Here is a 60,948-nt window from a genome sequence, read left to right as displayed (position 1 = left end):
CAGACAACTTTCTGAAAACCTTCAAGTGTGAATCACACTTCAGATGCTTGCCTGTGAAGACACATGAACTGCAATATATCTGGGGACCAAAGCAGCATCCAAATAAAAGTGCCGCTTGGTTATGAACTGAGCATCTCCACTGTAAAACTGATGAAGAATGAAGGCAATTTAATGTTCCACAAATGAGTAGGGACAGCAATCACAGCACGCGTGCCTTTTGCTCTCTTGACTGACACACCCACCCCCCTTTCCTCATTCCTCTGAGTGTCTCTGATAAACAGCATTGCAAGTTGGTTTTAAAAAGAAATGTACAAGAGAGAGTTCTGTTGGTCACCTATTTACACGTGGCATCACTCCACAAGGAGCTTGATCTCATTGGCTAATAGCTGGTTCATGTTGAAGAGAGCCCCCGGGAGCTTGGTGAGCAACTCTCTCTCCGTGGTCTCAGGGTCGCTGTCGACAGAGCTGGAGCTAGCACTCATGTTGTCGACAGCGGCCCCAGCTGGTGGGCCCAGCTCTGGCTCGCTAGTCTCGCTGGCCGTAGACACCACGGAGAGCAAGGACATGCGCCGCGTCAAGCGGCCGGGGGCCAGCAGGGAAGCGGCATAGTCCGCTATGATACCAGCTACGTCTAAATTGCAAGCCTTGTCAAAGGCAATGAAACCTACATTTGCATTGGCCTCGCAGACGTAGAATGAGCCGTCGTCCTTCATCAGCAGGTCAATGCCGCACACATCCATCCCCAGGATATTTGACACTTGGACTGCCAACTGCTTGCCTTGTTCGCTCAGCGAGCACATCATTCCTACACCACCTGGAAAAAGCGAAAAGAACTTGCTGTCTCCGCTCAGGTCACAGGTGACCGACATCCTTCTCAACCGGGCGGCGCTTTTCAGTTGGGAAGCTTCAAAGTGAGCCAACAAGCACACTGCTGATGATTTAGAAAGTGACCTCCTTTCCACAGTGACTACTAATGAACTTGATGCCACACCAGGATTTCCAAAGATTCTGACCTGCCTTTGGCAGGTCAAGATTATGACTTGTTTAAAATTAAGTGATGACTTTTTAGTCAACATATTTTTATGATCCCAGGATATTAAAAAATGAACTAACAAACCACCCTTGTTCCTTCTAAGGTGGAGGCTTTCCTTGCAACATTTTTAAGTGATCACAAGAAATATTCCAGCAAAATTAAACCTATAGCTCTTGGGAAAACTACAGCTCTAAGTGCAAATATAATTGAGGGGAATGGGGATTAAGACATTATCATCTGCTCACATCCCTCTCAACTTGCTGTCACTGGTTACCGTCTCTAAAGCAAGAATTAGGGAACATTTGTGTCTGAACCTCAGCTCACCAGGTTCACAGTCCATCACTAAAGTATTAACTGGCTCAAGCTTCATCTATCGCAATACTTAAAAATAACCCAAACAATAAGAAACAACAACAAAAAAAAACCATTTAGCAAAAAAATCTTTCAGGCTGTATTTCCTCTGCATGAAGTAGTAACTAAAATCTCTTAGGCATTTTGACCAACCAAAACTGCATTACACATGAACACATTTCATCCCATCACTGCTCAGGTTCGGTAGTTTCAGCCAGCCGACATCAAGCGTTCTTCCTCCTTCTGCCCTCAGAAACCCCCATATCCAACAGCCAAAGCTATGTAGAATCTCAGTTTTGAGTATGCTACAATCAGTGCAGCAACCTCCTCCCAGATATGGTCTTTGGAGGAAGAGGCAGCAGGGCAGAGGCAGAACCTGACAGATTTAAAGCAGTACAGAAGATGCACAGTGCAATCTAATTGTTTATTGCCTTCAACAGTTTCCTCACTTAATATTTTCTACTCTCTTGCAAAATGACTGACTATTCCACCTCCCTTAAGTGTTGCTTTGTGTCTTCCTTCATTTTCTGTTCCTCTCAACAGGATGAAACAAATGATAACATGGCACTGGCATCAAACTTCCATTACCACATCAGCTGCTCTGTTTGTGTTCTAGAATTTTCCCCTGCTTGTCATCATCCCATCTATTAAACACTTTTAGCAAAGATCATCTCTCCTTCTTTGTTTGCTCAACAGGCTTCCTACTTAATCCTTACTCTCATGTTTCCCCTTTAAACCTCCAGCAGTAAGCACAATTAACACAAAGTAACACCTGCAGCTTATTTCAGTCAGCTTTGTGATTTTTCAATTGGGTTGAAATATTCTGATCAAAACTATGAGCAATGCTTTTCCTACCAAGTGAGCAGTTACTCTGCATCCTCCCATCTGTCGAGCAGCGGAGCATGGTGCCCACCACACGGCCTCCCACTACGATGACGCGCACATCCTTGCCGTGGGACTCCTTAACATATTTTTGAAATAAGTAAGGGGCATCGTGACGGATCAAATGGCTTAGGTCTGCCAAATGGTGCTTGTCTCGTGCCAGGAACACAGCTTTACCTGTATGAAGGAAAGGATATCGGGATGTTGAAATCAGCTACCCATCTGAGCTGCATCAATGATTCAGCACATGAAAGTAAAACCTCTGACCAGCACACTGCCCCATCCTCAGAGGCCCCATCTGTAGCTTATATCCATTTACAAATTCTTCCATGGACAACAGCGTTCCACTGATTCACTGCTTTTAAGTGTTCAAGTACTGACAGAGCTGAGGAGACATGAGTTAAAAAAAAAAAAAAAGAAAGAAGCAAGGAAAAAGAAAACAGCTTTAGATAAAGGAGGTGGCCTTGCAGTTTCAACTCCTTTTGGTCCAAGTCCTTAGTGAGAGAAAAAAAAAGGAAGAAATACTTAAAGAGCAGCAGACATGTAATTAATAACAATTTTGTTAATCCAAGAAGACAGGACCCACAGCCTACAGCTTTGACACACAGGAACCAACAACATGAGACTGTTGAACACTGGGCATCTAAGAACTCTAAAGTCTCTAGTGTGCCACTGCAGAACCACACACCTCTGTTAGGAAGTTCCTGAGAGCTGCTCTTCCCAATACTTAAAAGGGCTCACAACTCCAGAATGAGATTTGCAGTGGAACAACTGCATTCAGAGGAAAACATTCCACTCCACGATATCCAGGATAATTTAGCAGAAGATTCCACAAGACATAAAATGAATGGATTACCCTGAAACTGAAAAAAAAACCCTCTTGACAAATCACTAGCTTTTCTGCAAGCAAACATCTCTAGGACTTGGATTTTTTAACCTAATATAAGTAATTTCATTCCCTTTCTCGTTCAGAGCACATCAAAGACTTCTCTGTTGGCAGCAATGTTGTCTTTTCCAGTTGTATTCATACTGGTTAAAGCCATCCCTGAAACAGACTATTACTTCCTATCCAATCTCCGGTCTCACAAGACTGCATCCCTTTCCACCTTTATCTACATTTCCCAACTTCTTTTCCCGTTTCTTAAGGGCTCTCTATCATATTAGCTTTATGTTTTGCAATAAGGCTGCACACTTTCTCTTGTAGCAGAACTGTCCTTCAATTCTTTTTACGGTGTTAACAGAGTACAAGCGTAAGTTCATTAACTGCACTCCTTAAGTAAGAGAACAGATATGCTGCAGCAGCAGAACTAGGATAAATAATGTGTAAAGCATTCCACCAAGAGCTCTTATGCCCAACTGGAGCAGCCTCTGTTTAGATACAATTTAAGGTCTCCATAACACAGAACATTGCTTGAGGAACATGGAATTTCTCATTACATGAGAATGCAAGCTTAAAATTCACAACAAGAAAAAAACCTCCATGTCCTTTCTCCCACTCCAAACCCTGTGTCTTCTATGGGCAATTAATAATCCTACTGTATTCCTGAAACAGAATAGGAAGAATGATGCCTTGGAGGGGAAGTACTTAGTTCCTGCAAATTATGCAGCATCATGACATCTTGGCAAAACTAGAATTGGCCCATTTGCTGCAGCAGCAAACTGCACAGAAAATTGGTGGAGAAGAGTATAACTTTTATTCATCAGCCAGTACCTATGACCATGTTTGCCTATTTATTTTAAATATAATTTGCAAATGTCTGCTGTTCAATTATTTTGAAAAAGTTTCCCCAACTCTCTTAATGTGAAAAGGTACGTATTTTGCATAAATTTGCATTAAAATGCCTGAAATTTAAAGTGCTCTAAAGCAAAACCTGCAAACAGATTTACAGGAATTCTGGCTAAAAGAGGGAGAAGAAAATCAATAGCTGAAACTCTAAAATTATTTAGTAGATCTTCACAAGAGGCAGTGTTAAGTCAAATCCACTGTCTCAGATATTCCACAGTTGTCAAATTCACCTTGCTGCAACATCAAACTCCACTTTGGCTTTAAAGCTCCAGCCACACTTTACAACCACAGTAACAGGTACTGCTGCAAACAGCAGCAAGTCTGATCTTCCTCAGCCCCACCGTTTTGCTCTCTTCCATTACATCAACACAAGCATTTGTGCGAGTAAGTGCTAAGTCATGTGAGGAATTTATCTGAGTAACAAAAACCCATCTAGTTACGTTCAGGAACAACAGTTTCTGAATTCATTTACTACATGGCTACAGAAGCACTCACGCCAGCAGAAGAGAAGCATGAGAGCAGCAGAGAGTGAGAACAAACTGATGGACAGAAAGAAAGAAGTGATGTCTTCTAGTTAGGATTTTGTTTACAGTAACTCCTGGTTTTGTGTTTTAACTTCAATTTTAGTCTCTTTCTAGACCTAAAAATTTGGAAAATTTTTATTAAATTTTTTTGTAAGTATATTAAGAACAGAGCAACTTCCTGTGTAAATAACCTCTGAAATTGATTTAAACATGGTTTCCTTTAGTAATCACCATCTAACACTAAATTAAGTTGATGTTTGCTTTATATTCAACACTTAAAAAACAAGAGACTAGTAACAGAGCAATTTAATCTGAAACTGCGCTAATATCACTGACACTGTCAGCGGTGTTTTTCTGAATAACAGAAAATCCAATTTCACAAACAATACATAAGGTTTTTTTAAAATCAGGATCCTAATTATCGACAAAGTCGGGTAAGAAAAAAGTCACTGAATGAACTGAGATTTCATCTCTTAGGCCTATTCGAAAACACCTCTAAAACCCACGTAGACTTATTTTGACTACACGAAGGCTGGACCTCCCAGGATTCCAGTTCAAAGCTTTCCTCATAGAAGTCACCAATGCACTGTAATTTTGAATGCTTTCCCCCCTGCCTTTTTAAGACTGGGTTTTACTAAAACTGTTTCCCAGTGCTGCAGTCTATTCAACATTCAGCATTCAAAGGTGGTAGAACTCAGATGTATTGGAAAGAAGTCCAATACCTAACAGAGTTTCTTAACTACCACTTGCAGATGAGACAAAATCTTGGAGCACTGCTCAGAATACTCCTTGTGCTCACCCCTGACCTCACACCCACCTCGATGACCCCGCGTGTTCTTCACCACCATAGGGAACTCCAGCACTTCCGCCTCATCAATCATTTTGGAAAAATTCTCATGACCACCTGGCAAAAAGAAAACCAACAACATTATGCGCCACGAGTCTTCTGTGGCCAAATTTGGGATGTAATTGCCATACATTTCTCCCACCCTTACAGCTTAGATAATGCAGAAGAAATTTTCAGTTAGCAGGACCTTGGTCATGGAGCATGATCAGACTTTGAAAGTGTCTGTAATGTGACGAAGGCCTCATGATGTGACAAAGGCCTCTTGATCACAACCCCAAAAGACTCAATCTAGTCTTCCAAATCCGAATCCCCAATTCTACCATCTTGTTCCAGTTTATCCCTTTTGCTTTATGAAAGCCCATCTTTTCAAATGCCTAACAGGAGAACAGCAGACACATAACACCAGTAACATGTACATCCAAACTACTAACCAGGAAAGCAACACAGAACACAATGACAAGGTATAACCCATAGAGCAGCAACAAACCAGACCTTGTCAGTCCACCTCCCCCCTTCTGAAAGCTTAGGTCTCCTGTACCTCATTCTCCCTATATCCTGAAGTCATACTTCAACCTTTTAATCTCATTGCACCTGTAAGCACCTTAGAGAGTAACTTTAAATGGCTACACACACAATTATGGTTGACACTTCAAGGTTACTTGAATTCAATTCAAAGAAGGCTGACCACAGCACAAGAAATACAGAAGAGAAAAGTCAGCAGGCAAAGGGACAAGCTGCCTCCAACACATCATGCAGTAAAGTGCAGAAGTCAAGCCAAGACACGAAGTCACAAAGCCAGCAGCAGCCATCACAATCCTGCCATTGAGTTTAATGCATGTCATGGAGTAACACGTCATATAGCACATCCTGCTTTACTTGGCAAAGCCAGCCCTCACTGATAACTTCATACTTATGGTTTAAAAAAAACAAAAAGAAAAAAGAAAAAAAAGAAAATAAAGTCATGCTTCTGTCAAATTCCAGAGGTAGGCACCAACAGAAGTGGGACTGAGTTATGATCAAACAAGTATGTTCTGCAATTATTAAGCATCATTTATGGTCTCCCCTTCTCCCCCAAAATTAAAAACTCATTCCTTTCTCAACAAATTATGGCAACCACATGTATAAAGAAAGGGTATGTTTCTTCTCAAATGTGTTTTCATGGTAATTGATGGAAATAGTAATTCATAGTAATTGATAGAAAGCCATGGCTTTGTCATTTTTTTTCTCATTTTGTCAAGTTCCAATTACAAAAGCCTATTGATGCAATCACACAAAGGGGAGGAAAGCATTGGTATTCCCAAAAGGAACAGAAGGTTGAGAGGTAGCTGCAGTTCTTTAATAGATTGTCATGAAAAGCAGAAATAACATCAGGGTAGCTCAGACAAATGGTTCCTCTAACCTAGCACTCTGTCAGGAACCAGAGATACCAGAGATTCCAGAGGCAGGCACAATAAATAATAATCAACTGCTCTGGTGGGAAACAAAGCCCAAATTATTGTTAAAAGGTGAACACAAGGGCTCATGCTCTTTGCTACTCTTGTCCCTTCATGAAAACTAATGTATTTGCAGAGACTTTTATTCATATAGCAGTTTAATCTACTTTCAGGTTGTACCAAAGTCTAGTTTTCTGTAGTACTTATGACACTTGAGTACCCCAAGCTCTTGTCTGTTGTTTTGGGCAACTGGGAAAGAATATAAAGTATTATAGCAATAACAGCCAAAGTCAGCTGCTTGGAAGTCTGAGGTACAGTTCAAGTACTCTTTCCAAAGCATCAAAAGCTAATCAACAAAGACAAAACCAGAATCTGGGTGTCACGACTTTAACCTCCTTTTTGGATACTCAACACTTAGCTGTGGAACTAGCCTCATGCTACTTAAATGTCTATGGACTTTAAAAAGCTACATCTTTTGTACTGCAAAAGCATAAGTTGTCTAGGGAACTATGCAACCCTTTTGATCCAACAGTCTTACCATATGAAAAAGTGTCTGGAAGAGGCACACCATGGCCAGCAAGTTCTTGAAATGTCCAGAACTTGTTGACACAGTTGAGGATGGCTTGAGGACGATTCATCAATCGACAGCCCATCTTCTCTAGGTGACGAAGGACTGTGATGTCGCTGTCACTCTGGACCCAAGGTGTTGGCACACGCACAACCACCACTTGTGGGTAAGCAGTAATGAGCTCCCCTTTCACCCGGAGACCTAAAGAAGGAAGAGAGAAAAACATCCCAGTCTTAAGACATAAGGTCTCCAGGAGAAGGTAAACAGGCACAAAAATACTGCACTATCTGTGATCACAGAGATTCCAGACTTCAACAGTGAGTGTTACAACAGCACAACCCTCCCTAGCATGCATCTTGTCAGCTGTGCTGTTTCATTCATGTCACTATTAACTCACTTAAAACTAGGACCAAGCAAAAAACAGACTTAATTAGGGCACACAGTCTTGGGCTCCTTCCCAGGGTGAAGGACATTTGTTTATAGGTTGGCACTCCATCCTTTCTATGAGTGTAAGCTGCACACTACACTCACATCAACTGTATCAACAGCTCAGGAGGTTCCTGCCTCCCACCGCTGGTTCTTGCCTACAGGATGCAGTTCATACCTTTCCCAGTCCCAGCTGTATTGATCCCTCTGTTTGTGGTACCACGTTACACAACATATTGCCAAAGTAACAGAGACTAGATACGATCCTTAAAAAAACACAAAAAACCAGCAGTATTTTTAACAGGTCATTTCAACAATCTAATTTATATTAAATTAAGTACTCAGAAATAAATTCATCGGCTAACAGGGAAGCACCCTGTGACAAAGGCAGGAACTAGAAAGAAAGCCAACTCTGCCAGCAAGATCAATATATTACTTAATCATGACCTGTAGTTTTACAGGCTAATTCTCTGAAAAAGAAACACTGAAAGACAAGCTGCAGGAATAGGAATACAACAGGATTGGACAGGAAGGCATCAAGCTCAATGGAGACAGTCTGGCATCTGAGGACAGGAAAAGACAAACAGGGTTTGATATTCACTTTATTTGCCTTATGTTCGAAGCAAAACTTTACGACTACAGCAAAAAATACTCAGCTCACACTGCTGTCAGTACTTTAAGGGTTAAAAAAAAAGTGAGCTGAGAAATCAAAGTGCATCTGCATCTTATGCCTACCAAAGGCCACCTGTAACTCGTGAGATCTAACCAAATTTTTTTACCTGATTACTGTATTACAAAGATGTACATTACAAATACAGACTCGTATCTACTCTACATGAAGGCACCAGTTGCCATATATATTTCATTTCAAGGAGCATTAGAATTAACTGGGGGAAAATTGGGAGGGGGAGTGAGAGAAAAAGGGGGGGATTACCCCTCTCGGTACTTCCCTTTTTTCTTTTCTTCTCCAAACCAGGACGTATTTTAGAGCTTGCATTAAAGATAATGAAGCAACCACCTAACTCCCAAAATGGAAGTTGAAATGCGCTGCCCAGTCCTCAGGAGAACACAGAACCACACTCTGGAAAGGCCAGAACAGAGCCACATCCAATACAAATCCCCTTTTCCAATCCCCACAGCCATAATTGCACAGAGATGAGCAAACATAAGCAGACGGGTGCTCTGGCTGCTCACCTCATTAGCACCAAGCACTGCCGCATTGCAGCTGACATGACTCGCGTGTTTAAGCAAGCAGGCTTCAGACACACACACACACCCCCCATTTTAGAGAGGCATCTCAAGCAAGATTAAAAACAAGACACTGCTACAAACCTAAGCAGAAGGTGAACAGCACAAAATGGACTACCATCTCCTTTAGCCTGAAAAGGAGTACAGATTCAGCAAGCAAAAGATTTTTTTACTTATTGGTCAGATTCTACCTTACACATGTAGTTTTCCATTTAGGTGCATGCCCAATTACACCCACTTTTTTGCCAATGTAACTGCATGCATGTCTTGATCCACATGCAAGCTGTGCAACAATCATTTTAAAAAGGACTGCATTTTCTACACAGTCCCAAAATTGCCACCGTTATCTGTGTTGTGAATCAAAACGACACAGTTTTCCAATTCATAATCTCTCAGTCTATTTTGTTGTTTTGCTTTAAAGTCACGCCACATGCTGAAGTTTTGCACCATGGAGTCTGAAAAAGAAAAACAGCAGTTTGAGGAGATGTGTTTGTCTCACCTGGAATTCTCCTGAGTACCTGTGTTAGACTTCACCATTAGACTGGTGTAAATTTAGCCAGGTCCTACATACCCCCTGAAGTGACTTTGGAAGTACGATGATGTTATCAACAGAACAGTCTGAGCTTTTGTTTCAGATTCAGTCATATTCTCTGGTCTGGACACTGTTCTCCCCAGAACAAAATTTCTCTCCCCTTACAGAAGGCAGTTTACAAACAGAAAGAAGAGCTACTCAATGAAATGTATAATTTGAATCACTGCTACTGACATGCACCATAAAAATTAGCTGCAGTCTCCCAGCAACACAGTACTGCAAACAGAAGCAGCTTTATTACAGTAAAAAGGAGAGGCAGATTCTGCCATTTTGGAACAAACATGCATCCAGCATTCCATCTGAGACCCATCAGTTAACAATCAGGTTAATAGTCATTATTGCCAAGTGGGCTGATAAAATAATATTTTTTCACTATGATGTGCTGAAAGCAGTAACACAGAAGATATTAACGCATACGGGTAATTTTTTTCCAAATAACTAATTCATGAATGCAAAGAGGAATAAGGGTTAAAAAGACTACAGCAATGTTACTTAGTGGTCAAGAGGTAATTTTTTTAATATATCATAGATTGTGCTAAGCTGAAAGGGAACCACAAGGATCATCATGTCCAACTCCTAGCACTGCACAGAACAGTCCCAATAATCATACCATGTACCCAGGAGCATAGTGCAAACATTTCTTGAACTCTGTCAGGCTTGGTGCTGTGATCACTTTCCTGGGGAGCTGTTCCAGTGCCCAGCCACCCTCTTCCTGATATCCAACTCAAACCTCCCCTGACCCAGCTTCAGTCCACTTCCTCAAGTCCTGTCACAGGTCACCACAGAGAAGAGATCAGTGCCTGTCCCTCTGCTTCCCCTCATGAGGAAACTACAGACCACTCAAGGTCTTCCCTCAGGAAGACCTTCCCTCAGGTCTTCCCTTTGTCAGCCTTCTCCAGGCTGAACAAACCAAGTGACGTTTTTCACAGTGTGGCACACAAAACTGCACACAAGTGAGATGAACCCTCACTTCTTCACAGTTATAGAGCCATCCCGATCCCAAAACAAGAATATCAGGTTACACTCACTGTTGCCTGAGGACAATGAACTGACCTCACAAACACACAGAAGGCAGACACTCGGATCACACAGAAATACCTTGACACATAACAAGCTGATCCATTTGTTAACTTTTTCAGTGGATACCCACGACACTGTAGACACAGCAACGAGACAGATATACAGTCCTTTGAAGTACCAATACTACAAGCCAGGAAAGGCAGATTTCAAGCTTATCCAATACTAAGAACCTTCTCATCATATTAAAACCGTTTTACCAGTGCCTGAGGAGCAATTTTTTAGGCTACTGTAAAACATTTGGGTATTCTTTGGTTCTGTGATGTAAAGACTCCTGAGTTGGAGTATCACACAATAAAAACAGATGCAAACCCTGCTCTTGAACATGACCTATTCTTTCACTCAGTTCCAGCTGTCTTTGATCTTCCTCTGCAAGACAAAATTCTCCAAAATGGAGCATGGTACACCTGTAACATTATACACCAATCATCACAGTACTCAGACAAAGTACAAAAGGAATTTTTGCAGTGTGAACTGAAATCAACTGGGAATAAACTTGACCAGTTACACCATATCCCTCAAAGTCAGAGCCTCAATTTTTCGCAAAAACAGCTCAAAGTAGTACATCATAGAACTGATTAGGTAAATACATGATTATTCAGCATTTGACCCAACCAGTCCTCCTGCTTTTCCCTCCCGAAGAGCATCAGGCAAGCTTAAAATGCAAAGCAGCTGATCTCTGCTAAAAATGGTTATTTTGATCCAAAAGGTAGAAGCATCACATGAACCTGAGAAAACCACACAAAATAGAGCATTAAACTGTACTAAAGACAGAAGAAAGTGGCAGATTTGACCACTGCTGTTACCTGTGAGATGAGAAGATATGTATCTACACCTTTATAAAGACACTGAGACACTAACCTCCAGCATGGCAGAGCCTATTTGCATAGGAAGATACTCAGGATAACAGCTGTCTTTCAGAAACCTGATTTAGTACAATTTTAGGCTGGGGAACACACTTTGGGAAAAAAAAAACACAAAGGTGGCATTGTGGATGGCTAAAAAGGATCAAGATTTCAAGGAAATGTGTGTGGCTTCTGTACATTTTAATTCACATCCAAGCAGTATTTAAAATTGCTTACATTTTTGAAACTCATTATATTCTGTTTGCAGCCTACACAAATCCCTTCCAATCTCTACAAGAATCATTCATCAGCAGATTAGTAACTACTGCAAAGCAGTATCTCATGTCCAGTTTGCATGTCACAAACAACTGTACTTTTTAGCTGAAACAATTACAAGTGTTTTCACAGAAAGAAAAGTAGTTTGCATACAGTTTCAGAAGGTAAGTCTAAATACTAAAACATCGCAAGGACATGAAAAATAATTTCAGATGCTTTATATATCTTGATTTAGCAAACATCAAAACTTTTCACAGAAGATTAAACCTCAGTAATATTAAATAAATTTGTAAGACCAAGCTTTTCACTGTGCCTGGTGACAGCTGGTACACTGCCTTGCTATCCATGGAAGCTCATGACCTATCAAATCCATTTCTGACCAAACAGATCAAAAGATCAGGAATTATGCACAAAAGGTGGGTTTGCCAAAGTTCCCCATGCAGTGCAGCCATGAATTCAGCAACATGAAACATTCTAGTCATCATTTTCTTTCAAAATGACTTCCAAATGTATACATTTCACAGAATTTGTCTGAGAATTGTGTGGATATGAGAAGTGCCCATATGTGACAACAAAGTTAATTATTCCAGGTACAACATGGGTACTATGCAAAGAATCCCCACTGTGTGGCCTCAGCTGCCACAGGCTGCCATTTTACCTTCAGTGACTACCTGTGTCTTTAGTGAAAGCCCCAATAAACACCAGCCCCCTGAAACATGTAAGTAAAACAAAGCAGGAAAAACGTGTTTCAGTATTCAGACAGATTCAGTATGTGGAGTACCTTTTCTAACAGGCATATCAGCATATAAGTGGAATAATGGTTGGTCATCATGCATGTATCTTTACAAAAAAAAAAAAAATTCTGAATCAAATTTCACTAGCACAAAACATACACCGGCTCCCACCACATTCCCAACAGGAGCTAACAGGGTCTGGGAACTTCCAGATATATTACCCAGACTTTTCCTCAGAGATCTGTAAGCTACCCTAAAAGTCTCCAGCTCTCAGAACTTTGTTATACAAATTTATTCATCCACCCATCCATGGAGCTGCTAACGTTTCCCAAATGAACAGTCACTCAGCAAGCAGGCTATAATGAATTCAACTCAGTCAGCTGGGAGAAACAGGCAAGGCTTCTATCACACAAACCTTTCCTCGTATTTTGATGGTATTACATCCTGCTACTTGCTCTTCACAATTCATCAGTTGTTCTCACAGACATCACTGAATTTCTTCTACAAGCCTGGACTCACTCCTGCTCTCAAATCAGTGTATTCTTATTTCTGGTTCATTCGTCCTCCCAATATCTGTCACCCACAAGACACTGCATAATATTTGCATTAAATCATTAAAAAGTGCTTAATAATTACTTACAGTTTACTTGCAGGGAATTAAATGTGTTTCACCCTAATTGCCAAGTTAAAGCAAGCTTAAAGTTCAGAAGGGAGATATCCCAAAGGGAGATATAGCAGATTACTGCAATCAATAACATGTTATACATTCCCTCACTAAGCTCAACCACAACTAAATCTCTAGAATTTTCAAAACTCAGCATACTTCAAACATACATTCTACCCAGACTGTATTAGAATTTAGGAATAATTAACAGAAGTATAATTAACATTAATGAAATGCTACTCTGTATCTCAAAAGCTTGCTGCTATAGTGATTTATCTTTATGTATCTGTCTTATAACCCAACTACAAACAACATAAAATTCCCAGAAATTGGGTGATAAACATCATTTTTTTCCAACTTCTTTTTTCAAACCTTGTTTGAAAAATGTAACTTCATTGAAATATGTAAGTATTTTGGTGTAATTGGCAATTCCTGGGGGTTTTAGCAAAGACAGCAGCAGTCACTTAAGTTAAATTCCTCTTCTGAGAAGTCACTGCTTGTGGCAGCTGTATGCTAGATAAAGGATCACACTTAAAATGCAGTTTTATTTGAACCAGAACTTAACCTCTGAAAGGCAGCTAAGCACTGGAATTTTAGGAACCACCAATTTATTAACACCAAACTGAACTACCCACTTTCAAGTTGCACAGGAATCTTCTCTATATCACCTGACAGATACAGTTTATTAGTCTGAATATTAAGTTGTCAGAACTCCTAAAAAAAAAAAATCACTGCCATGTAAAAGCCTCTTTGGTATCTAGTATTACAAAGCTAATTTTCACTCTAGTGTCCACAGAAACAGATTTCTATAATAGTTCTGTGCTGGGTGTTTAAAGTTCATATTCCCTCCCTTCCTATCCTGCCCACTACTTTTTTCAAACCAAACTAACAACTGATAACATACAACCCGAGGTGTTTAATTTGACCTCACCCTCCTTCTCCACAAAAACTTAACCAGAAAGGCTTTCCCACAAAGAAACACCTCCACAGGTCAGCAGTAATAAGGAAATCACACAGAGCAGAGACAAAACTGATCTCTCTAGAACAGTATTATGCTGCTGAAAAAAAAAACTATTCTGAAAAATACTAAATTCTAAAAAATACCACAAAGAATTCTGAAAAAAACTATTTTGGAAACCAGGAGCTGTACATTTAGCAAGGCCTTGTGATGAAACCTTTACCTAAACCCACTGCTCAGCACAGACCACACTTCAAAAGCAGAAATCTGCTTTAAATCCAGACATGATATTGTAGTTTCTATATGGTTTAGGTGAGGCCTCTTGTATATCTTTAAGATTTTTCTGCAATAGTTCCACAAGGTGATCTCAGAACATTCCTGGGTCAAATAAGCATAACTGACAATGTTTTAGAGATCCAAAGCATCCTCAACTGAGAGAACACCCACTTGTGGCAGGTATCTGTCCTGTACCATCTACCCAGAGATTACCAACACTGAGACCCTTAGAAATAACAAGTTCTGGAATCCCCTCCCCAACTCAAATGCAGAAAGTCATGAACACTAAACAATCCCATCATAATTCAGTATTACAGAACAAGAACAGAATCATAAAATCATTAAGGCTGTAAAAAACCTCTAAAATCAAGTCCAGACATTAACCTAAAGTTGCTAAATATATGTAAACTAACCTTACTGTAAACTACATTCTTTACACTCAGTCAGTCTTTTCCATGTTTTACATGTGCTGTTTCTGTTAATTCTGAATAGCATGTGAAGAAAAAAAATTAAGGATACACCTGGGAAAAAAAAAGGGTGATTGGAAAGGTCTTTCCAAAAGCAGAAAAAAAATCCCAAGGAAGATTTCAAGCAACCCATAATGGGTTCTCCTCCCATCTGAGATGAATCTGTTTTTTTTTCTCTACTGTCAAAACTGAGTAATACCTTTAAAATGCCTAACATAATGCACCTCATCTATCTCTGCTACCAAACAATACCTTCTTACATCAGGAGATGCTGTTTACTTACTTAAGTGAAGTGCTGAAGCAAAGTGGAGAAGCATCCAACACGAGCTTTGAAGACACAGATCCTTCATATCTGTCTCACATAACAGAAAAGATACCTAGAAAAACGCCTACACTGTCAGAAACTTTTAAAAATTCTATCCAACTCCCTCTCCTTTCCAATTTTTCCTCAATGTATTTAGCTGAGCCGGAATTCTAGGGACTGGAAAGATCTCCCCCCCGTTTATTGCTTTGACCTGTCACTGCAGTCTAAGTTCCTAGTCAAAACTGCATTAAATTTATGAATTGGAAGCACTTATTTTGAAAACAAATGCATCCTTCTTAAAGGAAGGAGTTTAACTGTGGTATTTTGGGAAAAAACTGCATTAAAACTGACTCTAAAGCTTGCAGAAATAGTATCAATTACCATCAACTGGGAGAGTCTGTGGTTTTGTGGGGTTTTTTTAATGTGTCAGAGAAAAACTTGGACATATAGTATACAACAGTCTCAAGTGCCATGATGAGTACTTTGAGTACTACATCATGAGTATTTTCCTACACCAACACCTTCAGTGCCCTCAAAAAGTTTTTCTAAACCAAAAGCTATAACCCAAAATTTCTTCGTTTTGACACACATTAACATACAACCATACACAAATCAAAGGTAGAGAAGAATTCCATTTTTCCTACACCTGTGTATGCAAGCTCACTGAGCTTGTCTCCTCTTTCTGGCTTTAGAGGGTTAAAACTACACTGCAGTAGTACACGTGTTCCATGCCCATAGTGTAATGAAAATTGTAATTGCAATGAAAATTGTCATGAAAATACAGATATAACATCACAGTATTATTGTGCACTTGATCTGGATGCAGAAGCTTCTACCAAGTCACAAAAACATGTCAACTAATTAAGATATTTATTTAGTATGCTCCCCAATTAATACTCTGTACATGTATGACTTTCTTCTTGAAAGAAAATGTTCCTCCCCCACCCCGTCAGCTTGTTTTGACCTTTGAAGGCAATGCATTTAAGAGATCAGCCAATTTACCACTAATCTCTAGACTTTAAGGATAATTCTGTGCTTACCAATCCCTACAAACTGGTAAGTATCTTTATAAACATGTAGTCTATCTACACTGCAAGTTATAAAGCTCTCTTGCCTTTTCTGAAATAATCACCGCCCAATTTATAAAGAAATAAAAATCGCTAAGGTGCTACAGTTCTCATCACAAGTCAATGGCAGAGAACAGAAACAAAAGCTTTTTTACAACTTCAGGTATGATAAGTCTCCTTCATTCATTTATCTCTTCCATAGATTACTTGAAGAATCGCCTTTAAATATTTGCAGATTACATTTTTCTTCAAGTTCTTCCATTTAAAACCAAGACAATCGTGGCATTTCATTACTGAATGCCACTCTTGATCTGTGCTTAGTTACTGAATTGCAATTTACATTCATTCCTAGACTCAGCCTCTAACAATTTAAAAAGATTAAAAACTCTGAAAAGAGAAGGTTTAACAGCATGCTATGAACCTTGGAAGACCTAAGCAAGAAAAGAGAAGAAATGAGCACCTGTTTCGAAATTCCTGTGTTGGAGAAAGCATTTACATAAGGCTGTAATTCTAAGACAATTTTGACTTAAATCCTGTTGCTGCCAACAGTTTTACTCTCCAAGTCCATGCAATCCTACAGTGGCATGTAGTACTACCCACTCCCTATCACCCATCTACAGACCCACTGGTGAGCTGGTAAGCTTCCTACACCAGCAGGAAACTCTTCCATTTTTTTGTAGAATTCAATTTCTGCAGGTGTTGCAAGCTGAACAAGCTCACTGCAGGATCTGATGAATCCAGGTGCCAACTGCAACAGAGCTGCTGGATCACAGCAAGGACAGCAAGGATCTGAACAGTTTAAACTGTTAAGATAGTGCTTGATAGTGCTCTAGTTTTGAGACGAGAATTCTCTATAGTGAGATGGGTATTCCTTCTGCATTTACAGCATGATGGTCACTATGCTAGCCCAGCCTCCAACTTTGTAAAAACAAACCAATCAGACTGATTTCTGATTCTCCAATTCCTGTCCTCCTAACCTATGCAGGCAATACATCCTCCAGTGGTTTCCACTCTCTCAGGTTAAGAAAAATTTGCAGCAAAACTATTACAAAGGTCACAGTTGTTTGAGCAGGACTAACAATTACAAGCAATAAGGCATGCATTTACATGTACAGTATCCTTTCTGCCTGCAACCACTGAACTTAACCTACTCAAGCATCCACAAAGGGCATGCACTTTCAGAATCCTGCCTCACCTTTAGTCCCAAGCATGTAAGGAGGAGTGCACAAAAGAACCATTTCAGTCTTAGGCCAGAATGATCCTGGGAAGATTGACAGAAAAACAAAAGGAAGCAGGATATGAACATGCACATCTCAGAAACTGCCAGCCAGTACTAAGTTCTTTCTACCCTTCTGCCTGCACTTACACCATGACTTCAATCCATCATCTCTCCTCAATTGGCAGCTGGATAGTTTGCATGCTTGAGGTACTGTGGTAAATGGATAAAGGCTCCTTTAGAAGGACAGGCTGAGAAGGGTTTGTGCCCCACACAACGGGGCAGATGACAGGCATGCAGCTCTGCTCTGGATGCACAGAGCTAGCCAAGAGCCCAGCAACTGAGACAGCATGCTAACACATTGTGACCATATATTTGGGCCACCCACTCCATGAGGGTGGTCTAACTTTTTGACAGACTGCCTTGAGAGGCTGTGGAAGCTTCACCCTTGGAGATATTCAAAACCTGACTTCATACAGGTTGCTTGACCCCAAGCAACCTGATCTAACTTCAGAGCTAGCCCCAGCATTCAAGTTGGCCACTGTGACTAGAAGGTTGGTCCAGACAGCTTTTGAAGGTCCCTTTCAAACTCACTTAGCCCAACGATTCTCTAGGGCCTTCTCCTGCAGTATGCCTGGGCTCTTAAATTACTTATTGTTATGCCTGGCTGTAAGAGTAGGATGCTTGTTCCACAATGCCCCTTTTCACATCTCAAATTAGACCTGTGGGTTCACTGGGCAACATTCTGTCTTTCTTGCACATTATCAAGATCATCTGACAAGTTCTTACAGTCATTTAAAAATTCAAGATCAAGTTCTTCATGCTGGAAGTGGAAAATGCTTTTACAGGTTTGACAGTTGCAGGGGACAGGACCCAAGGCCTGATTCTCTGACCACAAGGAAATTTGGGAAGAGATCAAAGAAGAAATCTGATATATGGCAAAGGCAAATCCTGTCTGGAAAGCAAAGTAGCAAAAGAAGTTTTTTTAAAAGGAAGCTTTTACTGTTGAGCTCTAAAGAAACGACTGAAAACAGGCCTCACACACTATCACTTCATTTTCCTGGTGGAACTAGTCATCCAACAAGGACAGGCCTTCACAAAAAGATGCAAGTGCAGAAAACTGTCAGGGACACAAAGTGTAGTCCCCCTTTAGGTCCCGACTTGAGTTTGAAACTAGTTTTGTGGAACAAAAGCTACTTCAAACCTTAAAAGGATTTTTAAGATACACTTACTAAAACTCTGTCTCACTGGGAATAAGCAGAGAGAGGGCTGCACTCCAGACAAAGGAGAGTTAAACCTTTACTCAGAGTCTACAGGATATTCGTGAATGTTGACTGAGTCAGGAGAACAAGGACACATAATAACACTAGCAGAAGAACTGGGTATGGCCTCTTCCTTTATTATCAACAACCTTCACTGAAGAAAGACACAACATAGGAAAGAAAGCTGCCCCAAAACACGGAGACACAAGATTTGCACAGCTCTGCTTCCTAAAACAGAGTGGTTGGTGCAGGGAATCCAGAATCTCACAAAAATAATTTGATCATAATGATCATAACGACCAACTGCCTCTGCCACAGCAGGCTCGGCCACGCTCACTAGTGCTCCCTTCCTACTTCATATTAAGAAAAATCCCAATTCAAAGCAGGGCATTCTGCCTGACCACAGAACTAAGAATGTAGTCCACCCTGTGAGTCTGTTCCTCATCCAGGAACAGAAGGCCCAACACTTCACATTGATATCCAAAAGTAATATATTACTTTTTTTGTATATACGAAGTTATCCTTAACCATGAAAAACAGCCTGCAAGGCACCTCATAAAACATGAAATATAAACACTGAAAGCAGTGCTGTCAAAAGAACACAAACTGAATCCCAATAACAGAATAAGCCAATTTCCAAAGCAGCTGAATACAATAAACACGGGGATTTGCCAATTTACATATTCATGAAACAAGTGGGAGAACAAGATACAAGAGCAACTCCCCCCAGGTACTTAGACAGGTAAAATTCCTCAGTCTCACTGACAGAATACATGTTATCTTCAGTGTAAATTTATCCATGGACTACTATTCAAAGACAAGAGTACTAGGTCACCCAAGTAATTAGTTATCATTTTAGATTTCCTGGTTTCCCCTACATCTTCGTGTTTCAAAACCTGGACAGTAAAGTGTTGATGCATCCAGCACAGTCCCTATGTGCACACATTTCCAGCACAGTCCCTGTGTGCACACATTTTATTTACAAAGAATGTAAGCATTCAATATTACATTCAAAAGCTACATTAAGAGAAAACTATTTCAGCCACTAAGTCAAGCACATGAAGGTTAGAAAAAGCCACAACTAAGGGTATCTGCAGCAATGATCTACTACCCCACACACATGCTGTCTTCAGTTGCACAAACATTATTTTTCCCCATAGCAGATAGCTAATGTGCACAGAAGGTACAGCACCCATTCAACAAGCAGCAACTGAGGATTGTATTTTCTTTTACATTGTTTAGTGCGTAATCCATGGATTGGTATACTGAAATCCCTGCCTAAAACCACCACTACTAATTTCTTTTGAGTTTTATGTATTGTGCTTATCACAGTAATATCTAAGTCCTTCACAATCATAATTAATTTTGTTAACACCACAGGAAATCTAGGGAATATTCTACTGATCTCCCATATGGGGAACAGAAACCCAGAGATAAGTGTTGACAAAGGAATTCTAGATGCCACATTTGGGGCACTATGATTTCTCAGTTGCTCATACTGTTCTGATTGACTTCATTTGTGGATCTAAGTATTCAGCTCTTCAGCTCTTTCACAAAGCTGATCCTACCATCCAAAGTCTGGGCACTCAGAAAATGCAAAAACATTCAATTAAAGGCAATTTCTGAGCAGTTCAATTTAAATCACCAGACTAACATTTTTCTTCCAGCAATGTTCTGCATCAATTGTCACAATTTTTTGCAATCACAAAAAGGCATCCTACAAATTGTCCTCCACCATACTGCAAGTTACATTTCCAGAGCAGCATACCACGTACTTCAAGGAGGCTGACAAAAAACTAGCAGGTAATTAAGTAATTTAAAATGTAGTAGCTGAAAACAAATACACAACAAAGACAAAATTCCAAACGTGATTTTGCCAATTTCTAAGTTTTGGTCATTTGCTACTGCTAGTCATAATGGAATTTTATCTTCATACTTGCAGACAATCAAACGCAAACTTCATCTCTTGGCAGCTAAGTAACACCTGACATGGTGGAATAGCATTCATGGTGGAATGAGGGTGAGACCAGCTTGCTTTACCCCAAATTCTCACTCCCCGCTCACCTCTCTATAGCACTGATCCCCCTAGACATTCCAGCTAATTTCCAAACCACGGATTTCTCTTACTGTCATGTAGTTTCTTTGCCTGCAACTTTGAATACCACTGTAACTGCTCACTTGCCAACCTTGCCTTCAAATTTGTTTTCCATTTGAGTCTCCTTGTTCAGTTTCCAAGTTTCAACACAAAACCCATGCTCCCCACCAGTTTCAGTCTCCAATTTCCTTCATGAGGGAAGCAACTCTTTATCTAGCAAGTTTGTCTGCAATCACTTCCTGTTACTCTTTCTTGTTCCAGCTTGTTTGCCAAGAACACTGCCTTCACACCAGATTTTTCTTCTGGCACCTCCGTCCAGAGTCCCCAAACCAATTTCAATCATCTTCTCCCCACCATATTTGAAAGGATCATTCAGGTCTTTGTGTCAGAGAGAAGAGGTATAACCAATATGAAAGAAGATCTCTACTTTAAATTGTGTGCTCAGACCGAACTTTATCTCCCATCTCACAGCAGACAGGTCACAACACCAGAGGTCCTTTCTTTTGCACAACACATGGCTGTGTTTCAAATGTTTTAGCTGTGAAGCTTAAACAAGTCTCTAAGATGCTTAACAGATTCTTTTTTGAAATGGCAATAATTTTGGGAAAAATTATGTCTACTTTCACTAGCAAAAGCCACTTCAGTCAAATTGAGTTCCTGTTCCAAGCTTGCCCTTCCAAAAACATCCTTATAGATTTGGGGAAAAACATTCTTTTTTTTCCTTGATGTGACCTCCTCCTTCCACTGCATGACTTGGCAAAAAATTCACAAGACTTCCTCAAAGAGACATTTAGGATTTAAGAGTCGGATGTATATTAAGAAGGAAGGACAAATTCTAAGCAATAAAAATCTGATGCAAAGGTTTAGCCCACTGTAATGTTAGGATGGGTGATATGAGACCCACCTGCAGTGTCAAAAAAGCCCTCATTCAATGTTTTATCAGATATAAATACATCACTTAAAACAGAATCAGTACTAAAACTCAAAATTTCCTTGCCTGAACTAAGAAAAGTAGCAGTTTTGCACAAGTGTCATCTGTCCAGCCAACAGATGAAAACATGTTTTTATTTTGTTTCATACATACGAAAGAAAGGAAAACAATATGCTCTTCTTACTGGAAAGCAAGGAAGAAGGAATTACAAATTAGGACGTGTCATCCATTTACCATCTTGAGTGTCTCAAATTATACTTTTAAATAAATCCTGACTTTACCAGAAAGTAAGCATAATGTCAGGACATCAGCAATTTCAGCAGTTAGGTTAACCACTCTGATGTCAAAGCAAGAAGCTTTTATTGGGGGTGGGGAACCCAAAATAATCTATTCATTAATTCAAGACCTTCACAATACTATCTGGAGCGTAACAAGAAACTTGGAAGAAGCAGCTTGACTTTTCACACTAGGTTCGCAAAGAGATTCTGGTACTTTTCACAGTAAGCCAAACTGGTGGTGAAGACACCCTTTTACCTCATCATTCAAGGCCAGTTACTTGGATATGGAACCCAAATACTGACACAGATATCAGACCACAGAGTCTCCCTAAGCTGGGCTCTCTCTGTATCATATCATTCTGTGTTACATAAAGCATACATTTAGCACATCAAAGATTAAAATATTCCATCTCTAAAGTCAGGGCATGAACCTGGGAAGAATTATACTTGTACTTACTACTTCAAGCAAAGGCAGATACTAAACAAGTCTAACATCAATGCAAATGCCCCAAACTCCAGATTTTATGTACTCACAGCTCTTTTCTCCATGCGATGGATCAGTAAACTCCTGAGAAGGCTCAGCAGAGATAAGCGAACGTGATGTGCCTGTGAAGCTCTGGGAAAATATGGGAAGTGACTGACCACAGCTGTGGCTAAGAAAGTTTACTTTATCATATGATGACTAGAGAGGTAGAGCACCCCTTCCATAAGGAAAGGCTGAGAGAATTTGGAATGTTCAGCCCAAAGAAGACTTTTTGGGTGACCTAACTGCAGCCTTTTAGTACCTGAAAGGATACTACAAGAAAGATGGTGAGTGTTTACAAGGGCATGTAAATACCATAGGTAATGTAAATAGGACAAGGGGGAATGGCTTTAAACTGAAAGAGGGTAGGTTTACTTTAGATATTAGGGGGAAATTCTTGACTGTGAGGTGCTGAAGCACTGGCACAGGCTGCTCAGAGAATTTGTGGCTGCCCCATCCCTGAAAGTGTTTAAGGCCAGGTTGGACAGGGGTCTGACCAGCCTGGTCTAGCAGAAGGTGTCCCTGGCCATAGCAGAGAGGGTGAAAGGAGATGAGCTTCAAAGGTCTCTTCCAACTCAAACCATTCTATGACAAAAGAGACTAAAAGGTGGTTTTTTAAGATACAGGTTTGTAATAGTTAGGAGATTGTTTGACTCTCAGCTGGGTGAATCAACTGCATGTGTAAATGTTTGTCCAGGATAGCAGCAAGAGCCTTAATGTCTTCCCAAGGTAACTAGACCAGCATGGGGGAGTGTATCCAGGGCTCAGCCCAACCTAGAGGATAAAAACAAAATTATTAGCCACAAGAGTTTTGAAGAGAGCAATGGGCTTGAGTTGACTTAAACCCCTTTATGCCTTCTTAGGGACTGGGAATGCCCAGTGTTGTGATGGTGAGCATATAAAAGTGACCTCTAACACCTTTGCATTGCGCTCAAACAGCTGTCTATGCTCTATTTCTAAATTGCTTGTCCAACAATTCATAGCAGCTAAAGAGAACACTTACACAGCTGTTTACAAAAGACTACTTCTTCTTCTGTCCTTGAAAAGACTTAAATTAAAAGGGAATCATCCCCCTCAAAGTTCCCTAGCATTGTACCAATGCAAGACAACTGACATGACACCTAGAGGATACTTTCAAATCAAATCAAATTCCTAGAACTGAAGGGATATATTTATTTATCTTCTGACTGCTGTGTTTCCCTACCAGATCTAATTATTCTTTAGACAGAAACTGACAAGAAACAGGATTCAATAGTGTATTATTTCATGAGTGTTACATTACAACTATTACAGTGAACAAAATATTTTACCCTAATAACTGTGTCAGTGCAGTCCAACCTCCTTCTCAGCTAAAAAAAATCAAGAGCACTGGCATACCTATGTCTTACTTCACACCTTGACAAAATGGATCAAATCACTAGTGTGTCTCTTCCAGCATCTGTTCTTCCACACTTTACTCACAGATGCATCAAGATCAGTAACAAGCACAGCAAGACAGCCCCCAGCTCAATACCTGCCCTATACTAAAGTGCATTGCAAGGAAATCCTTCTGTATAATGAGAAAGGTTTCCTACAAGTTAACACAATTAATTAGTATAATCAGAGCAGGGTTTCTCCGTCAACAGGTATGCTGCTCAAGTTGCCAGATCACATGTAACACATTCTGCTTCAACTTGCTTAACTTTTGACAAATAAAAAGGCATTTTAACACACTTTTAATCCTAAAATGGACTAGACCTGTACAGAGATGGGAATAATGTAAAGTTTACCATTCAAGGAACAATCATTATAAGGAAACCATTACAGATTTTTGTGACATTGTAAATGTTAATTATTTACAATATAAGGAAATAAAAAATAATTTATTGTTTCAGTAGTGACATTCTGCTTGTTGTTCTGCTCTTCATTCCACTCTTACCATGCAGTAAAGGGCAGATAAAAAAGGAAATTGTAATTCTTAAAACCAGTACTTCACCACAATTTACATGTGAGAGTTCATAAAAATAAGAAAATTAAGAGATTTGTCCATGGACACTGGTACTCCTAGAAGTCCCTATCAATCTGAATACAGGTCTGCACACTGGAAGACCATCTCAATACTGATCAAAGTTCAGCAGTACCAATCTCTCTCACATTCACAGTCACTGAGAATCAACTGTCCATCATTCACAAACAGATAGCCACTGGATTTGAGAAAAGGTGTACAAAGCCAAAACTATTGTCATTGCTTAAAGAACAGGTGATAGAGTACTTCTCTGATCACAAATCTGGGAAGGCAGACATAGCCATCAGTTCCATAAGATTAAGTTTTTCACATCAATACTTGTGCTATCTTCTAATGTCTCCCACTCCAACACAGTTTGCCCTTCTGACTTAAATGCTGAAGAACTGTTTGTGCAGCCACGCTGTTCCCTGACTCGGGAGGACTGATGAAGTCTAAAAAAAACACCTGCCACCAAGAACAGACTGGTTTCAAACTACATCAGTATGCAGACTCAGTTCACAATACAACTGCTCAGACTAATGTGCCAGCAAAACTTGCTTAGGTGACACAGCACTGGAACAGGGATTCTAGGAAGAGTGATACAGAAACCCCCAGCCAGTTAAAGACCATCTTGTGAAATGTTAGGCTAATTTTCATTTCTTGACTAGAATGTACGGAAACACTTCTTTCATCTTGCTTTTGTCTCTTTTTACATTGTTTATGATCCAGATGGACACTCCTGAGAATTCTTGCAACCATTAAAAATCTGGCAATGCTTTCTGGCATTTTCAGATATGATGACATGCACGTATGTTCAAGATGATGTGCCCTACAAGCCTGATTTTCCTGGCTGGCTGTTCTAGAACACATGCAAATGAAAAATTTCAGACCTTAACACAGCCTGCTGAAATTAACATAATAAAATATTTCCATGTAGAAACATTCCTACCCCTCCACCTTGCCAAGGTGGCTTTGGACTGAGCCCGCATCTACAACTGGTGATGTACTAAAGAAACAGAACAATTTTGAGAAGACCAAATTCACTGTTACCCTTTGTTATTTTAGCATCAGTTTAAGATGACAATCATTCACGTAAGAATAGAAATCCCTGACAGGAAGTAAGAAAACTGCAAGAACACCCAGGATGGTTACAGAGCATAAATCCTTTCTTTCTATATGTATTGTAAGAAAGTTGTCTTTGCTGTCATAGTTCTAAAAAAAAAAAAAAAAATTAAAAAAAAAAAAATCCTAACATATGTGGCTGCTGTTGAAAGGCACTGTTTTTAAAATACTATAATAAAGCAAATGTTAAGTTTTTTCTGTTAGAGATGTGCTTGGTTTGGGTATCTGATACCAGGGTGCCACATACTAGATTACGCCCACCTCTAAACACAGCTACCATTCCAAAATCTCCTCTATATAGTCCATAGCTGCCTAATAGTAAAGCTTATGGCTTTAACATCAATCAGACTGGAAGTGATCAATTTCCACAGTGAAAGAGCATCAGAAATGGTTTCAAGTGATTCTGAGCCCAGCACTTCCCACAGCACAAAATCCACTTCATGTCTAACCACCTTCCAGTCCTTTGCACACAATGCAATTCCTTCTCCTGCTCTCACTTGAGTCACAAACCAATTTCTCAACTCTGCAGAGGAAGTAATGGCTGCTCTGGCTGTAGTTAATAGCAGGAAACTGGCCAACTCTGCAGTGCTCAAAAAGGCACCTTGCCAAGGCTGCTTGCCTCTGCTCCATCACTCCCAAAGTCACTGCTGCATGCTGCAGTAAAAGCTCTGACATTAAGGGGTACTACTGGACTAACATGTGCCAAAGGACTACTGAAACAGCCAGAAGGAAGAGGAGGTGACTATGCTGCCTGTTGTGTGATGGAAGACAGCGTTAGGTGAATTATAAAAATATCAAGAGTTTTGATATTTTGATATGGAAACCATTTCATATATGTAAAAGCCCTCTCTACCATGGATCTAGCTGATTCAAAGTGTTTTTCTTACCACTACATGAAAACAAAGGGATTTTTTTATTCACCCTTACCTTCTTTCCCTCAGGAATTTTACTTTTCTATACTTTACAGAAATCTTTCAACTATGTCAATTCCTCCATGTTTATTTCAAATTATGTCTAATCCAGAGTCTTCAAAAAAAAACCCGAAGACCACAACTACTCATTACTAATTCAAACTAAATAAGAAATGAAAGACAGATCATACAAAATAAAATCACACCTTGCAAGATGAAAGACTTAAACAAGACACTCCTTCCTATTGCAAAGTTCAGGCCCACACTGGAAACCCAGATGCCTAAATCAGCACACTAACATTTACCAAATTAAAAGAATCCAAGTACTTCCTCTGCAGAAAAAAATGAAGAGATCTGTTTCCAGATGCTACCCATCTGATTTAAGAAAAGCCAGCTGACTATGCACAATGTATTACTGTTTTAGAATATTACCATTATGCCCTTTTTATTCCTCACCTAAGATGAACATTTGGTTTCACATTACCACAGGAAAAGCCAAGAAAGTCTTAGGAAAAGTTAACACTTTGTTTTATACTTTAGTAACTCCAGCATCTTCGACAGTTCAAAGTTCACGAAAGCAACTTTCCTTAAAACTATTTTCCTTCACAGGACATATCAGAAAATAAGGACATTGCAAAAATCTGCAATAAAGGTACTGGTAAATTGCTGACTCAGTGAATTTCCAATTTCTGCTCTTCTGGTAGTAAAAAACATTCAATGAAAATATTATGATATATATAATTCTAATGAGGGAAGGATCTAAAGTTCCCCAACATTTTCTTCACCAAAGAATAGTTCTTGAACTGTGTCACCCTACAGGTAAGGTGTGGAGTCTGTGGGGAGAGATACAACTCAATCCTAGACACAGGGAAGAAAAAAGAATGTTCAGGATGAGGAGACAACCCATGGGTATGTTTTGTCTCTTGTCCACAAAGTCCCCCCTACAGGGTGGGATTTTCCTACTGGCTTCCTCCACCTCATCCCACACCACACACTCCTGCTCACAAGCCTTAATTTGTTTAGCTGCAAATTCCTCATGCCTGTTACATCACTGCACTAACAAACTTAGACATAAAGCTCAGAAGTACACATTTTGACAGGACTCATGCTAAGACTTCAGATAAATGTCTAGAAGATGTCCTGTGGAGTTTTGTTACATTATTTGCCATGTATTTCAAATGAATATGGGAATTGCCAAACTAGATTAGAAAACTAGACATCTTAGTTTGTAATCCTTACAGCGGTAAATACCAGATGCTATGCACAAACAAAATAATCCTGAAGCTGACACTATCAGACATCCCAACCACAAGAAAATTCCTGTTTCAATGTATTTCTGGAGTTATAACTAAATTAACATAAATGGAAACCATTCCTTGAAAGAACAACCCCATTCTTCCTTGTCTGTGTACCAGAGACAGGAATTGTGTAACCACAAAAAGAGCTCGTGCAGCAATCCATTTCAACAGAAAACTGTTAATTATTTGGTGGAGTTAGTCTACCATTGGGTTGGCCAACTTAACTCACACAAATACCAGATCCGGCAAAGCAGCAGACAATTTGGTAAACCATTTCTTTTTAATTAGCTGAGGTACAACATGAAAGCAAGCCAAGGGAGGTATGAAGTCCTTTACAAGGCAAGCAGCAACAGCAGTGCTGGAAAGGGACAAGAGGAACACGGTTGCTCCATTTGGCAGTAGACTGTCCTAGATGTTTTAGTTTCAAGAATTTGGCTCTTAGGGAGCTTAGGGTACAGCTACCTGGCACAAGTTCAAATCAAAACAGCCCAGTATCACCCTCTATTTTTTTCCACACCTGCATTCCTGTCAATTCCTGTGCAACAATGTTGTGCATGTCTGATTCAGTAACTATCTCAGCAGGTTCAGCCCACCATAGAAGCAGAAAAAAAATAATTTATACAGCTCTACTTTTCCACTTATTTTTTCTCAGCTTTTGCCTTGGAAATCCACAGAGTACGACTACCATTGTGGAACAGAAAAAAAGAGTGCATGGCTTCGGTAAGCAGACATCTATTCAAGTAAGGCATAAACCATAGTTAATTTCAAAAAATACCTGTTGAACTTATTTCCAAAACCATTTAAGCATAAATCAGTTTAAGAATTTCCTTTCAGACTAAAAAGAAAAAACTTTTAATTCTACACGTTTTAACTTGCATTTACAATCACCTCTGGGCGGATGTTGTGTTGAGGTATCTGATGTGGATGTTGAGCTGCATGCAGGTTCATCATGTGGCCAGTGATACTGGGGCTGTGTGGAGTGCTTGGGATTTTGGGTCATCCTGAGTTTCAGCTGTGAAAGAAAAGGAACCAGCAGGTATTGCTGGGCCTACACTGTTGGTTTGCCATGGGAATCCAGCCGTGCTTCCCATCCAGCCCTGCAGTACAGCAGAGAACTGCCCCAAGGAGTGGCTGCTGCTGAGTTCACTGAGTGAAACAACCCCACCTGCTCCCCCTTTCCCTTTGGCCATGGCAAATCTTATCATTTCTGACAGACACAAATGTGCAAATCTCAGCATCACAAAAGCTTTATGCAGCTGTCTTTGGGCTGGGCAACAGTGATACCTGCATCAGTGTGCTCTACTGTTAAGGTGTAAGCTGTGTGGTTTGTGGAAGGGACAATCTTCACATGTATGTATCCCACAGTTCTGCTCAATTTTCCTAAATTTAGAAGTGTCTTTTCCATTCTACCCCTGTGAAGTAAATAATTTTAAGCTTTTTAATATCTTATGCTGAATGATTGGTCTCTGAAGTCTCCAGCTATGTTCCTGACAGTCAGCAAGTCCACAAGAAGGATTACTGACTTTATCATCTACAGAAATACCACATTTTTGAGGTTTTAAATAGCACCCTGTAATATCCAACTTGACTGTGTAAATTTAACATTTTTCTAACAATTTACTGAAGAAACTGCCTTGGTTTTAAATGACAAAAAAGCTCTAATCAAAATATGAATATGTGGAAAAAACCCAACTATTACTTCCTCCAACACCATGTAATACCTTCAGAATCTGAGCCTTGAATTGCCAAGCTTTCAAGACAAATAATGATAGAAAAGGAAGCAAAAGCACATTATTATCCACTGAAGATACATTCTCTTCATCAATTCCTCTATGTCTTAGAAATTTTACTCAACCTGGATCCCTCACACAGCAATAGATAACAAAAAGGGTACAGAATGCACTACCTCCTGGATTTTGTTCCAAGACACCTTTTCCTAGGCCAACTGAGATTTTTTAAAAGGAAAATGAAACACGAAGCTTTTGCTTGTGTCCTCCAGCAGAAATCTTTATCAAAGCATGTGCAAAAGCTCTAGAAAAACACAACTGGAAAATTGAGAGGGAAGATTTTTCATTGCTCTCCAAGAGAAAGAATTGTTTGATACAAGACAATTCCCAGCCCTCAGGGAAAAAAAAAAAAAACCCACTCAATTAGACAGTCAAGACTACTTACAACAAAATTTCTATCCACAATCTTTCAGCATTTTTATCCCACTCCTTTCAAATGGTCAGTTATTTACATCATATTGAATAAACACTTCGTATGAGAAAAATTAATAATTTCCCTTTTCTTGCATTTTTTCTAATAATTTCCTTAATTTTTCTTGTTCTTGTACTACACATTCTTCAGTATTAGTTTATTAGTTTTCCAACTTGCATTACTTTTATATTTTTCCTTACAATAGACACAGCACTAGGAGACATTAGACAGAACAGAGCAGAAAGGTCCACAATTTATACTTGCCCTATTTAATTCCTCAAAAATAGAGAGAGGACAGAAAAGAAGAAATCACCAAGAAATAGAAAACAGTACTGAAATGCTGAAGGATTAATTACACATCTCAAAGACTGCAGCTACAGTCCAGGATGGCTGCACTCCCATTACCCACCGTCCAAAGGAAAGCATGCTCAGAGCTCAGACTTTATGACAAGAAGTTACTAGATTTGAAAACATCCTACAGAATTTCAATCTGTGATAAAAATCCTAAGACTCCTCAGATTAAAAGACAAAACAGATAAGTAGAAGTTTAGAAATACCAGAATAAAAAATACTGGTTTTACCATGCATGTGTTTTATAGTTGATTGATTCATGCCAAAATAGGGTATAAACTCTGACCAGAGTTCTTCCCCAGAGTCAGTATTCTGATTCCCTTCCTGCGTATGATTTCCCAAAGAGGAACAAGATATACACGGCAGCCTCTTCTTCATGGCTGAGGATACTTTCGTATTTTCTTCCTGCACAGAATTACTCTAATACAACTTTCAGAAATGTAATTCTTCCCTGGGTCTCCAGCAATACCTCTTTTTGACTGATAAATGGGGAAGAGGAATGAAAGACTTAAAGGTAAAAAAAAAAAAAAAAAAAGGCAGTCTCCTTGCTTTAGGAAATGCAAATTAAAAAATGTTGAAACAAAAATAAATTATAAGTGTTACACAGCTTGACATTGGTGGTATTAGTATCTTCATATTACATAAGCTTACTATCTACAGAATCCTTCTACTTAACATTTCTAATGCAACTTAACATTTTACTTTTCATTTTTAATCACCACAGGGAAAAAATAAAAAGCGAGTAGGAAGACAGAACAGAAATCTTATCATTTAAACATTGTAAATTATAGTAATAGCTCAAATTATTTGATGCACATACTTTATCAGTACTGTTCTTTTTTGGAATTCACATAACTCCACATCTGTACAGCAGTGTGCTTTAGTTACGTCACATTATAACCTCTAGTTCCATGACACTTTGCACTGTTCATTGAAAATTCCTTTTAGATTACCTCCAGTGTTTTCTATTTTGGAGCCAGAACACAAACAGAAGAAAAAAGTCCCTCTGAAACTCTTAAGTGTGACCCACAAAGTTCAAGTACTGAAGCAAAAATTAAGCTCTATGATTCCTTATTAATTTAGGGGTCCTGTAGTTCTTACCCTGGGCTCACCAAAATGAAACAACCCTCCTCTCTTTTCTGCAGAGGGAAGGCAAAAGTGGTTCTAAGGCAAATTAGCAAACTGAACAATTATATTCGATTAACATAATAAATTCTAAAAAGGTGGTATGATAAGCTCTACATTATTTAGATGATGAATGGTAGGAAGTCTGGCATACATGGAATTCCTTATTAAACGGTACAGATGCTCCATTCTACAATCATTTTCCAAGTACCCCTTCAGCACACTCCCAGCTTTAGCTCATTCTCACCAAGATTTCCATCCTCAATGGTCAGCACCACTTCATCCATGACCAAGGCCCGGAAATCCAGCTCCTCTTCACAGCACTTGGCCTTCAGTGCCCTCAGGATCTCCTGCTGAGGGTAATCTTCTCTGATGCGACGGTCTGTTAAGAACCACAGTCTGGGAGCAACTGAACTGCACATCTTGGACTTGTCTTGCAACCTTCAAGGTCTCCTTCCAATGGAACTGCTAGACAGTGGAGAAGATGAGACTCTCTGTTAGAGAACACAGGCTCTTATCCTCATGACCCCTGCTGTCACTAAGTCCCACTTCCTCTACACAAGTCAGTCAGTTTCAACAGACTGCAATTTCCAACCTCCAAGAAGCAAAATAATGTCTACACCTACTCTGCAACCAAAAGTATCAACAACAGAAATAAATCCATTCACATTCCATGGAATGTTAAATGCTAGAAACTAGGTCTTGGTCCTCATCCCAGCTTTCTCCTCAAGAAGTACACAAAGATGTAACTACTGGTACTGGCAGTAGCATTCCTCTTTCATGACAGTACTTAAAAGCATGCAAAGAACTGAAAACAATTTGAATGGCCATGTCTGAAGGCAAAAATTTCAACTTCATGATTAGGATAATTCCTTCAACTGAAATAACTCCACCCTTCTCCTAGGTACTGCTAAAATACTCAGTGACAGACTTGATTTGTCTCTTACCACCACATATGGAAGAGTAGAGTGTGATAAACTCTTAATGTTAAAAAGGCAGACCAGAAGAACAGAAATTCATTACCACAGAATCTTCCAGGTAACTATTTAGGACTGCTTTGCTCTCACAAATATTTCACATCTGCTGTGAGGTACACTTAGAAACATATTAACTAGTACCCAAAACACCTAATAATGGAAAAACCAACGGAACAAGGAGCACCAAGAAAATGTCAGTAATACAGAACACATGTAAAATAAAGTAAAATCAAAGCCAGAATTTCAGTGGTAGCCCCTTCTCGCTTCGTATCAACTTTTTTTGAAAATCACCTTTATACATAAACAGCACTAATGAATTCAGGACCAAGAACAGAAAACACAGTTCAAACTGAAGAATTTCAGTAAGGTTAGATCTGGTAACAGCAAGGTAATGCTCCTTTTGCTTTGAATACAGAGGACTTGGGCTATTTTTGACTGAATATATTTTTACCAAAACATTTTGAAAGCTGTAAACAGTTATAGGCACATTAATGGACTACTCCTTCATGTTCAAGAAAGACTACCATGGTTTAGGGAATAGGAATTTTGGAGAAAACCAGAATGGTTTTCTGTGTCACCTTTAAACATTCCTATTAAAATAAAGATGCAAAAATCGTCATTTTGACCAATATAACAAACATGAGTTGCTAGCAGAAATGAACTCTGAGATGGAAACAGGAGTTTTGCATGGCAGACCTAGTGACTGCTGACAGCAGACAATGTAAATACAAAAACACCTTAGTATATAATTTCTATCACTTCATATTACAATGAACTTTTAGTTTCTGCAGTGGGTCTTGGGACAAAAGGATTGTTTACTTACAACCATAAGAATCATCTAGGTTTTTCTAGCACTAAAAGACTGTATTTTTTTCTACTAGAAGAGCTTTTCCTTAATAAGAAAATAAAATTTTAAGCGGACATTCTTATTCCTGGTACTGAGAACCGTAGTACCAACGTGCAAAGACTGTGAGCTTTTTTCCACTGATTTGGTAAATGAGATGCAACAATAAAGCTAAGGACTATAGTTCTTCATACTAACAGACCGGAAAAAGGCAGAAGCTAGGAAAAGACGATCACCGATCCAGACCAGTCCTGGAATGCAGTCAAGATGTTCAAGGTAAAGCAGGAAAAACAGCGCTTGCTCCCTGCAGAAAAATGGGCGTGGGAGGTTCTAAGGAGTATCTCTTATCTCTCAAAAAAACCTCTTTGTTCTTCAAAGCAGCTCGAAGTGAAAAGGGCAAAATGAGGCCTGGCCTGGCAATGGCTGACATCTGTCAGATCCTGCCCCACTTGTGTGTCCCTCAACAACGGCTGTCTGGAGGCGGTGGTTTACATGGTACTTCCTGGCGGAGCATCCCGGGCAGCGGGACGGACGGCGTGGCGCAGGAATGCCCCCTTGGCAGGCCCGGCCGGGAGGCGCCGGGCACTGCCCCGCAGCGCTGCCATTTGCAGAGCGGCTGGCGAGGCCGAGCGGCGCCACCTGCCGGCACTGCCGGGCAGCGCCGCTCTGCCCCCGGCCCGCACGGGCGCGTCCCACACAACAGCGGGATGGAAAAAAAAACACACCACACGCGCTTCCTCAGCGTAAAAAAAAAAAAAAAAAAAAAAAAAAAAAAAAAAAAAAACAAAAAAAAACCAAACAAAAAAAAAAAAAAACATCACGTATTTTCTGCCTGCTTGGGGTTTTAGTTTGAGTTTTTGTGGTTTCATGCCTTTTTTCCCCCCTCAGTACTGGTTCTAACCCTGACACAAAAACAAAGTATTTTCTCCGCATTTTTGTTTTCATTGCCGATCTGCTTCAACTTTTCTCAAACCTCTTCTCTATGTGGCCCCACCTCCACCCCCTTACATACACCATCACCTCTCCCTGACTGTCATTTCAGCATTTAATTCCTTAAAAATCAGCAAATGATCAAAAATTTTATAAAAAATCATATGTCCTTCTCTTCCCTCCATCTTCTACTTCTGAAAGAAGTTACGACATTGTCAAGAAGGGCCATCTATATACATCAATGATGTAGTAGGTGTATAAAATTGAGTGGGTATGGCTATTCATCTCCTCAAAATCTTAATGGTTTTATACATGTATATACAAAAGTTCCCATCTTATCCTAAGAAAGGCAGGTAGCAATCTCAAGTCTCCAAGTAAAGACTGAGAAGCTCACTTTAGAAAAAGCTACAAACCACAAGCAGAGACAGAAACTAGCAATCCTAACTCTTGGATCCTTCACCTCCAACCCAATACTATATTTTTTTTTTTCTACTCAAAAGAATTTCTTTTTCACACTAACAATCTGCTCCTAAAAACAGAAATGTATTCATCAGTTTCAGCCTCATCTTATTATCTATTTTGATTGATTAAGAAATCTCACATAACAAAACTTGCAATTTACCCTATTAACCCAAACATTTTCAAATCCCTCCCACATTCTCAAGAAAATGGTTTGCAGGAGGAAAGCTGGCCTTGCAGTCAGATGCACAAAAGCATTAAGCTCTGAAGTTGGATATTACTGCCAGAATGCTTCCCTGAAAACCAACTCCACCCATTTCAATCTAAAAGACACAGCCCCAGACAATGCTGGGTGTGCAGAGAATAATTCCTAATCCATGAGAGCATCTACTGCAAAGTAACTATGGTATATACAAGGGGAAGAGCAGATGTTTAAATAACTTCAAGATGGCCACTTTAAGTGCACTCTTCACTCACAGCTACTACAGTCAAAGTAAGTACACTCTTTCAGTAACTACTTCAGAGATTTATGAAATTAGAAAGCAAAAAATAACCATAAACTTAACTGCATCTAACAGACTGGGAGAGGGAAACGGGTGGTATCAAAGCAAAAGGTCTGTGATAAAAATCAAACCGTGTCACACCAGCCAAGCAGACACTGCCACAACTGCTTCAGGAATACAGTGTGGAACAGATTCATTGCAATTTATAGAGGGAATGAACGTTCACCTCAACTTTCAGCTGCAGCACCCTTAAACTGCTTAAGCCAAGCCTTATTCCAGCAATCACACAGCAGCTTCCTTCCCTCCGAGCACATGCAAACCTATTTCCTCCCACATTCCTTCAATCTGCAGTACACCTCTAGCAGCTGTTTTAACAAAAGCACTCTCTGTGCTCCTTTTCGACTTTACATCATATATGAATATGTTTTATTGAAATAACAGGGAACTCAGCCAATCAGATCAGCTGCCCAGAGAGATTTGGACATCTTCTCTGAAGACCACTCTTTTTGCCTTGAATGAGGTGTTCTCTTCACAGAGAAGATTAGAGACCTCCCTCTCCCTCCAGGAATGGGAGATTGGTCTCCATGGCTCATTTACTCATTCTCCAGTCTTCAACACCCAGAAGCAGGAGAAAAATAAGACTAGTTTCTTTCATTTTCACCATGTATTTGCCTTAAGATGAAACAAGAAACCCATTTTTAGGAAATACTATTAATTTATGCGTTACTGATAAAGGTGTAAGGTAAAAGATATCTAGTATGAAAATAAAAATGTTCAGGATGCAACTACTCAATGCACTTGAAAATTAAAAAGTCCAGGTTGTATCTTCCCTATGGGAATGATGAATGAAATCACAGATGTTTATAGCATCAAGGATCAATGTGATCTAGCTATTTCACCTGCTTGACCTGTGATCTGATGTTGCAGCACACTCCCACAGCCTACAGTGGGATCTGGGAAACAAGTTAGTGGAACAGTTATTACCAGCAGCCCCTCCCAGAATCGCCCTTTTTTCAGAGCTTGGCTCAGACTCTCAGTTACAGCACTGTGCAGCAGGTAACACAAACTCACAGATTACAGTGGTTAACAGAAAAGTAAAATCTAACATTAGTTTTAGCATACCTCCAGGCATGTTTATTCCCTACAGCTGAGATACTGACAATAAAAATCTCAGGGAAGTGAGAAGGAATGAGCAAGAGACTGACTGTCACAACCGCCATGGAAATAGAGAACTAGGAAAAACACTGCTCCAAGCACTCGCCTCACTACAAGTAACATTAACAACACCATTAATGCTTATCCCTTAATACCCATTTTCAGAACAGTGCTACTCAAGATGGAAAAGGTATTTTGACTTCCTTTTCACCATAAATTAGTTAAGGCTTGAAACTGAGTACACATTTCAAATAAACCAATCATCTCTACCATTACAGCAGTTTCTAGAATGGCTGGAAGGATTCATTTCAAGACAGCGAAGACCTAAGAATGGTTGGCAGATGCTTGCAAGTTATCTCCTTCAGGAGACACCTCAAGGCAGATCTGAATTATAAAGTCAATCTTAGATAGCAGACCAGTTAAACAGCTAATGAACAGTTGTCCAGCACATGACCCAGCATGCAATCCATCATACATTGTCATGGAAGTCTCTGTCTTATCTTAATGAGACCAGTTATTTGAAACATCCCAGAAATAGGACTTTCGATGTCATATGGAAAGCAGGTCTGCAAACAGTTCACAGCTGTTTAGAGCATAAAGCACAAGTGATTTTTTTTTTCCACACAAAGATAGCAGAATGATGATTATCTGAAGAAAATGTTACGAAATATGTATGGATGATGAATATATCACATGGTGATAGAGAAAAGAACTGACATCTTTAGAAAAATAAATCCAGGATAAGTCAACTCGTTCCTGACAATGCTGCTTCATGGTGACGCTTAAGGCCAACATCAAGAAAAATTCCTCTTTTACGTACCAGAAACTAGTTTTCCTAAGACTGTCACATAATTGTTTGAGAATCTTTGGAAAGAACACATTTTTAAAAGCTGAAGAATCTGAAAAATTAAAATATTTATTTAAATGCATTTTATATAATATATTGAAAAGCTGCAGCACAATCTGTCCACTGCTGCTGCATTATCATCCACCCTCTACACATGCATCAGAGAATTGAAAGTCTCTGCAGGCAGGTGAACCCCAAGCACACCTCTTTGAAAGCACATCACAGTATTCACCTCCTTTTCCCTTTGAGATCTGTAGACTGCAACAGCCAAAGGATATGGGAATATATTAATTGTTCCCATTCATTCCCACCCCTGCAGATGGGCAACTGCACTCCCCATGATGGCTTTCATCTCCTTGTCTCCACCTTTGCACTGAGTGATGTTCAAGATGCTAGTAGCAATCCTCCCAGACACCACTGCCTCTGAAAGGCGGACATCCACACCCCCCATCTTTCCTCCTCCGTCTTCATGCTGCAAGTAGAAGGCAAGATGCCTCATTCACACACCCCACTTCCTGATCAGCACCGAATAATCCATTCTCTTTCCTCCCCGCAACACGAGCCAAATACTGGTCAGCATCAGCCATCCTTCTACTTCGGTCTTGGTATTTTTTTCCAACAACAGGCTCTCAGCTTTTTCACCCCCCTCCACTGTCCCTGTGTGCACACGCACGCCCGCGTGCAAATAAAACACACCATTTCCTCCCACATCAGCTGCTTTTCCACCTGTGCCAGGTTCCCCCGCAGTGTGGTACAATACCCCCTTCTCCTCCCTGATCCGTGTGCACACAGCCAGTTTTCCCTCCTCCCTTCCCCCACCCCACCGTCTCTGTGCATGCCTCTCCCAGCGCCTGGAGTGGGGGAAGGGAAACATGCACTGCGTGAATGAATGGGCTGAAGAGACTTACCAGAAATTTGGTGAGGAAGGAGTGCAAGACGAAAAAAAACACTAAAGATGGGTGTTTCCTTCAGCGTGCCAAGTGCTGCTTCAGTTCTGGCTCTCTCAATGAGGTCACGTGTCTTGATAGGTACCCCTTTTCCTGGATCCTCTACTAACCAAAAAGGGTGGCACGGAAGTCTTCTGGGTACCTCCCTGCACTACACCCCAGAGGAGGGAAGGGTACTACTGAAGCTCCCAAAGCAACCAAGCAATGATAACGTTCTCCTGGTCCTGTCAGGCACTGTCTAGCAGATGCCTCTGGGACCAGGGTAGATTTCTGAGGGAGGGAAGGGGGAGTAAATGAATGTTTAAAATAATTCCCAAATTGTTCTCCCCTAAGGAGCAGGGGAGGATGGGAAGGAGTAAAAAGAGTACTGGTGAAGAGCTATAGCTTTCTATGTAAAAGAAACTCAGTCCTTGTGTCTCGACTTCCTCAGAACTAAAGCCCTAAATGACTGAAGTCACCAACACCTAGGGAGGAAAAAGAAAAAAGAAACATCCCTATTAGACACAAACATACAAAGGCATGAAATAGAGATTAACTAAATCCCAAAGGAAGAAAAAGGTGCTACTCAAAACAGTAAGCAAAGTCATAAGAAAACGATGACGTGAACATAATTAGGGGAAACATGCAACTTTAAAGTATTTTACAAGAATATACTATCACACAAACCAATTTTAAGGGGGGAAAACACACAAGGCTAAGCAGTTTGCTCTTTTACTTAAGAATGTGCATTCAATAGATACTTAAATCCGTACCTCCATGGGAACATAGGAAAAATTAAGTTTCTAAACCTACAAAAACTATTCCTATTTATTTGTGAGCCTTTAAACCTTTAAACCTCTTCCCCAGAATAACCTTTTGGGTTCAGATGAGACTGGAGTAAAGTACGTTTCAGATCAGAAGCGTGTATTCCTATGAATTAGGAGCATGTATTCCCATGCATTAGAACCCACTCTGCCACAGAAAAAATAAACAGCGGTTTATAAACGGTGACAAAAAAAAAAAAAAACCCAAACCAAAATAACATGTCTAGAGGATGCTTGCTTAAATGATGGAATTAATCCAAGATTAACAGTGGCACGCTTGGAAAACGGAGCCCCTGGTAAGATCCCAGGCAGTAAAGTCACCGATGTGCCACAAGCTCTTTTTTTAAACACCGGAAAACAAAAGGGGAGAGGAAACCTAGTTGGGAAGATCTCGCTGCCAGACCCAACGCCAGTCACACAAACCCCCCCCCGGCTCCATCACATGAAGAACAGCCCCCACAGCCACCGCCGACCCCCACGGACCCATGCGGGGACGCGGCCGCCGAGCGAGCCCGCGGGGCGGCGGCTCCCGCCCCGCGCTCGCAGCGTGACCGACCCGCCCGCGGAACGCGGGTCCCGGGCCAGGGGCGCGGCCCCCCCCCACCCCTCCCGCCCCTCTCCCCTCGGACACCGAGCGGCCGCCGCGCCGCTCCCCCTCCGCCACCCACCTGGGCGCCCCGGCGGGCGCGGCGGGGAGGCGCGGGCAGCTCGCCCCGCTCCGCGCGCGGGGGATGCAGCACAATCACCATGGGCGCAGCGCGGCGGGGCGGGACGGCTGTGAGGGGACGGTCCCAACCACCCCCCCGCCCGCCCCCTCCCCGGGCACGGCGGACCCCACCCCCGCGGGCTCGCGCCCGCTCAGCCCGACATCTCACCCGCCCCGGGCACCGCCGAGCCTGAGGGGACCCGCGGGGCGCCCACCCCCACCCCCTCCGGCACCGGGCCTGGGAAGAGAGGGCGCGGGGCGACGAAGGCTCCGGGGAGACGCGCCCCTTCCTCCCCGCCGGCGGCGCGGTCTTAGAGGGAAGCGAGCGACGCGACGCGACGCTCAGCTCGTCCCCCCCGCCGCCACCACCACCACCACCCCGCCTTCCCCCCTCCTCGGTGTCCCTCCTCCCCGCGGCTGAGGCGAGGAGGCCGCGGCTGTTCCCTGCACCGAGCCCCCCGCCCGCCGCCGCCTCACAGCGCAGCGGCGGCGGTGCCGTAACGGCCGGGCCGGTCTCGGGGGAGCGCGAGGGCGGCGGCGCCGGGATGCCTCGGACCGGACTGAGACGAACCGGACTGGACGGGACCGGACCGGACCGACCTGCTGCTTGTGAGCGGCGGCACCACCCGCGGGGCTGAGGCCGCTCCTGTCTTAATGGCTGAGGCCTCGCACAGAATGGGTCAGATCGGAAGGGACCACAGTGGTGATCTGGTCCAATCTGCCCGCTCCAGCCGGCCATCCCAGAGCGCATGGCACAGGATTGTATCCAGTCAGTTCTCACCAGTGAGGGAGACTACACAACTTTTCTGAGCAATCTGTTCCAGTGCTGGGTCACCTGCACATCAAAAAAGTTCTTCTTCATATTCGCGTAGAACTTCCAGAACCTCAGTTTCTGCCCGTTGCTGCATGTCCTAATGGTAGGGCCCAATCAAGCGGAGCCTGGCTCCATCCTCTTGGCATCACCCTTTTAACAGGTTATAGACATTGCTAAGGTTCCCCCCCTCGCCCCTCCTTCTCGAGGCTGAGCAGGCCCCACTCTTCCCAGCCTTTCCTTGCAGGAGAGCTGCTCTAGTCCCCCAGTCCTCGTTCACCCCACATACCTGCTCCAGGAGCTTCATGTCTCTCCCTACTGAGGAACCCAGACTGGATACTCCACTCCAGATGCAGCCTCACTAAGGCCAAGTAGAGGGGCAGGATCACATTCCTCGAACTGCTGACAAAGCTCTTCCTCACACCCACTCCTGCCCTTCTTCCCCCGCCTCAGATCGGGCTTCAATCCAGCCCCCTGCTGCCATGGCAGATCCCAGCCCAGGTCTTCCCGTGCCCAACCAGCTTCTCCTGCAACCCCACTTTCCATCCCTGACTGCCCACTCCAGGGTGCAGACACCAGGCCACTGCCACAGGTGACCAGCTCCAGCACAGCCCAGGCAGCAAAACATACACCACCTGTTATGCCTGTCGCTGCTGCTGTTGGCATGTGCTGTGCAAAGCCAGGAGCCTTGTACTTCATGTGATAGGTAAAGGTGTGACAGAACCACAGAATCAATTTATTTGGAATACACCTCTGAGGTCACTGAGTCCAACCTGTGACCGAACACCACCATGGCAATAGATTGTGACGCTGAGTGCCACATAGAGTCTTTCCCTAAACACCTCCAGGAACAGTGACTCCACCATCTCCCTGGGCAGATCCTTCCAATATCTAATCATGCTTTCGATGAAAAAATTCTTCCTAATGTCCAGCCTAAACCTCCCCTGGCACAGCTTAAGCCTATATCCTCTCGCCTTATGTCCTGTGTGTCTTGGGTTGCAATGCAGGATCTAACCGGAAGTATGTGTTCTATCACCATCTGTTGAAACCAGGTGGGGTAGTGTTCTTTATCTCCAAGGGGGATATCTTCTGCTAATGGGCCATCTGTTAAAAAACAGGTGGGGCAGTGTTCTTTATCTTTTCCACACCCATCCTTCCTCCAGGGAGATATCTTCCGTTAATGGTCCAGTGCATGACTGATAAAATTACATAATCCCATTGTGAGATGCCCCACACAGGGGGAGGAGCCAAGCATTTCTACCCGGATATAATCTGTGATTTGGAACACCATAGACAGCCTTTTTTCCACTAGATTCCCAGAAGACGACCACCGCCATCTTCATCACCACTAGACCTTCAGAGGAAACTGCACCCTTCTCCAGGATCGTTGCTTCAACAGAACCACATCTGTCACTCCAGAAGGACTGCAGCCACCATTTAATCAGACTGCTATCAACACCCTGACTGACAGGGTGTCAGGTTGTATTCTGATTCTGTCAGTGGTTTTGGGTTTTGGTGTTTTTTTGTTTTTTTTTTTTTTTTTACTGTATCCTCATTTAAATTTTCCTAGTAAAAGAACTATTATTCCTATTCCCGTATCTTTGCCTGAGAGCTCCTTAATTTCAAAATTATAATATTTTAGAGGGAGAGGGTTTGCATTTTCCATTTCAGGAGGGGCTCCTTGACTTCCTTAGCAGACACCCGTCTTTCAAACCAAGACACTATGACATATCCCACATGCCACACATCATACACCACTGTGTTCCAGACATACCCAGCATGCAGCCAGGACTGAACCATCCCTCGCTGCTGTCACTTCTCTAAAACAGCAACTGCTGCCAGCAAACAAATATTACACATCCCCTTCATCAACCGGCACACCTTGTTGATCAGTTTCTGTGGCACACCTACTTGGTTTCCTCGGTACCACACCCTTTTCATTCACTGTATTGTCTATCAGCTGTATATTTCACATTTTCCTGTGTGAATTTCTCCTTCACCCAACCTTCAGGACCTCTAGGCACAACACACACACTGCACACCAGGGAAAAAAATGTGTGTTCCTCAGTAACCTGTGCTGCACTCTCAGCTTTGCAAATATAGGATACAGCCACTGGTCATTCCCAAACACCCATCCTACCAGCAATGTTCCCATTCAACCTGCTTTCTTCCACCTCTTCAGCATGTGGCGGTGCTGTCCTACCCATCCTAGTTCTCTCACCTGAATCACAGTTTGTTCATTTTGTTCTGCAAACATCTGTGTCCTACTCCTCAAACCTCACATGTAATTCAGGCTGGTCTTCTGAAAACTATTTGCTTAATGAATGTGAGGCAAGAGTGCCCCACAGATGATGTGAGAGGCCAAAATCCCTATTTACCAGACATCATCCAGTGCTCTCCTGTCTGCTTGGGTTGCTTGCCAAGACTTCTGGCTTCTCATGGCTGCAAGGCAGAGACCACTTCCAAATTCCAGATTCCCCTTCTTCTGACTCTGTACAACAGTATAAGAAAAAATACACTATCACTCATTTAAAAGCCAACTTAAAAGTACAACTTGAGAACAGGAGGCAATCATAATGTAGGCAAGTACCAGCAAGGTAAACTAGTAATAGATAATAGATACAGATAAAGAACACCAAAATGCTGGATGGTATTTTTGTTGTTTTGACAGTAGCAAAATATTATTTACTTTGACATAATTACAACACTCTAAAGCCTTCTAGAACAGAGTTCCCATGTGCATGAAGTTCGCACTTTAAAAAGTTGTAATTTCAGGCTGTGAGGTGCACAGGGTTTGTTTACACAGAGAATTTGTTAACAAAGAGCTACTGTGGTATCCCTGCTCTGCTGAAGATTGTGCAACAACTGCACGTTGCCCAGCATGCACACGTATTTCATAGTAAGAATTCTTCCCGATTCATGCATGCTGGTTTTAAGACAGCATAAAGCAAAGAGGAAAGAAAAAAAACAGTGTTAGGATTTATATAACTACAGTTATAGCAGAATTTATATATATATATATCAGACACAGTATATAGCGGATTTTTTTTCTTTTACATTTCCATAAGCAGCCAGGTGGTAAGGCAGGTGCCTCTTCTGCTCAAACACAGTTAGCAGTTTGTGGAAGGAGGAGAATTGCACAGCTGGGGAATTCAGGAATGTAGATTTTTGGCCATACAAATGCATGTTTGGTTATAAGACATTTGAGAGGAAATCATTCAACAAGTACAGGAAAAAACACTCGTCATAGTAACAGTAAGATATTTGATCTCAAACCATTTGGGATACTTCAGCTGGGTCTTATGATTATCAGTAACAATTTATTCTGCAAACTACCACTTACCTTCGTAGCTCTCTCTCATGCAAAATGTAGTAGCCCTGTACCTTTTCATTACTGTTCGTTGAGCTGCTGGAATTGTACTGTGTTGAACTTTGTCACAGGTTGGATACCATATATCTATAGAACAATTTCCCATCATCTAGAAATTTAAGTGAGTTTGGAAAGAATCATGAGAGTCTTTTGCCCTTTCTTGGAAAGGTAGAATAGAAGAAATGGTCAATTTATTACTTAGGATGTGCTCACCTAGGATGTGCCTACTGCCACAGAAGCTTTTGAGTTCTTTTTTTTACAAGAGTTGTCACTGCAACTGAGTTGTGTGTAGATGTTATCATTCCCAAGAATTAGGCAAGACCTTTTTTTTTCTTTTTTTTTTTCCTTTTTTTTTTCTGTGAGTGAAAAAAGGTCTCTCCTGTTATCCATAAATCTGTTCTCAGGACAAAATTCTTACACAAGAATGATATTGGACAGTGCCCTCAGTATCCGTGATCCAGAATACCAAGCTTCACCCTTTAGGCAAGAATTATAATTGTAGTATCAACAAGGAATGGATGCCTCTGAACACTGACAAGTCCTGGCACCTTTCTTTTGAGATTTTTCCCATGCACTCTGTAATGCAAAATGTAAGGACTGGTCCAAAGCCTTAATGTATGCAAAATCTGATTTCACGGTTGATTCCGTGAAACATCTTTTGTCAGTGAGTTCACTACAACTGCAAACCAGCTGTTTAGTCCTGAAGCCAAAGCCTGAAGGATATTATCCCATTATTCACATTGTAAAGCTTCATATACTGTCTCTGGCTGGGTGTATGGCCTTGTGATGGAACAGTGATGGAAAGTCCAGCCTGCAAATATTGCTAAGCCTAATTATTTATACTCATTTTTCTGTGTGCTCCCCTGTGTCTTCAGTAGATACTCATTTGGTCAGCTGAGTCTCATAGGGATGTTTCTGCTTCCCACTTGGATGACTGAACAGTAAAAAAAAAAAAAAAAAAAACGTATAAGGCAAGGTAAATGCCTGTGTTCACACATGAATGCTTGGGTTCACATATGAACACAGATGGCCCAATGAAGGGAAACAACTTCTGGCCTGTGTTTCAACAGGAAAATGGCTGTATCGTTCTTGTTTCATATCATGTAAAATGAGGGCTATGCCAAATGATGCAAATCATCTTTAATTTCATACCACCCCAGCTTCTCACTGGTTCTGCTGTTACACCAATTCCTGTTCTGAATTAACTACTGTAAGAAAATGAAGAAATTAGTTCTAACACAAAGGACTCCCAGCTAAGGGGGTCTGCAGAAAGTTCCAGGTTTCACTGACTCAATCCCACACCATGCCCTCCAGAATGTGACATCCCGGCTCGTAGCTGGTGGGTCTGTCGCCCGCGCGTGCCTGGCTCCATGTGCTTCATCACACCGAGCCCACCACGTCTCTGAATAAACACAGTCTCTTGGCCTGCACACACGGGTTTCCCATGCCAGGGGCTGCCCTGCTCCCCACGGACAGCTCCATGCCCTGCTGTGCGTCGCACCGAGTGCCGAGCTTCTCCTCTGCCCCCGCGTTCGGCTGGGGACCAGCCCGGTGGGGACTGCCCGCGGACTACGAGCGGCACGGCACTGACACACCGAGCGGCAGCGGAGGGCTCGGGGAGGCTGCGGGTCCGGCGCGGGAGGGTCCAGCCCCAGGCCCGCCTCCGCTGCCCACCCGACCTGCCGCACCCGAGCGCGCATCCGCATCTTCCTTGCCCGTGTGCGGGCGGGCGGGGCGCTGCGGGCAGCGCTGGCGGCGGTGCCGAGGAGCCCAGCCCTGCCCGTGGCAGCCGGCTGCGACCGGCGACGACGGCGAGGTCTCTGCCGGCGGGCCGGCTGCCAGCGCCGCCGTCCCGCCAGCGGCAGCGCCAGCCGGGCTCGGGAGTGCCCCGAGGCGAGGGAGCGGCGTGGGGGCAGAGGGGCTGGGACAGCGCGGGTGGTGCTGCCCGGGTAGCGCCCTTCAAGGACCTCTGGATCCCTGCTGGGATGGAGAGTGGTCCTGGGCTGGAGGGGCGGCCAGTGCCGAACGCACTGGCAAGGGGAGGGCGCGACTGCCCGTTTCCTGCGCCGGGCAGTGGGAAGGGAACCAGCAGGGTACTGCGGGGGAAATTATTATTTTGCTGTAAATACTGGGACAAAATAACGGCGGCATGTGCATGTGGTGGAATAGAAGGAATGTGAACCCCCTTCTTCCCAGCATTTGAGACGAGGCTAAGGCTCAGGGCACAGTCCTGGCAGAAGAAAAGGGCTTGCCGGGGGCATTGAGAGACCTTTCCTGACAGACAGCGACCGTTTGGGGACATAAGGGAGGAGTGCATGCATCTCATTGAATAAGTAACTTTGGAGAAGGTCAGAGGCTTCTGTTATCCTTATTCTGGGCACAGTTTGAGGACTGAGAGACACAAAGAAGCCCGGGCGTGCAGAGTTGCAGGCAGAAACAAAGGGATGGATGAATAGCAGCTGGTAAGTTTCAAAGACTGGTGTGTAACCAGCAGTTCCACAAGACAGAAGTGCATTTCTACCAACTGAGTTGCAGTTCTGCTGCAGGGAAACAGAGAATGGTACGGAGCAGCTGGACAGAAGGATGAATGTGCTTTCGATGGAAACACTCATTTAAAAGGAAAACACTTTGTCTGTATCTCTCTTCTCCCAGTCCTTGTCGTCTGCCTGGCCCCTTCTCCAGCTGTTTTTCCCAGTCTGCATTTTTCCTTTACCATCTTGAGAAAGTCCTTGCCTGCCTGCCTTTGTTTCCTGGTCCTTTACCTCTTTTTGACTCCTGTTTTGCCCTTTTCTGTCTCCTTCTCCATTGTCTTTTGATGAATGCTGTTGCAGTGATGACTTTGGATTTCGGTGCCTGTTGGGAAGGATCTGATGCAACCACAGGGTGGCTATATCTCGCAGGCACTTTGCTGCATTAAGTCTGATAAACATCTGCCCTCCGAGCTAAAGAGCTTTAGGCAGCAGGTTAAATGTCCTCGAGTTTATTCCAGTCGTGTTAGTGTTTTGCGTCGGGCAGTTCTGTCACTGGAGCTGATGAGAGCGGGCAATCTTGGATTTTTTTTTTTTTGCCCCCTCTCATTCGTGGGGAGCGGTTTCTTCATTTTTCTTCATCTAACTGATGCCCCCTCTCGGAGCTAGCAAGGGTGCTTACACACCCAGCTCCGCTTGCCTGCCTTGAGCCGATGGAGCTGATTAGGGGGCGGGCGCCTGCATCTCCAATTCTGGTCTCCCCTCGCAAGGTCCGGCGCCATGATGGGAGCAGTGCTCAGGAGGCTGCCTGCGGTGCCAGGGGACCCCTCCCCTTCCTTTCTCCTGCGCCAGGTGCTAAGGGAGGAGGGGGACAGAGGTGCCTCGCAGGGAGGCCAAAACTAGGTCAGTGTAGCTGTAAACCGCAGCTGGTGCGCTGCGATGGGGGGTGGAGAGCCAGCTGTAGCCAGAGGGGGATGAGTGGATGGCGAGGGGGGTTGGGGGGGAAGGTCTCTCCGCGAAGTTGTAGGGGCGGGACAGCGTCCTGCGGGCTGCTCGCATGGCTGCCAGCACGCCCGCCCCGCTCCCCATCCGCCCCAGCCCCGCGCCCCCGGTTCCTGCCGTCGGGCGCCCGCCGAGCCCCTTCCCAGCGCTGCGCCTGCGAGTAGGCAGGGGGAGGTGAGGGAGAGGAAGGGATAAAGGCAATGCTGGAAACGGAGAGATGGAGGAAAAATCTGGGCAATGAATGAGGAACAGATGGAGAAATGTATATTTTAAAAAAAAAGAGAGAGAGAGAGGGAAGAGAAGCGTGAAAGGCAGCAAACAATGACAAGTGATGTTTCAGCAGCACTTGCAATTGGTTCAGTGAGGAGGAGGTCATCTGCATTCCTCACAGTGCCCAGGCAAAAGGACGCATCCCCCTTGCCAAAATCCACAGGGCAATGAAGCTGCTGCAGCCAGACGCTGCAAGCTCCATCACCGGTAGCTTCGGCCGCACAGAAATACCTCGCTACTGCCCAGAGGTCATCCTGTTACCACCCCTCGGAGTGCAATGAAAGCCCATTTCAGTGCAGTTTGCAGCACGCTTTGTTTGACCTTTTGAGTGTTACTACATCAACACTGCCTCCTCTGTTACAGCTCCAAAGAAATCCAGATTGCCGGAGTTGTGTCCTTTTGTCGTTGCTGTACAACCAAAGCCTTATTTTCTAGAGCTCCGGTTTTCTGTCCTCCTCCCTTTCCCTATGTCGTTTCCATTTTCCCCGCCCGTCTCCCCTGCTGCCCAGTGCCAGCCTTGCCCCCACTTCCTGGTGCCTCCATCATTCCTGGGCTCACCAGTCTGATCGGAGCCGTGCTGCCTGCAGAGATGCACGCTCTCCCAGCCATGCCCTCCCCATACTCATTTTCCAATCCCCCCTTCCTCTCTCCTCATCAGCCCCGTTACATCCTTCCTAGCCTGACGCTGGCAGAGTGTCTCCTCCCTCCTTCCCTCCCTCTCTCCTTCCCTTCCTTCTTCATCCCTCCCCCTCCTCTCCCTGCAGTGCTTCCCAGCCCTCGCTGCAGTGCAATCCATCATTCCCAGCAAGGTCTTCACGCCGGGGAGGGGGAAGCCTGGTTCCCTGTGAGGCTGAAAGTGGGTGGGCAGGGAGTGCAACTGTCTCCTCCCTTGCTAGGAAGTGAGAAAAGCTCTCAGAATACAGACCCTTCTGGAACTGAGACCTCCCATCTGCTTCCAGCTGTTTTATTTATTCATTTACTTATTTAGTGTCTTTGTTTTCAAAGAAAAATATGTTTCTGCCAACATTCCAGTGAGGGCGACTGAAAGGAAACCAAGGAGACAGAGAGAACGTTAGAGTCAGAAAAGCTTGTTCAGATAGAAAACCCGGGAGAAAGCTCTGAGGGAGAGGGAAAAAGGAGAAAAGGAGAAAAGGAGGGAAGGAGGGAGGGAGGGAAGGAAGGAAGGAAGGAAGGAAGGAAGGAAGGAAGGAAGGAAGGAAGGAAGGAAGGAAGGAAGGAAGGAAGGAAGGAAGGAAGGAAGGAAGGAAGGAAGGAAGGAAGGAAGGAAGGAAGGAAGGAAGGAAGGAAGGAAGGAAGGAAGGAAGGAAGGAAGGAAGGAAGGAAGGAAGGAAGGAAGGAAGGAAGGAAGGAAGGAAGGAAGGAAGGAAGGATTAGATGAAGGAAAAAGAAAACATAGCAAAAAAGCCCCCAAGAATGAAATTGGAGAGAAAACTGAGATGGCAGGCATGGCAAGAAAACTCAAGGAGTATACAATAAATAGCCAGAGGAGCCTTGCTAAAGAGGTTAGTTAGATTGATATGATGAAACAACATTTATATTTTAACAAACACAGTGGGCTTTGGTTTGAATGCAAATATTCTATACAGCTGCATGCGAATACAATTCCAGTGCTTTTTTATTATTATTCTATGAAAAATAACATAATGTGTAAATAGTTGAAGTTTTTTTCATAAAAAGATACATATAATATATGTAGATAAAAGTAGTGGGTTTTTTCATAAAAAGATTCTTATCATTGCAGCTGCATTGACGGACAGAGGCAAGAAATTATTAGAATAGTACCAAATTAGATTTTTCAGCTACCAGTGTGTTGCCCTTTTACAGGCATCTTGTGAAGGTGCTGTTGATACTGATACAGTATGGTTTACATTTGTTGCTGTTTTCATCTCTTTAAAGCTGAGGTGAGCTAAAGCAGTGCAGACCCTTTACATGTACACATTTCACATTAGGATGGATTTTCATTAACATTGCTTGCCTTGGTTTCAGTCTGCCTTCGAGTTAGAATAGTGACTACACCTGGGGAAGGTAAAAAAAAAATTCAGGCCACCTGGCTAAAGTCAGCAGTGCCTATAGGAAACAGTAATTTATATCAATGCAATTGCAGTAATGCCCAAAATTTTTGTTCAGATTCCTGTCATGTCAAGTGTAGAATAAAACATAAATGAATGAACATAAATTTAAGTCAATACTGGCACAGATAAGGGTTTCAACAGTTTTAATATTTTGGATGTGGCCAGTTTAAAAAAAAAATCACTTTGACAACAGTTTTTTTCATAAATATTACAGAATTTAGAGCAAATGGCTTTTAAAGTTGACACCTTTGCCCCCTTAACCAACAATGTTTAAAGCTTACAGGGTATCCTACTTTTAAATGTAATTAATATAGTTTTGCTGGCTTTGGACTGTTAGGGTAGACAAAACCACTAAATTCTGTTCCACCATGGAGTACTACTAAAAGACAATAAAATGGTATAGGTGTCTGGACTTTAATTAAGACAGATACTGTATTGTTTGGAAAGCTCAGCTGTGACTTGATCTGTGCTGGAGCAGCTCTGTGAACTTCCCTGTGTCGGTGTAAAACACAGCTCTACTTCCCAGCAGTGACTTCTTCAGCCAGCTCTGGTTACCACGCCAGGGCACGATTGCTGTGTTGCAACTGGAGGATTTATCCTGCTGGTTTCTCTTCAGGGTTTGTGATGTACAGAAAAGATGGAAGAAGGGGAGAGGGAATCCATCGTGTCCTTGCTGGTGTTTTGCTTGTTTCTGCAGCCTCATCTGTATATAGAATTGCACCAGTTGAATTAAATATGGTGTTTCTGTATGCTCCAGAGTCTGTATGGACACACATGACTGAGCCTGCAGGAAGGATTTATATGTTTGTTAAGCTTAAAGTGTTATGCATTCCCTGAGAGAACAGTTTTGGGAAAAGTTCCCTGAGAAAAGCCATATTTGAGCTCAGCTCCTTGGAGAAAGGAGAGGATGGAGGAGCAGGTGACACAGCTGGGAAGAATTGGCCCTGAGACAGTACAAAGGGTCAGAAAGGAATGATGTTTGTGATAGTAAGGACTACAGAAAGACCAGAGAAGGAAACCCCAAAGCACAACCAGTAAAGAAGGAAGGCCCTGACAACTCACCATAACCACCTTGGCCATGAGAAGCCTGAATCACACAGCCAAATAAACCAACCTAAGAGCAAAGAGCTCACTGATTTCCTCTTCTTGTGCTAAGTTCTTCACAATGCTGGACTGATTTGAAGGAGCTGAGCCAGTATTAATTAGAGCATGGGCTACCTTAGCATATTTTGCGACTGCAAGGCTGCCTGCCCTCTAAGCACTGCCTTGTTAATTTGGAAATTAAGGGGTGAAGAATTCCTTATTTTTGTAGATGGGACAACAGAAAACATGACTATGAATAAAAAAAGAGACAAATTGTGTGTCTAGGCTCCTGTACTTGGCAGTGTTCGCTCTTCTACAACATGATGAAGATGTGAAGCTCCCAAAATTGAGGATAGGTGGATCTGGCCTTTAACTCATGTCCCTTTCCACTGATTACCTCAGCAACACCAGTGGAGCATCTGCAGGATGGTGTCAGACCTTAGGTACTAAAGGAGCCCATCAGCAGTGGGGTCCCAAGAAAATTCCTTTCAGCCCCAATACATGTGACCACTAACACTGCATTATTGACATGATGCATTCACAGATCTCACAGCAGTTCATTAATTTCTTATCACTTGCATGTAACTTAATTCCCTGTTACCATGAGGGTATGTGAAGGCCAGGGAAACAAAGAGAAGAGGTAAAGGCCTCCAAGACCTTTGCAAATAGCATGCCCCAGGATCACTTAGCTGTCTGTTTAGATGAAGTAGTCTACGGGGTGAAATGCACCAGGAGATTTTAATTTCCAGGAAGGCTGATTTTGTATCTCATCCAAAATACACTACCATCACTACAACATCCCAGGTAACATAATGGGATCAGTACCAACTGGAAAGGAAGATAAGTTTTTGCTGAATCACTGTAGCTGCATCTGATCTTAGGTAAACACCTACAGGCACTTGGGTCAGCACTTGAGGGATTATAAATATGGAAGTGTTTCCTTTATGAGTCACCCACGCCATTTACTGTGGCACAGTTCTTCACACCTTACTGTGGCACTGATACCTGAACTTTTAGAAAAGTGCTTTACTTTGAGTCATCAGCTGTATATCTCCCCCAAGATACCCTGTGATGGAGGACAGCAGCATGCAAAGCAGAAAACAGTAGCATGAGTGAGAAGGGAATGTGCAGAAGCATTCATCTCTCCCAGACATGAGGGACGTCCAGCAATATTTGTCAATATCATGAGTCAAGGAGGAGGGGAGAAAATCCAGATTATTTGCTATCACAAGAAAAAAAAAATAAACATTTGCTAAAGTTAAACATTTGCTAATCTAAGTAGGCAGAAAAACAGGAGAGCTAAGAGGAGATGCTTCATACCAGATGAAGGTCAGCAGATGCAGAGCCACATCTCTTGGAGAATATGCTTGGGCTGCAAGATTTAAAAAAAAAAAGGGGTGTTCGCATGCCGGTGTGCTGCGGCTCCCTCCGGTGTCCACCGCGAGCAAGAGCAGCAGGACACCTCCGGCTGTTTCTCTGCGGCTTGTGTGCTATGTGAAATACTGAACAGCTTCCCAGCCAGCAGCTCCATCACCGGCAGTATCGCCCCCATCCGCACCAAGCTCTCCAAATGGAGGGGTTCTGTCAGCACAAGAGACCTCCCTGCACCAAGCAGCTGAGGGAGAATCTCTTCCAGTTGGAGAGAAAAAGTTAAAGCTCAAAAGCAATCAGCAGAAACCTCACAGTTCTGTGGATCCTGTGCTCTGTGGGAGATGGTGGTACATCAACACATTGGTAAATGAAAACATTTGGCATCAATGAAAATTTCCAAATAAATGTGTTCAAAACTCACATGGTCTTCGGGATGTTTTTGTTAGCCTGTTAAACAGTAACAAATGACAACACAGAGGCACAGAGAAAAACAAAAGCCAAACCAAGGTGTGTGAAAAATTGTCTAAACATACTGCTATGTGGACTTCCAGAAAAAGCCAAGGATCTGTGAGGATTCCTTAAACCAGTGTGTTTATAACTTTCATCTCATCCTTTTGGCTGTTTAATGACCTCTTGAGCATTTCCAATGCACTCACTTTTAGCTGGTCCCTGAAAGTGGAAATGGTGGTGTCTTGCTCCAGTGAAACAGAGGAATTGTGTTTGGGTTCAGAGGGCTGCCCTGATTAGCAGGGAAATGCTTAGCTTTCCCCACCCCCTTTGCACCTCTTCTGGTGTGGTCCACCAGTGGTGTCTTGGGAGGACAACAAATGAGAAGGAACAATCGTTTTCCCCTTAAGCACTGCCACAAGTGATGTTCAGCCACTCTCAGGTAAGAAGTGGTGGCTTCAGTTATGTCATGTATGGGCAACATGGGTCTCATGTGGCAGGGAGGACAGTGAGCATTTCCTTCAGTAACTGTGTATAAAACATTACAGGATTTTATTTTCAGTTTGCAATTAGTTGAGAAAAAATGAGGGTTACCAAGCTACCAGGATGAGCCTTAGGGGGCACAGCTTTCCCTTACAAGGTTTCTGTCTGTCATTGCTTTATGAGTTAGGGAGCTGGGGTAATTTCCTAGCTTTCTCCTTGGCACCAGGGCTGAGACTGTGTGTTGAAGCTCACCCAGTGCATCCTCAAACCCAGCGGAGTTGTCACAGAAGCAGTAAAGGGAAAAGAAGTCAGTGAAAGCAACAGGAGGGGGTTGGATCCAATGGCTGTTGGAGGACGAACTAAGAAAGAATGGCTATTCCAGTGGAATTTGTGGGGCTTGCACCTCCGTCGATCATAAAATGCAGTGTGCTTGGAGGCACAGGGGAAGTCAGGAGGATGGCAGTGAAGGTCAGGTCTCATTCACGGTCTTCCTTCTCAGTTTGTGTCTCTCTCATTTTCCTAGCTTTATTTTTTATTATTATTATTTATTTTTCCGCATTCCCTGCCGTTCTCAGGCCAGAACGGCAGCGGCGCTGCAGGACGGGCCCCGTGGCCGGTACCTGTTCCCGTTCCTCGGCGCTCCCGGCCCGCCACGAGCCTGGTCCAGCTGGAAGCCCAGTCCCTGCATCCCGCCGGGAAGCGCCGGCGGAGCAGCGGGGTGATGTCACCGCTGTCGCTGCCCCCGATGTCCTCCTGCCTGCCCGTCTGCCCTCGGGCCCCGGCCCCGCTCGGTCCCGCAGAGCCCCGGAGAGCCGCGGGAAGCATCCGGGCACGTCCTGCGGGACCACGGGATGCGGGCTCCGCAGTGTCCCCGTGCCGCAGGCAGCCAGGGAAACAAGGGAAGAGGACCGAGGCACTGGGGTGGGGACGGGCAGCTGCTGAGCCGGGAAACGTGGCTAGAGGCAGCGGCCTGAGGAGAAGCCGGGCTGCGTAGAAGGGCAGGACGAAACGGGACACCAGTGTGCAAGAATCCATCGCTGGTGCTGGACCATCCTGGGGGAATGGGAGGAGCCCCTTTGGAGGACAATAAACTCTGGAATGAGGGTGTGGGCTGCTGCTCCTCGCTCCCCCCCTCATTCCACATGCATGATGATACCACATCCCTCCATCTCGCCGGTTTCTTTTTCTTTTTTTTTTTTTTTTAATTTTCTCTTTTTTTTCCCTCTTTTCCCAGAAATTGTATTTTGAAGACAACCAAAAGGAGAACGTGTTCTGGGTGTGGCTGCATGCGATTTACCCAATAGCCAAAGTGGGGGGGGCGCCGAAGGGGAAGAACAGAGCGTCTGCTGCTGAAGGGAGTGGAAGCTGAGGGCTGCAGTAAGTGATGGGGACCCTGTCTTTTCTTTCAGTGTTCCTCGAAATAACAGAAAAGTAAAAGAGAATGGAGGGAGAGAACGTGGGGAAAACTTTTCGCTGAGGTGTGGAGCAGGGCTTAGCCATCTAAATGGGAAAAGAGATGGGGACAGGAGAAAGGAGATGGAAAGAGGAACAACACACGTGGTGTTTTAAATTCAGTCTAGAATGTTTCAGAAATACCTGGCCAGGTGAGGAGGGAGACAGGAGGGAGGCTGTAAAGACCAAATAGTCTTGAGAGGAAAATGGGTACAACAAGCGAAGTTTCTAAGGTGTAGGGGAGGGTATACCAGTTCTTGCCTTAGCTTTCCTCTGTTCTCTCCTCCTCTCCACAGGGATGAAGACCTCTGGAACCTGTATACTGTTTTGTGTCTTAACACTCTTCTTGTCCCCAGCTGGTGAGTCCTTATGCCCAGGGAAAGGATTTCTTCCCCATCTGGGCCCCTTGGGAGTTTCCTACACAGAATAATGTGCAGTGACCTAAGGACAAAGACAGAAATACGTAGAGAGGTATTGAAGGGGGAAGGACCCAACAGGAAAGGCAAGGTGAATATAGGATTGTAAGGAAAAAAAATGGAAACTGGGAACAGGGTCCTATCTGTGGCACTCTCCAGTAAGCACTGGGAGTCACGAGAGACAGAGGTCTACAGCTTCTACTGCAGGTATGTTATAAGAAGCAAGACATCCAGATCAGGCTGAGAAAGAGGGATAGATGTGCTTTGTGCTTACTGCTGTACCACCTGTGTATGTATGATCTACAGGGCATTTGCCAGTGCTCTGCAAAATTTGTTCTGTCATAGCTGTGACACATTTGCTGTCACTAGCAGCTCCTGCTTGAATGACCTCATGCCAAGCCACTCAGCTGTTGGGAGATTTTGTAGTATTTGTACAGCTGTTTTGAGAAATCTCACCTCTATAGTTCGTACTATTTTCTGCTTTTGGTGGTGGTGGTTGTTTTTATTCTGTTTTGCATCTCCATTACTTTGTTTGCTTGGAGATACTTTGGCAAATATTCAGATCATTTTTTTTTTTAAAGAGCACCACCACCACAAAAAAAAAAAAAGAATTTAACAAGAGGGCAGCATCAGATATCATAGTAAAAAGACACAGGGCAGACAGTGAAAGAATTACTTCAGTGAATGGAGAAAGCTACATCCAGGAAAGACTGTATGTAGGAGAGAGATGACTACCTATCACATTCAAACCAGGTTATTCCAATACCCTTCTTGATCTCCCCTCATTCTGAAACCTGATTCCACTCCAAATAGCACTTTTTCCTTTAAAGGTGCACAGTGTCATGTTTACAAAGGTAAACAATGTCATGTTTATGACTGTGAAGCACAGAGATGAGGCATCCAAGAGATGAGCTTATAGGTGGACTACAATTTGAAAGAGGGAAAAAAAGAGGCTGTGTTTCTGTGTTTTTTATTATGCAAGAAAGAAACCTGAAATGAATATTTCTCACATCTGAGTATTTCGTTTTAGTACTTCTCTTTGGGTTTATTTGTTTTAACTTGGAAAATAACAGGAATCACCAGATGGTCTCTCATTGTTTCTTTTGATTTTGGGTAGGCTACAGATTTGGTGAGTTAGTGTTGCAGTTCTAGACCTCAAGGATGAATTTACTGTAGCTTGGATAAGAAAGTCCAGTTGTTTATGAGGCTTATTTATTGGGTACCATCGTAAATATAAATTGAAGTGATTGAAGGTGGGATAAGAAAATCACCTCTTTTGTGTCCTTGTATGCAAAGATTTCACTTCACTTATGTCCTTTTGTTTTAGAGTTGGACTGGTTTTCTATTCAACCCCTAGGGGAAAACAAAAATCATAATAACTGACTTCTCAATGTTAGAAAAGAGGGAGGAGCCTCCCTGTCTTTTCTACACGTCTCTTCAAATGCAGCACTTCTGCAATGGTTTCAGGATTTGCGTTCTTCTTTTTGCATCAGGAACACATGAGAAAGTGCTCCAACACCATTTTCTTCTCTACTTGTTACAATTAAGAGATTAGCCAGAGCAGGGGAAGTTTTGGTCTGTATTAATTGTGCACTTAAGTTATTATACATGTCTGGCTCTCCCTGGGTTAATCACCAGCAGCTGAGCCCTTGCTGGCAGCTGGGTGGGGAGCAGAATATCAGGGTCCAGCAACTCTTGTAATGGTGCAGAGCAGGATTATGTAGGGGTCCCAAGAGACCCTCTGTGGCCTGCAAGTAACTGCCCTTGGAATGTGGAAGAACTATGACAAAAACTGCAGACCTGATAGTTTTTACCCACGCAGTGCTCCCATTAACATTAGAAAGCTGCAGGCTGAGGTCACAGGACTTAGCAGGATGTTTGGGCTGGTCATGCACACATTCCTGCAGTGCCCCAGATCACTGGCTTTTTCCTGCCAACTCCTTCCTTCATCCCACCCCAGTTATGCAGACATTTCCCTTGTCTGTGGCTAGCAGGAAGTATTTTCCTATTCCTGGCTGCTGTAAGGAAGCTGCTCTGTCACCCTTTGTATTTGAACAAACAAACAAACAGTCTACCCCAGCTTCTTCCATGTAGCGTGCACAGCCAACCCTTCATCATTCCCCTTCTCCAGTTCACCCAGAGGCTGAGAGGGGAAAGATTATCTGCTCTGTGCTCCATACCCAGGCTGGATGATTTGCCTAAGGAGCTGCAAAACCTGCAGTCTGCTTTTTACTGTAGCAATGACTCAATCCGTGCCCCCAAGTGAATAATTTCCATGACTCAGTTTCCTCTTTTATAAAATAGACATAGGGATTTTGCTCAGCCTCCAGAGCAGGGAGGCTACATGGATTTATTTTTTTTTTAAATGCAGCAAAAGAGGTTTCAGAAGGGCCAAGTCTGGTGGCAGTTCTGGGTATATTTACTAACTTGTCCCTCTGCGTAGCCATTGACCCTGGTGGAAGCAGCAGGGATAGGATCAGGACCCACTGTATCCACGAACCTTTAAACAGCAAATGCAGCCAGCAGTGGAGGCTAAGGCCGAGTCAAGAGCATTTCTCCCTTCAGTAGAGGGCAGTGGTGTCTCCTGGTTAGATAAACATTAAAATTTCACAGGCAGACTATAAAAATCTTTCTTCACACCCTCTCTTCTCCTCTTGCAGACTGGTTTCCATGGATGGTCAATGGGCAAGAACCAGAAAGTGTAACTGGTAAGTATTACAGGCATGTTAATGTGCTGAAGATTACTCATGTAATCCACTTGTCCTGTGGAGTTACAGCCTGTTTATTAGAAAATACTGTTCTTTGTTTCCTTGCCTTTGACATTGTGAGCTTACCTTTCAGTGAAGATCAAACAAGACAACCTGCTAAGTGCTACCTGCTCTTTGCAAATAATTCTCTAGTGTAGGGGTCCTGAACAATTAGCTGAAGGGTACGAGTTATGTTCACAGCTGGGGGTTGTGGGAGATCCACAAAAGCTGGTGAGTCTTCAACCACTAGATGCTTGGGGAGCTCTACTGCTCCTCAGAAAAATCCTAGGGGAAATGATGCACAAGTGGCATGGTGCTTTAGTAGTGAGACCATTGGGAAAGGATATTGACTGATCTCCTTGCAGGCTGTGTTTTTGGGGGTGAATTGCTTCACCCTTCTGGACCTTAATCCATTTTTGGCACATGATAAGGTAAAATGAATGTACATTTACATCATGCTTCAGCACCCAAAAAGACTACAAGGGCTTGCCTTTTCTTCAAACCTGAAGCCCCTGGCTAAGCCTGCAGACATCTCCCAGATATGATCCTGTGATGTGTAATATCTGGGGCTTCCCAGAAAACTATTCAGAAGCCAGCCCAAAACATGTCGTCCAAGCATCCTTTCCTTCACGCTCTACCTCTCCACCACTACCCCACCTTTGCCATCAGTTGCTTTTCAAAGAAATTCATCCGCTGATGAATTTCTACAGTCAAGGCTAGGTTTTGGAGTTGCCTCCCTCCTCTGCCATGGGTGCCTCAGCTGTCTGTCCTAGTGCTGCAAGGACCCTCAGAACATTTATTTTAGAAGTCTTTCTTTCCCATCAAGATGCCTGCAGTGACCATATCTGAGAAGTCAGAGTATGCATCCAAAATTCACTGAGGGTTTATACAACGTGTGCACTAAGAAATCCAGTCCCAGGCCTGTCACCAGTGAGTGCCTGGGAGTGGATATGGGTGGGTTGGGGGTACTGTGTTTGGTTATGTATTTGCTGGGTTAGATCCTATTGCCTCATGAGCCTGTGATGGCAGGAGAGGTAATTCAAGCTGGCTCTGGCTGGCTGTGTAAGGGACCATAAAGTAAAGAGAAGCTTTTTCAAGGATATTCTCTTTTCCAGGTGAAGTTACCCCTGACAGCAGCTCTGGTAAGCTCCAATCTCTTGGTATCTTCATGCTGCTTTTTCCACCGCTCCTGCCTACACAGATGCAAAAATGACCCATTATGCCCCAGAAACTTCTTGTCCCATTTTTGATGCACAGCAGAGTTCTTCCAGCACGTATGGTTGTCTGGGAGTCCTTTCTGTGCTCCATGCAGGAAGATGCATTTAGGATGACTTAATGGTTTGTTCTCTAAGGAAATGCCAATCTCACTTAATGTATCAGGGCTCCCTGAAAATGTTTCCACTGCCGGAAGCTATGAAATTCAAAGCTCACACATCCTTGGCTCCCGGAGAAGGTGGCAGGAACGAAGAGACTGAATGATGAGAGTGAGAAATTGGACAGGTTCAAACTGGGACATGGGTTGTGTATGTGTGTGTCTGCTGACAGGTAGCAGCAGATGTGCTTTAGTTCTCAGGAGACAGAGGCACCAAGAAAACCCCTGAAAGTAGTAAAGCAAACCCTGAGCATTGTTGGAGATGGGAAGTGTAAATTCTGTTCTTTTGCCACTGTCTGCCCCACCGTGCCTGCAGCTGTGTCACAGCAGGGCAGCAAAATGTCTGCAAAGAAGGGGCAGATGGAGGACTTGGAGGATAAGCACACAGAGCACACAGTGCATGTTCTTAGAGAGTGGAGATGGCCTCAGGAGAAGGACACAGAGCTGGTGCAAGTGTAGGCAATTGCAACAATGGGTGATGGAGGAAAAGAGAGGCTCGAGAAGGAGCCTTCCGACTTCTTCCAGCCCCACTTTGAGTTCAAATCTGTCACCACTGGCCTTGGGGATGTTTTCTCTCTCTGCTGGAGCAGTCTCTTGAACACATCCCTCTGAGGTGGTGAAGACCAGGCAGGGCAGGGAGAGGGAGGACACATGTGGTTGATGCTATGGCTCAGAGGAGGTAGCTATGCATGGCTGTTTCTGGGGAGTGTGCTCTGACTGTGTGGGAACTCATCTGAGAGTGGTGATTTGTTCTCTAGAACATCAGCTCCACAGTTTGTCCTCTGCTCTGACTCTGCTCATCCACTGGCTGCAGTATTTGCTGTGGGTCAGACTGCTGTGAGACAACACTGGAAGAGGAAAATGGAAGCACAGTGTTGTATCTACAAGATGTATGATCTTCGTGGTTGGGATGGGAGGTGAAAGGAACTGTGCTCATTGTATGAGGCTTGACAGTCTGTAGGAGGGTAGATAGGACTTAGCATCCAGACCAAACTGGTGGTGACTGACCTACATCTAAAGGTTAAAAGACTAAAACTAAAACCTTTACAGAGAACTTGGGCTTCAAAATGCTTACCATTGAGGGCTCAAGCAAAAACTCTTCACAAAGGACATGCCATTGGGACCCATCTTTGCTCTGCAGCATCCTATCAGCTCTAGTACACCCAGCATATTTGCAGGGGAAGCCTGCAATTACTCTGACGAATCAGATAATAACAACACCACGATCAGCATTGTCTATGAACCAGATGTGAGATGGCTGCTAGTCAGGACTGGTAAGCCATCAGCAGAACAGTGGCAGGAGGAAACAGACTGGAATATCAAATTAAGATCTTTCAGTACATCTCTTTTTCCAGGTGCAGCTGTCACACCACCTGTGCTTCTTCCTCCTGGTGAGTTTATTCTCAGTTTGCAGCCACATGTTGTGGACCCTCCTTCCTTCTCCTCACACTTCCTTCTCCTCACACAGTCCCTTGCACACCTGGAATCCTGCCTTCTCTGACTGCTGCTAAGCCCCACACCCAAAGGATTCATTCTCTTTAACACACATGTTTTGTCTATGCTTCTGGCTAACACTACAGCACCTCAGCAGAAGTCCTCTGTAATTGTTCATAAGAACTTGCACCTGGAAGTCAGTTCTCTGAAATCCTTTCCAGTTCATTACTGGGTAAATTATAAAATGTAACAGTTTGCTGTGGTACAGATGGGTTGCTTTATCAGAGGGAACAACAAACCAATCT

At 43.0% G+C, this 60,948-nt stretch overlaps 2 protein-coding genes across 2 annotated transcripts in view; one reads left to right on the top strand and one right to left on the bottom strand.

Annotated features, from left to right (window-relative positions):
• Positions 1–350: 350 nt before the first annotated feature.
• Positions 351–32,075, bottom strand: RIMKLB (ribosomal modification protein rimK like family member B). The gene is made up of 5 exons (XM_062513768.1): positions 31,901–32,075; positions 7,395–7,625; positions 5,394–5,480; positions 2,240–2,443; positions 351–814 (listed from the first exon to the last, which is right to left on the bottom strand). The coding sequence occupies exons 1-5, from the start codon at positions 32,073–32,075 to the stop codon at positions 351–353; spliced, it is 1,161 nt and encodes a 386-aa protein (XP_062369752.1).
• A 22,070-nt stretch (positions 32,076–54,145) lies between these two features.
• Positions 54,146–60,948, top strand: part of MFAP5 (microfibril associated protein 5) — a 9,697-nt gene continuing 2,894 nt past the window's right edge. The window contains 7 exon segments of the mRNA XM_062513756.1: positions 54,146–54,413; positions 54,415–54,534; positions 54,536–54,599; positions 54,971–55,033; positions 57,751–57,798; positions 58,953–58,979; positions 60,565–60,600. Of these exon segments, the coding sequence (XP_062369740.1) occupies positions 54,321–54,413; positions 54,415–54,534; positions 54,536–54,599; positions 54,971–55,033; positions 57,751–57,798; positions 58,953–58,979; positions 60,565–60,600 (451 nt within the window). The 5' untranslated portion in view covers positions 54,146–54,320.

This window comes from Cinclus cinclus, chromosome 2, assembly GCF_963662255.1.
Source record: "Cinclus cinclus chromosome 2, bCinCin1.1, whole genome shotgun sequence".
Lineage (NCBI taxonomy): Eukaryota > Metazoa > Chordata > Aves > Passeriformes > Cinclidae > Cinclus > Cinclus cinclus.
The sequence above is the reverse complement of the archived record's forward strand: the minus strand, read 5'-3'. Positions and strand labels throughout refer to the sequence as shown.

Coding starts and splice junctions, on each gene's coding strand:
- RIMKLB (XM_062513768.1), bottom strand. CDS start 32,075: ATGTGCAGTTCAGTTGCTCCCAGACTGTGGTTCTTAACAGACCGTCGC. Junction 7,626..31,900: donor CATTGAGGATGGAAATCTTG/GTGAGAATGAGC, acceptor TTCCTTCTTTAG/GTCTCCGGGTGAAAGGGGAG. Junction 815..2,239: donor GCAGAGTAACTGCTCACTTG/GTAGGAAAAGCA, acceptor CGCTTTTTCCAG/GTGGTGTAGGAATGATGTGC.